This window comes from Loxodonta africana, chromosome 24, assembly GCF_030014295.1.
Source record: "Loxodonta africana isolate mLoxAfr1 chromosome 24, mLoxAfr1.hap2, whole genome shotgun sequence".
NCBI lineage: Eukaryota > Metazoa > Chordata > Mammalia > Proboscidea > Elephantidae > Loxodonta > Loxodonta africana.
This window is the reverse complement of record NC_087365.1, coordinates 31,909,831-31,970,778: the sequence shown is the minus strand read 5'-3', so window position 1 is coordinate 31,970,778 and position 60,948 is coordinate 31,909,831. Positions and strand designations below refer to the sequence as shown.

The 60,948-nt window shown below is 45.0% G+C and overlaps 1 protein-coding gene across 7 annotated transcripts; it reads left to right on the top strand.

Annotated features, from left to right (window-relative positions):
- The first annotated feature begins 4,236 nt into the window (after positions 1-4,236).
- Positions 4,237-36,693, top strand: COMMD7 (COMM domain containing 7). Of its 7 annotated transcripts, none has more exons than XM_023550145.2 (10): positions 4,238-4,372; positions 9,687-9,797; positions 10,733-10,786; positions 10,888-10,990; positions 24,913-24,969; positions 25,053-25,090; positions 25,702-25,792; positions 26,099-26,148; positions 26,524-26,572; positions 36,292-36,693. In XM_023550145.2, exons 1-10 carry the CDS (start codon positions 4,289-4,291, stop codon positions 36,315-36,317), a joined length of 663 nt encoding a protein of 220 aa, XP_023405913.1. In that variant the 5' UTR covers positions 4,238-4,288; the 3' UTR covers positions 36,318-36,693. The 7 variants fall into 7 exon arrangements, with proteins under 7 accessions (XP_064132034.1, XP_023405913.1, XP_023405912.1 ...); XM_023550144.2 differs by lacking the exon at positions 36,292-36,693 and adding an exon at positions 27,105-27,828 and having other exon boundaries at positions 4,240-4,372; XM_064275964.1 differs by lacking the exon at positions 36,292-36,693 and having other exon boundaries at positions 4,237-4,372; positions 26,524-27,828.
- Positions 36,694-60,948: the final 24,255 nt, after the last annotated feature.

Sequence of the window (60,948 nt, the reverse complement as noted above, 5' to 3'; positions counted from 1 at the left end):
TCCCCTTAAATACTCCAAAGCATATTTCTTAAGAACAGAGACATTCTCTTATATAACCACAGTAGGATTATCAAACTCAGGAAATTGAACAATTGATATTATTATCTAATTTCCAGTCCATGTTCAAGTTCATCAAGCATTCCAATAATATCTTTTATAGCAATTCAGGATCACAGATTGCATTTAGCTGTCTTGTCTTTTTTAGTCTCTTTTAACCTGGAACAATTCCTCAGCCTTCCTTCATCTTTGTCTTAACTGATGTAGGTATTTTTGAAAACTCTAGGTTAAATACATCTTTGCATTTTTGTTAATCTGATTTTATAATAAAGGGGCTAATATTGAAGATTATTATAATGATGACGGTAACAGTAAACGGAAACATAAAAATGTCCATAGTAGCATTTTTTTTTCTAGTTTTTCATATGAAGAGGACCTGGCATTTGTCTCCTCTGTTACAATGCCCTTGAGCAACGTGAGGAATCCTTGTGGGGATGGAAATGTTCTGTATCTTGACTGTATCAATGTCAATTTCCTGATTGTGTTATTTGTACTCAGGTTTTGTAGGATGTTACCATCGAGGGAAACTGGGTAAAGGATACGAGGGCTTTCTCTGTATTATTTCCTACAACCGCATGTGAATCTACAGTTATCACAAAATAAAACATTTAATTTTTTTTTTTTTATTAAAAATTTTTTCTAGCACGAAGGGTTAGACTTTCCTCATTGCGGGAACCTGACCTCTCAGTGAAATTCCCAGCAGGAATCCTCTGTGTCAGAAACTACTTCTTAACGAGCTCCTTTCACTTGCATGGGGAGCTCCATTGCCCTCCAGAGGGACATTTTAAAGTGAATGAAGGGAGCAGGGTCCCTTGTTAAGGTTAAAATGGGAGCTGCTGGGGGCCTGGTTGTCTCTAGAAGGAGAGGCCTGATCCAGGACTGCATTTCCGGCTACAAAGTTAGGGCATTAACAGTCATCATGACGCCTGTTTTTCATTCAATAGTGGCTTGTGAAGGAGAACATTGGAAAGGTGTTTTTTACCTATTGTCTTTGTTAGCTGCAAAATTCTTAATCAAATTGAAGAAAGTGAATATAAAGACCGAAACAGGCAACCCCGGAGACTGATAATGGACATTATCATACTCTTGCTCAGTAGAGTATTACGCAACTTTTTATGATAATGTTTATGTAGCACTTACAATTGGAGCCAAGAATGGGGTTGTTTAGGATTTTGAGGATTTAGATTTCTTCTCCTTGGGGTGGAGGAAATGTGGGTTGGAAGGGGAGCCTTACCGGGGAGAATTTATCATAAAGTTCACCCACCACCAGGTCTCCGTTCAGGTTGAAATGATAATTTCTGTGTGTTCTCAGAGAGATCGTCACGGTGTCTTTCCCCAACACGAAATTTTGTCCATCGTAGTGCTCTTAGTCTAGTGCTGTTTGGGAACCCTGGTGGCTCAGTGGTTAAAGAGCTGACTGCTGACAGAAAAGTCAGTGGTTCAAACCAAACAGGGGCTGGGCAGGAGAAAGATGTGGCAGTCTGCCTCCTTAAGATTTACTGCCTTGGAAACCCTATGGGGCAGTTCTACTCCGTCCTATAGGGTCACCATGAGTCGGAATCAACTGAACGACAGTGGGTTAGAGCTGTTTCACCATAGGGACCAGGCAATGTTTTGTTCCCTTGCGCATGGGATCGCCATGAGCCGTGGGTCGCCATTTTTTTTTTCTTTTTTTAATTATCATGATTTGCACCTCAAACTTTAAAGTGCCTGAATCACCTGGAGATCTCGTTAAAATGCATCTCCTAAACCAGGATTAGGGCAGGCCTGAGACGGTGCATTTCTAACTAGTTCCCTGGCGATGCCCTTGCGGCTGGTCCAGGGACTACACTGAATGTTGGTACTAGTTGCCTTCGAGTCAAATCCCAGTCACACCGAGCAGAACTCGGGGTTTCCATCCGGGAAAAAGTAGTAGGGACTAAATAGTTCCTCAAAAAGGGGGAGCCCTGAATATGTAAAAACAAAACACAGAAATCCTAGTGGCCTGTTATATGGAAAAAGACTGGAAGACAAGACGGTCTTTGTGTTACTGCAGCGTTGGGCAGCAGTTTCCAGTGAATTTCCTCCCTTTTTTCTGTTTTCTGTCACATGGGCTAATTCAGCTCCACAAATATTTATTGAGTGCACAGCCCCAGTCACTGTGGGAGCAGAAATGAAGGAAACCCAGTGGTTTCCTCAAGGATGTTAAAGGGGAAAAAAAAAGTTAAAAATAATTTTTTAAAATACACTTGAATTGGATGCGTTTTATGGTGTGTAAGTTATATCTCAACACGTTGGTTTAAAATTTAAAGATAAATAAATATAACACCCTATCAGGGATCTTTCTTAAAAGATTTTAAAATATTTTTAAATAAAAATTCCTGGATGGTGAGTCAGGTGGTCTGAGTTGAGTCCCCACATGTTAGAAACCGAAGGTTTCCTCTCTTCCAGGCACCCTAGCCTGGGACAGGCGCCTGTAGACACTCAGAGTGCCTTGTACCTCTCAGTATCAGTTCATAATTTCACGTACACGTAAATTTCACGTGTATGTGTCTGCCGCCCTGACCATAACTCTGAGTTCTTTGAGGCCAGGGGCTGCATTTGGCTTTGTCACCGCACTGTCCCCAGCACCCATCATGGTGTGTGGTCCACAGTAGACACTCAATATTATCTGTTGGATGAATCATGAAAGACATAATGACTAACAGGTGTGGGCTTGGCCTGTGGGTAGAAAACATTTTGTTCATACCTTTCTGGAAGGGATTTTTGGGGAAAGGGTAGAGAAGAAAGCCTGTGGGGAAAGCCAACCAATCCTGCCACATCCCTCCGTCCAAGATTTCTAAGCTCCCCCTGCACTCAAGGCGCTCCCCCTGCACCCTTAAGGTGGGATTCAGAGCTCTTAGGTTTGGGGGTTAGTAGTCCTAGGTTCCAGGGAGCATGCCTCAGTTTCTTCACCTGTCCAGTAGGGATCAAGGTGATCCTCACCTGGGGACTGTGAGGGGTCCCTGAGAAGAGAGATTGTGGGGGTCAAAGTGTCTCAGGGGCTGCGGTGATTGCCACTGTCCCAATAATTCCGCTCACTGACCTGCCCACTGCCTTCCCGGATGCTGTTGCAGTCCTTCCATTTTTTCTGATTAACCTTTGGTGAATCAGTTTCCTCCACTCCAGTGATTCTCGAAGTGTGGTCCTTGGGAGCTTGTGGGAAATGCAAATTCTCAGGCTCCATCCCAGGCCCATTTAATCGGATACTCTAGGAGTGGGACCCAGCAACCTGTGTTCAGGGAGCCCTCCAGGCGATGTTGATGTACACCCAAGCTTGAGACCAACTGCTTTACTCTGTTGTAAGCTCTCGGAGGGGCACTCTGGCCTGTTTTGTTCACTCCTCTATCCCCAGTGTCTGACATCTAATTTAGTAGGCATGCAGTATTTGCTGAACGCATAATAATAATGATGACAATGAATAATAATGATGACAGTGACAGCAGCTAGCCATTTATTGAGGGTCTCCTGTGTGCCAGGCTCTGTTGTAAGCATTTTAGGAAGATTAACTCATTTAAGCAGCCACCCCAAGAATCATTTTACAGACAGTGAAACTGAGGCTCAGAGAAGCCAAGCGCCATGTCTAGGGATCACTCAGCGGGAGACCACACAGGGAATCCGCGTTTCTGTGCTCTGCTTCTCAAGGCACTCCACTGGGGGCAGAGGCGGCGGGCCCTCCCGCACCCAGGGCTCCGCGCGCGTCCGCGGCTCGGCGAGGGCCTTCCCGCACCCAGGGGTCCGCGCGCGTCCAGGGCTCCGCGGGGCCTTCCGGCACCCAGGGGTCCGCGCGCGTCCGCGGCTCCGCGGGGCCTTCCCGCACCCAGGGGTCCGCGCGCGTCCAGGGCTCCGCGGGGCCTTCCCACACCCAGGGGTCCGCGCGCGTCCGCGGCTCGGCGAGGGCCTTCCCGCACCCAGGGGTCCGCGCGCGTCCAGGGCTCCGCGGGGCCTTCCGGCACCCAGGGCTCCGCGCGCGTCCGCGGCTCGGCGAGGGCCTTCCCGCACCCAGGGCTCCGCGCGCGTCCGCGGCTCGGCGAGGGCGCGTCCCCGCCAGCACCAGGCACAGCCAGGGGAGGAGCGGGGCCCGTGGCGAAAGTGCGGCTGCGGAAGCGCGGCGAGGCGGCCCGCGGCGGCGGCGGCGAAGGCGAAGGAGGAAGCCCAGGAAGGCGGCAGGGGCTGCGGGGCCTGGGGGGCCTGCGACGCTGGGGCGGACGCCATGGGCCGCCTGCACTGCACTCAAGACCCTGTGCCCGAGGCTGTGGGCGGCGACATGCAGCAGCTGAACCAGCTCGGCGCGCAGGTGGGTCGCCAGCCAGGCCGCGAGGGCCGCGGGGCCCGAGAGGGGAGGCCGCGAGGGCGGCCGAGGGCTCCTGGGGTCGAAGGGAGTTTGGGAGGACTTGGCCGAGGGGTGCTGTGTGCGTTTGCTGAGGTGGGTGTCAGGGAGGAGCTAAGGGAAATAGGGGTCTGAGGAGAGTTTGGGGGAGCAAGGGAACTCGAGAGGCCTAAGGGCAAGCCGAGGGGTTCGACGGGGTATGTGGGGATCCAGCGGTGGGACTGGGGGACTTCTGAGGAGAATGAGGGGGTCCTGGGCCGAAGAGAGCTTGTGGGGTTCTGGAAGAGGGGCTGAAGGGAGTTTAAGGAGGCCGAAGAGACTTTGGAGAACTGAAGGAATAGTCTAAGGGAGTGGGGAGGCCGAGGGCATTTGGGGGAGTGGGGGAATTTAGTGGGCTAAAGAGGGGACTGACAGATTGGTAAGGAGGCCGAGGGGTTTGGGTGGATTAAGGAGGGCCTGAGCTTCCCAAGGGGAGCCTGGTGGGGGGCAGGTAATATGGGGGTTGAATGAGGATGTCAGTAAGGGCCAAGCCAGGATGGGGCTCTGTGGGCCCTGAGATGGGCCTGACCTGGCAGGGTTGAAGGCAAAGCTAGTTACGACCTCTGAGTTAAGGGGGTTCCATGGTTGTCCCCAAGAAAATAATCTATATACAGTGGAGGACCTTATCCTTGATGGAGGTGAAGCAGGCAACGCCTTTCTCCTTGTTGAAGCCACAGGTGCCTGCAAAGTCAGCCTTACAGACTTTTTACTATGACGGTGCTGGCTTTGGGTACCCCTTTGGAACCACAAAGACAGCCTAAATGAATAAGTTAAAATGACACTTCTCACCATCTCTCTAGAGGTATATTTATTTTCCCCACTGGATGTAACTTCCCAGGAGGTGGGGCCCCTCTTTTTTTCCTCAGCATCCCCCACAGCTTCTCATACATGTGGAATAAAAAACAAAAAAATTCCAAAAACGATTGTTTTTTCAAAAAGTAGTAGGGATGATTATAATGGCAGGCGTGTTCTAAGCCTACAGATGTCCAATACAAATAAATTGTGAGCCACCACGTTTTCAATTTTAAGAGTTAAAAAGAAACAGGAAGTTAATTTTAATACACTTTCTTTAATGTACCCAAGTGTTATCATTTCAACATGTAGTTAATATAAAATATATCAATGAGATATTTTACCTTTTTTGGGTACTAAATCTGGTGTGTATTTTACACTTAAACAGCATATTTCAATTTATAAACGCTCAGTAATTACATGTGATAGTGGCCACTGTACTGTACAACACAATTTTAAGTGCTTTTATGTATATTAACTCATTAAATCCATACAAGGAGGTGTTGTTGTTATTATTAGGCACTATTATTATTAACATTTTACAGATAAGGAAATCCAAACAGAGCAGCTAAATCAAAGTAGCTGTCACTTATCGAGCATGCACTGTGTGCCAGGCACTGTTTTAAGTGCTTTATGTTTAACAACCCTAAAAGGTGGGTACTGTTGTTATTCCCATTTTACAAATAAGAAAAATAAAAATAAATAGGGAAATAATTGACCTGTTCAAGGTCCAGCAGCCAGGAAGTGGTGGAGCTAGGAATTAAAGTCCCAGGTTTTGACTTCAGAGCCTGGAGAATTAAGCACACTAGAACAGAGCTTTGTAGATGATCTCCCCAACCGAGTAGATTAGTTTTTACGTGTTTATGCATTGGAGTTTTCTGGAAGACTTCCATTTGGAGAATAAAGAAGATTCCGCTGCTAAAAACCAAGACTTTTTAAATCACTAGATTGTAGGATCCCCAAGGTATTCCAAATTTGTATTCATGGAAAAGACAAACCACTTCGTTTAAAATCAGATCTTCACTAACTTTTTAATTTTGAGACACGCTGTAAACCTTTGGCTATGTTTTTAATACAGAAAGCTTTCTCTTGATAAACTGCTTACTGAAGTTGTTTCGGTCATATTTTTCCCCTTTTGTCAGATGATCCCACTGTATTAAAAAAAAAAAAAGTTGCTATCAGGTCAATTGCAACCCTATAGGACAGGGTAGAACTGCCCTGTAGAGTTTCCAAAGCAACCTTTCAGTTAGCAGCCAAGCACTTAACCACTGTGCCACCAGGGCTCCTCACCCACTGTATTAGCGGAATTTATTTTGATGTGTGAGGCCTAGGCCTTAGGAGCAAAAGAATTCTATTAATGTTGGCACCACCAAAAAGTGTTTTACCCGAATGCTTACTACATACCACATAGCCACTAAACTCTTTAAACAAAGGTTTAATGAACACAGTCTCTAGTCCTGGGAAAGTTGCAGTCTGCTAAGGCAGGCCAGGAAGTGGAGAAGCAACACAGTACTTGTGTAGGTGAGCGTTCTGAGGCCTGCGATCAGTCCTAAGTAATGCGGAGCCTTCGTTATAAAAGGTAGGACTAAAATATAACCATTTTTAGAATGGTTGTGAGAGTAAACTGAGAGAAGTATAAAGAAGAAGACAAATCCCTACAGTCCTCTTGCCCAGCTAGAAATGAAAGCGGCCCACTCTGTTAGAAAATTCAAATGGTATACCCATTCCCGTTGCTGTCCAGTCGATTCTGACTCCTAGCAACCCTAGAGGACAGAATAGAACTGCCCTGTAGGGTTTCCAAGGCTGTAATCTTTATGGAAAGGAGCCCTGACGGTGCAGTGGTTTAGTGCTCAGCTTCTAACCAAAGGTTGCTGGTTCTAAGCCACCAGCCACTCCATGGGAGAAAGATGTGGTGGTCTGCTTCATAAAGCTTACCTGTTTCCGTGTAGTCAATGCCAACTCATAGTGACGCTACAGGAGTTTCCCAGGCGGTAATCTTTACAGAAGCAGACTGCCACCTCTTTCTCCTGTGGAGCAGCTGGTGGGTTTGAACAGCTGACCTTTTGGTTATCAGTCGAGCACTTAACCACTGTGCCGCCAGGGCTCCTTAAATGGTATAAATAAAAAAATTTTTTTTTTTTTACACAGGTGTAAAATTAAAATTAAGTGTGTATTTCTCTTATCCCCAGAAATAACCGTTTTAATAATTTCTCGTGTATCTTTACAGATAAAATGTGTGCATCTGCCAGCATATGTGTGTATTTTAAAATTATTTACACTAAAGGGGTCATTCTGTACATACTTTTTCTCCATCTTGCCATTTTTTTTTTAACTTGATATATCATGGATATTTTCCGTATTTAGCACAAATAGATCTACTTCATTCTTTTTGACAGCTGTATAATATTCCTTGAAATAGATCTACCATATTTTATCTAACCAGTCCCCTAATGATAGGCATTTAAATTGCTTTCTTTTTTGGTTTTTATGAAAATGCTTCAGTAAACAGCTTTGTGTAAGTGTATATTGGTTTGCTTTTTCAAGTATATCTGAAGCGCGTGCATCTTGCGACGGAATTACTAAGTCAGGGTATGAGCATTTAAAAATTAGATATGTATTACCAAATGACCTTCCAGAAAGGGTACCCCAGTTTATCCTCTCATCATCAGGGTGTAAGCATGTCTGTTTTCTAATATTCTCACCAGCACACGTGTATTTTTGCAGATCTGAAAGGTGATAGTGTTTTAAAGACTTGCATTTCTTTAGTTTAGAGGATCTTGAGCATCTTTTCATATGTTTACTGGTGAGATTTTGATATACCTGGATAGTCATGGAGTGAGGCAACTTTGCAGGTACAAAGGCACAGAATGGGGAAAGTGCTGTTTCTGTTTAGAGAAGATTTATTCAACAAATATTTATTATGCGCTTACTATATTTAAGATGCTGTAAGGAAACTCTATCGGGCAGTTCTACTCTGTCCTATAGGGTCGCTATGAGTCGGAATCGACTCCACAGCAGTGGGTTTGGTTTTTTTTTTTGTGTGTGTGTGTGAGGATACAAAGCCATACAGGACCCTCCTCTGCTAAGACACAATTGTGTTCCTTATCAAGGTTGAAAATTATTAGTGCCCCCAGGCCAGGCACTGAGAGGGCCTCCAGAAGTCAAGAATCTGGGTAGAATCCCATCTCTCTGGGAGTGTCATGGAGTTTCGAGGGAAAGTGATATATCTGGGCAGGGTTCTGAAGGATAAGGAGGGTTTGGAGAAGTGGAGATAGGGATGAGTGTCAGTAACAGCTTGAGGCCCCTCTTGAAAAGAGAGATGAGGAATGAGACTAGTCAAGGAGGTAGAGCTGAGGCTGAATGCTAGGCTGAGGCCTGGAAATGGAAAGCTGTTGGGGAACTTCTTAGCCACTGCCTTTATTAAAAGGCCCTGAGCAGCATAGGAAATAAAGTGGGCCAAAGACCTGACAGTTCCACAGATTTGTAGCAAAAAACTTAAAGGAAAACTCAAAAACAATTTGGGACATATTCTTAAACCAGTCTGGGCTATTCTTGTTTTTACTGTATAGAACCAGCAGTTTATGAGGTTGTATACCCAAGATCATAAATACCATAGAAAGATAACCCTTGGGTCAGGATTGATTTAATTGCTCCCAAGGAATGTTGATAAAGTTTTATAAAAGCAGACACCTGTATGCCAGTGGCTGGTGGAAGTATATCAGTGTAACCTTCTTGCAAGGCAATTTGGCAACATTGTCTCAGAATTTAAAATGCATGTATCCTTTGACCCAGGATACATTTTAGAAATTTATCCTTAGGGATGTGTACTTGTAAATGTGCTTAAAGTATGTGGGAGGATGTTCATTAGGCATTGTTTGTAATACCAACAGACACTGACTCACCTCTAGGGAGCTAGTTAAATTTTGCTACATCTATATAGTGGAACGGAGTTCCTGTGTGGCACACATGGTTAAGTACTCAGCTACTAACTGAAAAGTTGACGGAATCCCCCCGGAGACACCTCAGAAGAACAGCCTGGCGAACTACAACCATTGAAAACCTTACGGAACATAGTTCTGTTCTGACACGCATGGGGTCTCTGTGAGTCAGAATCAACTCAATGACAACTGGTTTACTGGTCATAGTTGGATACCATGCAGTTGTTAAAAGAACCAGGTAGATTTAGATCTGCTGACATGGATTGCTCTCTAAGATATGATTAAGTGGAAAAAAGGCAAGATGCAGGGGAATGATTCAGAATGATCCCATTTGTATTGAAAAAAAAAAAACAAGAAAGACCACCACAGAAGGTGTTAGCAGTAATTTCCTGTGGGGGGTAGGACTAGAGATGGGGAGAAATGAGAAATGTTTTTTGAAAACCATGCATATGTATTATTTTAGCTTAATTTCTGAAAACTAGTTTTCTATTTTAAAATGAAATACATTTTAGAATGAAATAACAGAGCCTTGCTGGGAGTATGCGTGGAGTTCAGTGTGGCAGAGCAGAGAAGCAGATGCATTTGACCGTCACACTACACATTACAACTTTAGGGCCTATAAGGGAAGTATTCTGTGCAGTTTTTTTTTTGTGTGCGTGTGTCATTAAATGTTAAGTATGATAAAGGTCCGAAAATATATGAGATAGTACAAATGTTGTTTTGTCTTCATGATTTAATTATGTTGTTCCTAAACTTATGCTTCGTGTTCTGACACGTAACTATTTTCTCTTTGAATATTCTGCTCGGGGTTAGTGCTTTCCTTCTCTGTATTATGACCTCCCTTTGCTATGGAGGAGGGCTATTTCTGCTTAATACAACATTTCGGATACAGGCTCCATGTCCCTTAAAACCTTTATGTCCTCCCTCCATTGTCAGGCATTGCTTGGTATGTCTACCCAATGACAAAAAAAAAAAGGTAACCATAATCCCTGTCTCCTTAGCATTTTCTTGTTCATCCTAACTTGCCCAGAGACACAGCTAGTTATGGGCAGTGGAAATGATTCAAACTAGATCTAACTCATAAACCCACACTCATAACATATATGCTACCTGGGCATCAAACCTGTGCCAGGACGATGAAGGAGAGGTAGAAATGGAAATGTAAGACTAGTCTTTGTCATCAGTAAGCTTGTGGCCTGGGCCTGCACTAAGTCTAGATCCTGATTCTGTGATCACTCAAGAGCATAACAATTTTGGGCAGTAGTATTGTTTCTGAAGACTTTCTGGCTAATTCTTAGAGCAATAGTAAAACATTTTCTTAAAATGAACTTGATAGAGTTAATTTATGGCTTTTGAGAAGTTACAGAACTTTTGAAGCCACCATTGTGAAAGAGGAGAAAAAGAAAAAAGCTGTCAATGTTAATAAATGTGAACCTTGCAAGGGGTTGATACGTGTTCTGTTTCTTCTTTGCTCCCAAGGGCGTATAGTTGGATGGAATGTGGAACACTGATGCAGTGGTAGGAATTTTACTGACGCTCTGTGTTATTCTCTTCACAGCAGTTCTCAGCCCTTACAGAAGTGATTTTCCACTTCCTAGCTGAGCCAAAAGAGGTAAAGTATTTTGTGATAAGGAGAGTTCCTGAGTGGGGGGGTCTATGGTTCTGGGATGCTTAGAAAGTAAAGGCCTGGTTTGTACTCCTCCCTCTCTGCAGGTGGAAAGGTTTCTGGCTCAGCTCTCTGAATTTGCCACCACCAATCAGATCAGTCTCGGTCCCCTCAGAAGCACTGTGAAAAGCCTCTTGCTGGTCCCAAATGGTAAGTAGCCTCTCTTAGCAGCTGCGACTAGAGATGTGACCTGAACACTCCCCACTCCACAGAGTCCACAAGCATGCTCTAGAGGCTAAGTCAGAGCACTCAGTAATGAAGCAGACATGGGCCGAGCTCACAGTCCAGGGAGAGAAACCGAGTGGACAGGTAACAGTAGTGCAGTGTGACAGAGGTGCTGCGTAGAGCAGCACAACTCAGATGCGGCCCACATTCCGGGCTTAATCCCCACATTATAGTCTTGCCCTCTACATAATAAGTATAGAAATTGACTATAAACATTTTGAAACTTTTGTAATAATTTGATAATGTCTCTTATATCTCATAATTTTTTTAAATGGGGCTTTTATTTTGTGTTTCTAAGAATTCATTTTCATCGTATTTTACAAAACTATCAGTCCATGATGAATTGAAAATAAAAAGGATGGTTCTTCATCACAGATGGTTTCAGAAGCAGAATTTGTCTAGAGCAGTCATGAAAAGTTTCCATCAGGGAGGTGGTTACAAAGCTTGAGCTGTAGGGATGTTCATTGTAGCACTGTTTTATGACAGAAAAAATTTAGAAGCTATCAAATTGTCCCCCATGCATCTTGTCAGTTTTTCGTACTATGGAGGCTCGCATGTGATGCTGCCGGAAGCTGTGCCACGAGTATTCAAATACCAGCAGGTAGTCAAATACCACTGGAATCAAATCGACTACATCTGTGGAAAGAAACAATGGAAAAGCTCAATATAGTCAGAACAAGGTCAGGGGCCGGCTATGGAACACACCATCAACTGCTCATACGCGAGTTCAGGCTGAAGTTGAAGAAAATTAGAACAAGTCACAAGAACCAAAGTACGACCTTGAGTATATCTCACCTGAATTTAGAGACCATCTCAAGAATAGATTTGATGCATTGAACACTAATGACCGAAGACCAGATGAATTGTAGAATGATATCAAGGACATCTTTTGTGAAGAAGGCAAGAGGTCATTAAAAAGACAGGAAAGAAAGAAAAGACAAAAATGGATGTCAGAAGGAACTCTGAAACTTGCTCTTAAATGTAGAGTAGCTAAAGTGAAAAGAAGAAATGATGAAGTAAAAGAGCTAAACAGAAGATTTCAAAGGGTGGCTCGAGAAGACAAAACAAAGTATTATAATGCCATGTGCAAAGACCTGGAGATAGAAAACCCAAAGGGAAGAACACGCTCAGCATTTCTCAAGCTGAAAGAACTGAAGAAAAAATTCAAGCCTTGAGTTGCAGTATTGAAGGATTCTATGGGGGTCATACTAAACGATGTAGGAAGCATCAGAAGATGGAAGGAATAGTCACTGTACCAAAAAGAACTTGTTGACATTCAGCCATTTCAGGAGGTTGCACATGATCAAAAATCGATGGTACTGCAGGAAGAGGTCCAAGCTGCACTAAAGCCACTGGCGAGAAACCAGGCTCCAGGAATCGGCGGAACGCCGATTGACATGTTTTGGCAAACGGCTGCAGCGCTGAAAGTGCTCACTTGTCTGTCCTAGTCATCTGGTGCAACTGAAACAGAAATAACACAGGTGGATGACTTCAGCAACGAGAAATTTATTCTCTCACAGCCTAGCAGGTTATAAGTCCAAATTCAGGGTGCCAGCTCCAGGGGACAGGTTCCTCTCTCTGTAGGCTCTGGAGGGAGATTCCTCATCATCAATCTTCCCCTGGTCGAGGAGCTTCTCAGGCTCAGGGACCCCAGGTCCAAGAGATGTGCTGTGCCCCTGGTGCTGCTTTCTTGGTGGTGTGAGGTCCCCCTGTCTCTCTGCTTGCTTCTTTTATATCTCAGGAGATTGCCTCAAGATACAATCCAATCTTGTAGATCAAATCCTGCCTCACTAACGCAACTGCCACCCATCCTCCCTCATTAAATCGTAGAGGCAGGATTTACAACATATAGGAAGATCACACAATACTGGGAATCACGGCCCAGCCAAACTGATATGCACATTTTTGGGGGGACATAATTCAATCCATGGCATTAATCTATGACAAGAAATTTGGAAGACAGCTACCTGGCCAACCGACTAGAAGAGATCCATATATGTACCCATTCCAAAGAAAGATGATCCAACAGAATGCAGAAATTATTGAACAATATCATTAATATCCCACACAAGTAAAATTTTTCTGAAGATCATTCAAAAGTAGCTGCAGCAGTGCATCAACAGTGAACTGCCAGGAATTCAAGCTGAATTCAGAAGAGAACAAGGAATATCATTGCTGATGTCAGATGGATCATGGCTGAAAGCACATAAAACATAAAAATACGTTTACCTGTGATTTACTGACTATGCAAAGGCGTTCAGCTATGTGGATCATAACAAATTATGGATAGCATTGCAAAGAATGGGAATTCCAGAACACTTAATTGTGTTCATGTGGAGCCTGTACATAGACCAAGAAGCAGTCATTCGAACAGAACAAGGGCATATTGCATGGTTTAAAGTCAGGAAAAGTGTCAGTCAGGGTTGTATCCTTTCACCATACTTCTTCAGCCTGTATGCTGAGCAAATAATCCAAGAAGCTGAACTATACGAAGAAGAACGGGGCATCAGGATTGGAGGACGACTCATTAACAACCTGTGATATGCAGATGACACAACCTTGCTTGCTGAAAGTGAAGAGGACTTGAAGCACTTACTAGTGAAGATCAACGACTACAGCCTTCGCTATGGATTATACCTCAACATAAAGGAACCAAAAATCCTCACAATTGGACCAATAAACAACATCATCATAAATGGAGAAAAGATTGAAGTTGTTAAGAATTTCATTTTACTTGGATCCGCAGTCAACATCCGCGGAAGCAGCAGTCAAGAAATCAAAAGACGCGTTGCATTGAGCAAATCTGCTGCAAAAGATCTCTTTAAAGTCTTAAAAAGCAAAGATGTCACTTTAAGGACGAAGGTGCACCTGACCCAAGCTATGCTGTTTTCAGTCACCTCATATGCATATGAAAGTTGGACAATGAATAAGGAAGGCCAAAAAAAGAACTGGTGCCTTTGAATTACAGTGTTGGTGAAGAATATTGAATAAATCATGGACTGCCAGAAGAAGGAACAAATCGATCTTGGAAGAAGTACACCCAGAATGCTCATTAGAAGCAAGGATGGCAAGACTTCGTGTCACGTACTTTATCAGGAGGGACCAGTCCCTGGAGGAGGACACTATACTTGGTAAAGTAGAGGATCAGAGAAAAAGAGGAAGACCCTCGATGAGATGGATTGACAGTGGCTGCAACAGTGGGCTCGAGCATAACAAACAATTGTGAGAATGACCCGAGACAGTGTTTCGTTCTGTCGTATATGGGGTCACTATGAGTCAGAACCAACTCGACTGCACCTAACGACAACAGCGTCAAAGCATCCAGCCACAGGAGATTGGTTAAACAAGCTATACAGGGGGGCATCCTGGTGGCCAAAAGCTCACGCTTGCAAGTTAGGTGGACCTGGGTTCGATTCACAGTCTGTTACTCGCTAACTAGCATGCGATTCACCAGGTCCCTGATCCCTCCTAATCCTTATCAACAACCCTTCTCTGGCATCGTCCCCATCATCCGTTCCCCCAACCCCATCTAGAATACCCCTGCCCTCCAGGAACCCTGGTGGTGAAGTGGCTAAGAGCTCGCTGCTAACCCAAAGGTCAGCAGTTCAAATCCACCAGCTGTTCCTTGGAAACCCTATGAGGCAGTTCTACTCTGTCCTATAGGGTCACTATGAGTCAGAATTGATTCAAAGGCAATGGGCTTGGTTTTGGTTTAGACCGCCCCCCGCCAGGGAGAGGCTTATTTTGAAGGTTAATTGAGATAATGTGAATAAAACTCTTAGCACAGTGCCCCAATAAAAAGTTGCACTTATTTTTCCTATTATGAAGTAACTGAAAAAGATGCTGTTCAATAAAATATAATTATGGAAAGTCTTTTGCAATATACTATTTAATAAATATATAAAACTGTATATCATAGTCACATTTTTATAGGAAAAAAGTTCACTGTCATTATATCTGGGTAATAAGACTACAGGTTACTTTCCTTATTTATTTTGGCTACTCACTGTCTAAAAAGTTGCTAGTATTAATTTGGCAGTTTAATTAAAAGTTAATTTTACTTAAAGAGAGAGGTGACGTTTGAGCCAGGTCTTAAAAATGGGTGAATTTTGACCAGGCCGAGAAGAGGTAAAACAGCATCCCAAGTGGGAGATTTGTACTTGTCTGCACATTTTAAAGATAAGTAATAAGCTGAACTTCCCAAGATCTCAGGCCAAGGGAGTATTAAAAGTTGGGGGCTTAATTTGTTTGTTCCTGTCAGGCGCTGTGTCATATCTTGGTGGAGATTCTCTCCTTTGCCCTATTCTGTGTTCATGACATGCATTCTCGGGGATTGAACCAGAACATCCCTGAGGTTTCTTCCAAGCCTGTGACATTTTCTGATCCTATCTTTTTGTGATTCTTGCATTTTTTGCCCTGTCAGGTTAAAGGTACGCAAACCACACAGCTGAATAGGAACTTAAAGTCCCTTTTAATACAGGACTGAATTTTCATTGTAAACGTTTAAAACAGTGTGGAGCTATGGAGAGTCAAAAGTAAAAATCCCCTTTTAGTCTCCTTCCCCAAGCTCATCCTACTTTTGTCCCTAGAGATAATCACAATAAAATTTTGGAGTATATCTTTAGCAGACATACACATTCATTTAGTTTTTCATAAATGGTAGTAGCACATCACAAAATTGCTCTGCAACTTGCATTTTTTCATACTTCATATGTCACGGAGATCTTTCCCCATCAGTATATATTGCTCAGCTTCATTCGTTTAATGGCGGTAGTATAGAATGAATGTATCTTTTTTAGTTCCTCCATTTCCTATTGCTGGAGATCGTAGTTGTTCTAATTTTTCACTTTTTAAACAATGCAGTGGTGAACGTTCTTACAACATCCTTATACTCAGGTATGTATTTCTGTTGGATAGATGCCCAAAGTGGGGAACCAGAAGTCTTTATTCTCATTCCTCGCCTACAACTTTGGTAATGGGTTTGTTTCAGAGTAGAGACCGGTCTACCCAACAAAAAAAAAAAAAACAGGCATTGTGGATATTAACTTTCAGGAGACCACTGTCTAGTGTCCCTGCCTCCATTCTTTTCTTGTCTTTCTCATCCCTACCCACCACCCTACTCCATCCTGGCAGACTGCCTTCAGTCATTCCCACCTCTTGAGCTCCATCCCCTGTGCTGCCCCTTTCAGAGAGCCTTCCTAAACCACTTCTACACACTGACCTCCCCTTCCTCTCAACTCCCCAGATTTGTTGTTTGTCTGCAGCTGTTATTTTGGGCCATAATTATTTACAGTTTTCAGATAGTTAAACACAAAAACCTAACCCGTTGCCATTCTTGTCAATTCTGACTCATAGTGACCCTGTCGGACAGAGTAAAACTGCCCCATAGGGTTTCCAAGGCTGAAGTCTTTATGAAAGCAGACTGTCACATCTTTCTCCAGCAGAATAGCTGGTAGCTTTGAACTGCTGACCTTTCAGTTAGCAGCTGAGAACTTAACCACTGTACCACGAGGGCTCCTTACAAATAGTGCCCCCTAATCAGGAGGATCTTATACTTCTTTCCTAAGCCAAGGTTACAAGCAAAGTGATGACATAAAGAAAGCGCTGAGAACATGCTGGGTGGTGTTGTTATTAGTTGCCATCGAGTCAGTTCTGACTCATGGCAACAACCTCATGTGTGCAGACTACAACAACTAGAACTGCTCGGTCGGCTTTCCAAGGCTGTGACCTTTTGGAAGCAGATTGCCAGGCCTGTCTTCCCAGGCATTTCTGGGCAGTTTCAAACCGCCAACCTTTTGGTTAGCAGTCAAGTGCTTAACTATTTGCGCCACCCAAGGACTCCTCATGCTGGGTGAACTGAACTGAATATAGGAGATGCTCTGGCCCTCTCGGGATATTGGGTTTATATTTTTAAGCAGGATTGATTATCAGTGTTTATAGCAGATAATTTCTTTTTTAAGTCAACACTTTATTATCGTTCATGTATTTCATAGAAAAAAGGAGGTCAGTAGCAAATGGGTCAGGGTTATATGGGGAGAAAATCCAGTTTTGTACAATTTGCTCTGTTTACCTCTGGGTGCAGGACTGTCCCATGTCGGACACAGCAGCTCCACTTGTCCAATGCCCCTTTGCAGATGGAGCCCTGGGTGCACTTGGCACGGCCCATGGGGCAGCAGGAGCTGCAGCTCTCCTTATAGAAGGTATATCTGTAGAAGCTGGTGCAGGCACGGGAGCCACCAGTGGGGCAGCAGCAGTTGGGGTCCATCGCAAGCTAGTGCTCCATCCTCGTTCAGGACCAAAGGTGGGTGGGCAAAGGGGCCACTAGGCTCGCGGAAGGCTCGCTCACGGATCATTTCTATAGCTGCAGACAACACGGAGGAACTCATAGCGTCCAATCCAGAGATGGCTTCGCAGTTTTACTTGGATTTGAATTTTGATCACATGAACTAATGTAGATATTTGACCCTGGACAAGTCAGCCTCTTGGAACTTGAGTTTCTTTTCTGAAAAACAGAGTAATAAGAGCAGCTCATGATGTTGTTGTTAGGGATAAGTGAGTTAATACTAGGTAAAGGACCTAATGGGTGCTTGCTGAACTGTAACCTTTATTTATTGATCATTTAGCTAGTTTTCAGCCCTATGTCTCAATTATCAAATTAAGAGGTAAAACTTCCTGTCACCTAGTGAAGAGGACCTGATTTCATCTCTTGGCCATTGAAAACCCCAAAGTTTTTTTTAGAAGTTTTAGAATTGAGGTCTCTGCTTTGCTTAATTTCTTGGTTATCTCTCAACAATTTTGTATTTATTTGTTTTACTTAATTTTTTTCAAATATTTCCCTCATGGCAGTCTGGTTTTTCTTTTCCTGCAGAACTTTTCTGCTTGAAGTCCCCATTTCTCCCAGGGTGCCTCCTAAGCATATGAGGTAGCTTGGAAGTCTCTTGGCCTCTTCCTCGTCCCTTGACCTCACCCTGTGTCCATTTGTTTCCAACCCTAACAGCTGCCATTTCAGAACGAGTTCCTGCCCTTCATGCCTGGCTATGACAGGAATGTCTGACCAGATCTCCACCTCTGCTCTCCCATCCCAGACTCCATTTTGCTCTGCAGCACTCCTTCTGCAGCACAGCTTGGATCTTGCTGCTCCTCTCAATTTTTACTAAGCATAATAAAGTCTGCATTCCTGGGTTTGTCATTTAAGACCTTTCCCAATCTAATCAGAAATGTAAGGGCCCCTAGGCCCTTACATCCATCCTTTCATCTTGGTCCCGCCCTCACAGTCAGACCTCATTGTAGAACAGATTGTTACAGCTGAAGGAGCCTCAAGAATCCTCCAGATCAGTCTTCCTTGAGTTGGTGTTTCCATCCATAAAAGTCTTCAGTGGCCAGACCTGCCCCCCAGCCTTGGAGCCTTGAAGATTCACATCCATATTAACATGTTACAGGCTCTGAAATGTCCTACAGTAAAGAAACCTGCTTAACCAGTATCTGTGAGACATACTTAACCACAGAATTTTTTTTTTGGCGGGGGGGTCGGGGAGCGTGGGGGTGGTCAAGTAAAAGCTTTGTAAACTGCTGATCTAGTCTAATCTCTGTTTTGGAGATAAACTGCGGGTTAGAGAAGGGGGTAAGTGATATGCTTGGTATCTTACAGAGGAAGAGCTGGTGCTAGAGCCTTGTTCAGTTGGCTCAAAGCCTAGTAGGTTTTTGTTGTTGTCATTCTTTTACTATTTAGCGTGTAATTCTTAACACCTGGCATCAACAGGTATCAGCCCATGGGCAAATGATTTCATCTCTTCCCCACCTACATCTCCCCCCTGCTTTCCAAACTGGGCTACTTATTTTAAAGCAAGTCCCAGATATCATTTCATTCTAAAATACCTTGTTACATATCTCTAAAAGGATTTTTTTCCCTTATCAAATCACATACCATTATCACATCTAAGAAATGTGCAGTGTTCAAATCTCCCCATTGTTTCATGCATTTAGTTTATTGTTGGTTGTTCCTATCTAGAAAGGGCCCCCACATTGAATTTGGTTGCTAGATGGCCCTTGTATTCTCAGTTGTCACGGAATCTACTTAACAACGGTGAGACTTTGAGCAAATTACTTAACCCGAGAGTCCATTGCTTCAGCTGCAAAAGAGAGGTAATAATAATACTTCATATATTGTTGTATACAGATTGAGAGAGATAAATATAAAGTGCTCACTTCAGTGAATGGTAGCTGCATTGCTGTAACTTAGTGGCAGGGCCATTACCTAAGCCTGTTTTTATTTTATGCTTAGCCCTTGTGGGTGCTCAGTACCTGATTGTTTTCATGACAAGGTGATGACTCCTCCACTCCCCAAGGAATTCTTTCTGGTTGGGCAAAAAAGAATAGTCATCATCAAATGGTAGTTATAAGTGGCATTTAATCAGATGTTGAACTAAGCCCCCCAGGACCCCTAGCTTCACCGTGCTCTATTACTCTTCTCTATGGTACTTTTCACTTTTAAAAGTCTATAAGGCTTACGTATTTGTTACATTACTGTTATAGTCTTTCTCCTCCCAGTAGAAAGTAATCCTAATGAGGGCAGAGATTGTTGTCTCTGCTTGATGTCTCCCAGTGTCTAGCATAGTGCTGGCACATGGCAGGTGCCCAGGAAGTAATGTGTACAGTGACTGTGACTGATGTTTCCCCACAAACCTCCCAGGATGGAATCAGCCTGCCAACCTTCAGGGTCAGTAATTCCTGAATGAATGCAGCTTGCCACGCTCTACTCCCTGCTTCCCCCTCCAGGAGTTTTCACCAATGCTTTGTTCTATTCCTTGGCTTTCCTTATTATGCTGAATAAGCTTACGTAGATTTTTGGCTAGAAGAACAATGTTTGCTGATTTTCCAACTGTTTCTAGGCAAAACTCAAATTTCAGCCTCACATATGCCTCTGTCTTATCCTCCAGACTCTTTCACAAAAAAGAAGGCTTGACTAAGACAACTGTTCTAATGAAATTGGTGCTCAAGGACTTTATAAACCATTTCAGATGGGTATCTGTGTTTAGAGAAGGACATTCTCAAATTTCCCCAAGTGACATGTTCCGGTGACTGGAGCCCTGGAATTCACAATTTTCCTTCTGTCTGACTTAGGGTCAAGGCCACAGACCTGTCATGTGTCTGGCATTGGCTTAGGACACAGGAATCACCGAAGGAAAAGGCTGAAAAACGAGTTTAGAGTATGATGCCTGGCATGATGTGAATATGTTTTTCAAGTATGGCTTTTGCCCACCCAAGGTGACTCCAGGATGTAGAGCTTGCCCTTTAGCCATTGGAGCTCAGTAGCTGTCCTTGTTGGTCATTTTTGTGGCACTGCCTTATACTGCTTCACTGGGACAGCATCTCAGAACAATCTGGAGTAGAAAGAGCTTGGGTTTGGGCACCTCCAGTCATAAGCTACTTGGCTGTGCCATTTGCTGGCTATTGTGGCCCCAGGGAATTCATTTAACTTTTTTTTTTTTTTAAGTAATAAATTTATTATTTAATTATAGGAATGTATCAGAAAATAAACAAAAATGCCCCACGGTTCTGCCACCTTCACATAAAGATAAAATACTACACGCATGTGGTTAGAAAATTTTAAAATGACATAAAGGAAGGAAATAAAAAGGAAAGAAACCCCACCCAGTCCCTTTCCCCAAAGAGATCCACTGTTCAGTACTTTGTGTATCTGCTCAGAAAAAATGTGTTTTGCCAACTTAGCTCTTGGGTAAGGATATAGTTAAAGACACTAATAAAAAGCATATATATCCTTTTTTATTTATGTAAGAGGGGTCATATTTTACAGACTATACCTTTTTCTTTCAATTATATTTTTCAAATGGACACATCAAGTTCTACCTCATTCTTTTGAAGGATTGCATAGTATTCCATTGTATAGATTCTTTCATTCAGCATCTGTTTATTGAGTGCCAGCCAATAAACAGTGCCAGGCACTGTTCTAGAAGCTTGGGACTCAGCAGGGAACAAAATGAGCCAAGTCCTTGTTCTCACTGAGCTGACGTTTCTAGTGGGAAATTGACAATTGCAGTTCAGTGAAGTACTATAGTCTTTCTAGTCATAGTCTTTATAACTCCCACCAAATGACTGGATGAGGGTATGCAAATGGGGTGACTGTGGCACACCAAGGGGATTGGATAACTTGCTAATAATGTAAATAAGGTGCGTGGCACCCTTGTGGGTGGGGGGGACCATGCAAATAAGGTGTATGGAGCCCTAACAAGAATATTGGTCAGTTCTGCCATCCCACCATTTCCAGGAACTCCGGGTTCTGCTCACTGTAACTCCATCGAGGCCAAAAAGACAGAGACTAAGTTGGGGAGGACGAAAGGCAACTTTATTGGTTGACCAAGCAAGGAGACAGAGGGGGCTGCATGCCATCCAAGCCTGCTTAGCAGGCAGCTTGTTCAGGCTGGCTTATATAGGCAGGTTCAGTTTCAGAATACAAAATGGCACAGATGCAAGCACAGAGTGTTTTAGAATGAGTAAGCATTTTCTAAGGCCTGGGTTCGATTCCAGGAGGAACTGAGTCATTTTGTTCTTTAGCACGTCAGTTCTCCACCCAGGAGCAGAGGATTTACCAAGCATGAAGCAGTTAATGAGCTAAAGGTCATCTGGAATGTCAGGATGGAGGGCAGGACCTGTTTCAGCCGATTCTGGCTAGCCAGTGGCTGTTTCTCTTTAAGGAGGTTCTGAGGGGGAAAAGAAAGAGCTCCAGAAAATGAGCTGGGCGATGGGCTGTCTTGAGGCTAAGAAAAATGGCTGTATGGTTCTAGGCCTGTCTTACCATTATGCTTAAAATGAGCTATCTGAGAGGTAGGAAAGGAGGATCTCACCACCACCAAGGTAAAAAGAGCCAGGAGTGGTACATGTCCTTTGCACCCAAGACCCCTACACTGAGAACCTCCTAGATCCAGGAGACACAGCTGTAACACTGTAGACAGCGAGAAGCAATAGCAGAGAAATAGAGACAGTAGAACCAAGAGATCAGCAGGAGACAATGCACTGGGCTCCCTGGCCCATGGATCAAGAAAGCTGAGTGCCATTGGATTCGGATGCGTCCAGGCACTTGGTGACGGAGCTAGGCTTACCAACCCGGGGAGCAAGAGAGCTGAGCAATTTTGGGCCAAGGCTTGCTGGCAGAATGGGGTGCTGCCGAGCACTTAGAGCTAAAAGAACTTTGTAACACTTGCCCCAGCAGGGCAAAGGCCAAGGGACCTGAGAGAGGCATGTCTGCAGGCAAGGCTCAGAAGAGGCTATACTGACCAAAGAACTGTATCCTGAGCATTCCTGAACCTGAATTGTAACCTGTTACTTCCCTAATAAACCCCATAATCGTGAGTAATCTGTGAGTTCAGTGTGGCCATTGCAACAGATTATGGAACCCAGCAGAGAAGTAGGGACTGCCATGGGAGGAAACAGTTGGCGTCAGAATTGGTAAAAAGGTTGGAGGGTGGAGGTAAGGAATCAGCCTTGGGCTGTTAACTGTGATTCTCCTTCCCCTTTGTGAAGTTAGAGGTGGCCAGACACCCCTGCTGTGCCATTTTTACACAATAAATATATAACTTAAAGTTGGATGGTTGTATATGCAGTGCAGGAAAATACAGCAAGTGTAGTAAGGGCATGAGTGAGGGGCAGCGCAAATTCTGAGTAGAGTGGTCAGGGATCCTTTCAGAGGAGGGGCCTCAATGAAGTGAGGGAACCAGCCATGTGAGGATTCAAGGAAGGGTGTTCCCGCAGAGGGAACAGCAAGGGCAAATGCCCGCAGGTAGGAGCCTGTCTGGCATGCTACAGGAAAATAAGCAAGGGAGAGAGCACAGGGGTACTAGAGGAGGCCAGATAGATCATGCAGTGAATCGTAAAGGCGTTGGATTTTACTGCGAGTGAAACTGGAGCTGTTAGAGGGTTTCGAGCAGAGGAGAGATGCGGTCTGACTTAAGTTTGAACAAAGTCACCTTGAAACTCAGGCTACTGTGTAAATGCACCAGAACTGTCACTGTTCGTGATTTTTTTTTAAATCCCTACTACCAACATTGTTAAAGGACTTCCCATGTATATCTCAGTCAGTATACTTTTTGGGCATATCTGTTGGGTGACTATGTTCATTTGCCAAATTTTCTCCCAAAAAAGCTTAATCTTTCTGATTTTCAGTTTCCTTGTAAATTACGATAGTAACTCCCACTTTGCAGTATTTTGGGATCATAAAAAAAATGGCAGTTTTGAACTGAATATAAATTCAGGGGCTTTACACAGGGTAGTTATGATTTAATTGAATTGGCTACAAAGTGGCCCTCTCCTTGGAGGGCCTTTATGGCCAAAGTGTCCTGGGGTCTCTCCTTTTTTATTTCCCTGTGGCTTCCTTGCTCAGTCTGATTTTAGAGATAAAAGATTTCCTCTCTTTGTTTACATGGCTTATTTTACCGGGGACAACAGGCTTTGGGATTGTTTTTCTGGAGTGTGGTAGGGGTGGGGATGGGTCCTTGGGTTTAGGATATAGGTTCAGGGCCCTCCTTCAATGTGGTAGATGTCTTTCTATCCTTTAATTAGTCATCTTCTGGAGGACTAAAAATAAGAAGTGGAAAATTTTAAACTGGCTGCCAAATTGTGATTCTAGGCTGTAACCTTGCGGGTTAAAAATTGAGAAGCCAGATTTCTGGCAACACTTTGTTTTCAGGAATTGGAGCCTGCAAGCAGAACAAAGCAGCCCCCACAGGGGTGTGTTCTCAGAGCTTCTGAGGGGAAGGCTTGATGGCCTCTCAGGAAGTGAGTTGTGAATTGTAGAGGCCAAGCTGTTTAGTCCTTCTTGGTGTACGTGTGAAAGCAGATTTTCTAGGACAGCGATGTCCAGTAGAACTTGCTGTGCAGTGGAAATAGCCTATAATCTGCACTGTCTAATACAGTGGCCACTGACCCCCTGGGGCTATCGAGCACTTGAAATGTAGCTAGTGCCACTGAGGAATAACATTTTTAAGTTTATTTAATTTTTTTATCAGAAAATATCTATTTTTTTATTTGAGTCAATCTAAGACTTTATTATCTTCCCCTTTTTTTCTTTTTCTTTTTAGTTTTATTTATTTTGTTTTTGTTGTTGAGAATATACATAGTAAAGCATACACCAATTCAGCAGTTTCTACAGGTACCATCTAGTGACATTGATTACATTCTTATTTAATTTTCATTAAAATTTAAATAGACACAAGGGGAGATAGGAGGGTAGAGAGGGTTGGAAACTGGCAAAATCGTCATGAAAGGAGAGACTGGAAGGAGGGAGCGGGCTGACTCAGACTCATAAGGGGGAGAGTAAGTGGGAGTATGGAGTAAGGTGTATATAAGCTTATATGTGACAGACTGACTTGATTTGTAAACTTTTACTTAAAGGACAATAAAAATTGTTTAAACAAAAATTTTAAATAGCCACATATGTTAGTGGCTCCATGTTATACAGTACCATTCAAGGCTATTGCCCCTATGTCCAGTCTGACATCGAGCTCCCCACCCCCGTTTGCTCCTGTGTACCCTTACTGAGTCCTCAGATCAGCTACCCCCGTCTGCAGTTCCATGAAGTTTTTCTCTTGTCTCCAACTTCTTCCACACTTTCTAGAGGGTAAATCATTGTATTGTCAAAAACAAAATATGCTGTCTTCTTCTCCAGTTGTTTCAGATGTGCCTTTTCTTCCCAGCTGGATTGAGAGCTTCATGGAGCTAGCTGGGTCTTTGGTATTTCTTGTCGTCTATGTTATATAGCTTGTACCCATTAAATACTTACTGAAGACTGATTAATTGATTTGCCCTTTTTAACCGATTTCTCTCCAACTTCCCAGGTGCCTTAAAGAAGAGTCTTACAGCTGAGCAGGTCCGGGCTGATTTCATAACTCTGGGTAGGTCATCTCCCAAGGCTGCTTTGGGCATTGGGCCTCTGAGGCTCTTTATTATGTTAATGTCACATTCTGTTCTCTTACAGGTCTTAGTGAGGACAAAGCCACTTACTTTTCTGAGAAGGTATCATAATTCCATTTAATCAAGGTTAATCAATAGGAAACCCTGGTGACATAGTAGTTAAGAGCTACAGCTGCTAACCAAAAGGTCAGCAGTTCGAATCTACCAGGCGCTCCTTGGAAACTCTGTGGGGCAATTCTATAGGGGTCACTGTGAGTTGTAATCAACTCAACAGCAACGGGTTTGGGTTTTTTGCTTTTATTTAATGAAAACAAAATAGAGACTGAGAAAGAAACCATCAAGTATGCATCATTTCCCCAGCTTAATGTATTTCATTTGGTTCCACACAAATGACATCTGTACATGACACACAGAACGGTTTTCACCCAGCACTATTTAGTACATCTCTGACTTTGCCCTGATTCTACTGGATATAAATGTTATACAGTTTTTGTTCCAATCTGGATTAAATCTTGGAATAAAAGGAAATACTTACATTGTCTTCTGTCTCTCTAGACTACCCCATCCCCTAAAACTGTCATAGAGGCTGAGCCCTTGGTTCTGCATGCTTCCCACTTTCTATACAAATACTAAACATTGCTGTGTTTGGGGCAGGGTGGGGAAGGGAGGCATGTTTTCATTGTTATGACTTTGGCTTTTTGCTTTTGTTCCAGTGGAAACAGAAATCCCCCACCCTTGCTCGATGGGCCATAGGTCAGACTCTGATGGTTAACCAGCTTATAGATATGGAGTGGAAATTTGGAGGTAACTATCTGGAACCAGTCCTGGGTCAATTGGGTGATGCAGGGTTGGGTTGCAGAGCCTTTAGGGAACCTCAGTGGGGAAAACAGGTGCTTAGCCCTCCAAGACTGTTGCAGTCAGCAGCTGTTTCTCTGTGACGATGCCCACATTCGGCAGCTGTCTCCATCGCAGCTCTCCATAGGGTGACTCCCTGCGGAGCACATCTTGCTGGCTTCATGCTCACCCCCACAGGGCTTCCCCTGGACAGCAAGATTGAGGTCTACAGAGCAAATCCTCAGTCACTTGTTATTTTTCTCTTTTGTGTCACAGTGACATCTGGGAGCAGTGAACTGGAGAAAGTGGGAAGTATTTTTTTACAAGTAAGTCTTTCTCCTCCTAGTCTTTGAAAATGGATAGAGTTTTGACTTGGTTAAAAATTATTAAATCTCCATTGGGTTCCTTTAAATATCCATTTAATTAGATGTTCCACACAAGTGTCATGTATATCTTGTGGAAATGTGGTACATGCCCACTTCCAGGTTAATGGGCACCTGATACTATTAATGAAAATTGTGATTGCTCCTCTAATTACTGGAATTGTTAGAATTTTTGGTGGTGGGTGATCCAGTTAGCTCTTGTTTAACTCTCATGTTAGAAGTTCGATGCCTTGATGTTGAATTAGGTAAAAGGGTTTCAGGAACTTTGCCTATTTGTCGTCATTTTAATTTATATAATTTCTTTTTTTTTTTAATCAGTTAAAATTGGTGGTTAAAAAAGGAAACCAAACTGAAAATTTGTATATAGGTGAGTCCAAATTCCCATACAAGCCCTTTTACATTTTCCATGTTCTCTTTAATTGGTGGACTCATGAAGTACATCACAAATCATCTCTACCAGAAAAAAAAAAGTCATAACTGAGCCATGGAATAGCTTTTTCCACTGCCTTTCCTCTCATAAAAGATAATATGAGGATCATTAATAAGCCATGAGGAGGTTGGAGACACCACAGTTGAAGAACCTTTTTGAAAAAGGGAAAAGCGGGGAAGGAATGGCTGAGATTGAAGGTTTCAGAAGCTCTTGCTGTAGAAGTCACATTGAACATCCTGAGTAATACCCTTTCATCTCTTTGTGCTGTAGAGTTATGCCGTTTAAACCCTTTTTTGAAGGAGCTGGGAGCCTTCTGTGTTCAAGGCTCTCAGTTCTTTATCATGATCGATTACCCTCCAAGAGCTGCTCAACTGTACTAAGCCAAAAAAAAAAAAGGGAGTGAAAATTAATTCTGGATGATTCTGTGGAGCTGGGAACATTTACCTGAAGCTGAATTTTCTCTCCCCAGAATTAACCTTGCCCCAGTTCTACAGCTTCCTGCATGAGATGGAGCGTGTCAGAGCCAGCATGGAGTGTTTCAGCTGATTTCTGCCCCCTACATCTCCACTCTGCTCCCCTCCCCTCCCTGGGTGACTGCCCTGGGAGGCGTCTCATTCACAGGCCTATTGGGTGCTTATTTTGCCTTGCTTCCTTCTTGGGAGCCCAGGTGTAAAGGTTTCTGAAAAACAACAGGATTAAGTACTTAAAGAGCCCTGCACAATCACCCTATAAACTCTTTGTTAAGGAACCACCATCTATCTCCAGGGATGCTTTTTAGATATACAAACAGATTCTGGGAAGAAAATGAGTCATCTCCCCGTCAAAGCTCTAGAGTAAACAGATGGTGCCCTCACTCAAGGTACACGCAGACCACCCTGCCCCCGAAAGAACAAGAACTCATTTATGGCTGAACAAGAGGCAGATTATAGGAATGACACACGTGGAGAGCCCCAAGGATTTCTGCACACTCTACTTGTGGTTGTAGTGCAGTGCTAATCAGGTTTTAATCTGAGCATTGTGTATAAATATGTGATTGGTCATCTCTGAAAAGAGCTGAGGCTAAACTCTGCCCCCAGTTCTGGTTTTGCCCTGTTGTGTTATAAGTTGGGCCTTTGAGATTCTTATAGCTTATTTTGGTTGAAGCTGACCTCTTGTGTTGGTTAGGTGCTGAATAAAAAAGGTTCTGAAGAAAAGCTCTGAATCCAGTTGCCTTTATGCGTAAATTAAAGATTCATCTGCCTTGCAGAGAGCTAGTGTTCTCTTCACAATGACCTTCCTGAGAAGACCTTGCTCCGAGTTCTTCAGTGAAATTAGCTGTGGTCCAGAGTTGGAATTTGTAAGAGCAGATCGGAGAAAACTCAGATTAAAAAACATGAAAAATCATAGCATATGAATGCTTTGTGCTTGAGATGACTTTAGTGCCCGTCCTAGCACATGACTTTTCCTCCTTCTGCTTGCTCCTCACTCTCCACGACCTCCTCAGAAATATGTGAAAGATAGAGTGTAAAATAATTCTTTTTCCCACCCCGACTCTCCAGGTACCTAGTTCTCCTCCCTAGGGGCAACCACTATTACTAGTTTATTCTGTATTCTTCTGGAGAGATTTCACACATTTGCTAATATATATGCATAGAGTTTGCCTCTTCTTCCCATACGAGTGGAAGCATACTGTACACACACTCTGCCCCTTGCTTTTTGCCACTTAAGTTGGAAATTGTTCCATATCAGAGCATATAAAACATTCTTTGCAACAAGTGCACTGTACTTCTTCAAATGGATAATTTATTTAACCAGCTTTCTGCTAATAGATATTTAAGTTGTTTCCATTCTTTTTATTTTATAAATAATGCAGAAAAAAAACGCACCCAACAAAAAAACAAGTTGCCTCGTCAGCTCTGACTTACGGCAACCCCGTGTGTGTCAGAATAGAACTGAGCTCCATAGGGTTTTCAATGGCTGATTTTTTGGAAGTTGATCGCCAGGCCTTTCTTTCGAGGCATCTCTGGGTGGACTTGAACTTACAACCTTGTGGTTAGGAGCTACGTGCATTAACTGTTTGCACCACTCAGTGACTTCCATAAACAATGCAACAACTGAATATTCTTGTATATATGTCATTTTGCACATGTGGAAATAAGCTAAATATATAGAAATGGAATTGTTAGGTCAAAGAGTATGTGCATTTATCAAAAACTGTTGTCATTAGGTGCCGGGGAGTCAATTTTTGATTCATAGCAATCGCATGTGACAGAGGAACTGTCCTGTAGTGTTTTCCAGGCTGTAATCTTTACGGGAGCAGATTGCCAGGTCTTTCTCATGGAGTCGCTGGGTGGCTTTGAACCACCAACCTTTCAATTAGTAGCGAAGCGTTTAACCATTGCACTACCAGGGCTACTATTTTCAAAGACTATAAAAATTAATAAAGCAAAGCTAAAAAGTCACTTTCACCCATCCACGTTTTACTCAGTTTCCCTAGTGTTCCCTTCCAACAAGTAACACCTGCCTGTTGTTAGTTTCTTCAGTGTCCTTTCAGAGGTGGGTTTTTTTTTTTTTCTCCCCACATACAAACAATAGGAATATATGTATATATATTTTTTTTACCTCCCACCTTTTAACAAGAAGCCCGGGGATGCAATGGTTAAGTGCTCAGCTGCAAACCAAAAGGTTGGTAGTTTGAATTCACCAGCAGATCCATGGGAGAAAAGACCTGGTGATCTTTTCCCGTAGAATACAGCCTAGGAGACCCTATGGGGAAGTTCCACTCTGTCCTATAGGGTCATATGAGTTGGAATCAACTCAACAGCACACAACAACCTTTTTAACATAAACGATTGCACAGTGTGCATGCTGTTCTTAATGTATCTTTCTGTATCAGTATGTAAAGAGTCCATATTCCTGCAGAGCGTTCTGATACGTGGATGGACTACAGTCCAGCCTGTTCCCATGTCAGCTGACAGATCCAAACACTCAGGGCTTTGCATGGTGTCCAGGGTAAAGTCCAAACTCACCCCACCAAGCCCTCAAAGGTGGCCCTGCCTATCTCTTCCACCACTTCATCTCAACCGTCTCCTAGCAGGCAGCCGGTACTGGAGTGTCAAGTCTACTGCTTACAGCCGCCAAGCCAAGAGTCCACCTGCCTCTTCTCCCCTTGGGCCTACAGTGCTTCCCCACACCTCAGGATGTAGCATCTAGGGTACAGCTCTGGGCCGCATTGAACACCGGCTGGGCCCATGTAGTCTCCTTCATACTTTTACTACTAGACAGGGATGCAGTCTGACTGCTTCGAATCCTAGCCCCTCTGCTTACCAGCTGTGTGATCTCAGGTAAGGTCCTTAACCTCCCAGAACCTTAGTTTGTAAAACAAGTGTAGTTCTCACCACATAGGGTTATTGTGAGAATCACTTAGCACAATGCTTGCTCAACTACTGTGAGCTATTTATTTGTTTCCAGGATTCTCTACTAGCCTGTGAACTTCTTGATAACAGAGACTTTTTTTTCAGCTCAGTAACCCTAACATTTCACATCAGCAGCCCTACTCCTTCCCCGACCCACCCCACCTTGTAAGACCTCTTTGTTGAAATGAAATGAGGCCTGGTATAGAGGCTCCATGCAAAACTATTAGGAAACATGCCTGGGTCTGGAATAATAGACCCTGCAAGGAAACCCTGGTGTTTTATGGTTAACCAAAAGTGCTAACCAAAAGGCCGGCAGTTCGAATCCACCGGGTGCTCCTTGGAAACTCTATGGGACAGTTCTACTCTGTCCTTTAGGATTGCTATGAGTCAGAAGCAACTCAACGGCAATAGGTCTGGTCTGGTCTAGACCCTACAAAGTTGTTTTGATTGTTGGTCAGTTTTAAATAGATCATGTTCAAATCCAATAGGTCTTTAGTGTAAGCTGGTCAGACTGGGCACCCATCTTCCAAGAGTAGTTGAACTCCTTGCTCCCTGATTCCACAAATATTCTTGAAGTGCCTCGTATGGGCAAGGACTGTATACAAGCAACTGACAATTTGTCTTTTCAATGACCCTATTTCTGTGCATCGAGCTCTGGTGGTGCAGTAGTTAAGAGCTATGGCTGCTAACTGAAATGTCGGCAGTTCAAATTCACCAGCTGCTCCTTTGAAATCCTATGGAGCAGTTCTATTCTGTCCTATAGGGTCGCCATGTGTCAGAATCAACTCGATAGTAACGAGTTTTTTTTTTTTTTAGAGTTTTTATTTCTGTGCCTAGGAACCCTGGTTAAACACTCAGCTGCTAACTGAAAGGTCTACAGTTCAAACCTGCAGGAAAAAGTTGTGGCAGTCTGCTTCCGTAAAGATTACAGCCTTGGAAATCCTATAAGGCAGTTCTACTCTGTACTATAGGGTCACTATGAGTCAGAATCGACTTCAAGGCAATGGGCTTGGTTTGGGTTTATTTCCATGCAAGAGTAGATTACGCTGTCACTCCTGTTTACTATAGTGCAGATCCCATTATGAACTCTAGGAACTACTCCAGCCCCTTTGTTATATTGGAATTTTGTCACAAATATTGAATAAGGGGCATCGATCAGGGCCTATAGATTGTTAGGATTTTGCTGCAGTGCTGGGGGATTTGAGCAGGATCTTTCTTACTGCTAGCACATCATCTTTGCAGTGGTTTCACTCTTGTTCTTCTGTTTAGAAATCCTCTATTAACCTAGTCTTTGGCTGCAGGTTATTTTTATTTAGATTTGGGGTAAAATGTTCATTAAGATGGTAATGGCCAGGCCAAGAGTGGATTAACCAGAAATACCCATATTCTTTCCCCATAGAAAAAAGGACTCTGTCTTGGTTGGGGTGGGGTGGAGGAGTGGGGCATGCTGGGTGCTGTTACCACCAGTAACAAGGAAAAGGACACACCAAGGATTACACTTGTGTGAGGTCACATGGCCATAATTGGAATCTTGGTCTTCTATGGGCAGCTAGAAAGAGTTTTTGTTTGTTTTTTTGAGAGAGAGTTCACTTATCTTAAAATTCTAACTAGAAAGTTTTTAACAGTTTGCATAGATCAGGAGGTATTACAAAATCAAACCCCCATTAAAACATTTCTATGAATATTTTTTTCTTGCTCTGCATTGAAGCAGGAAGAATCTTAAAACATCATCTTTTTTGAACCGTGGATGACACGTATGGTGACTAAAATATAATAGCTCAAAACTAAAGTTTATAATAGCAAATAAATGAAAACAATCTAATGTCAAGCAATAGGGGATTTATTATATACAAATGGTATATGTATGGCATATGTACATATACACAATAAAAACAATAGCATGCAGCTATTGAAACTGGTACTGAAGAAGACAGTATTATGACAATGATTGTGGTCATAATATTTACAGAAAAAATTAGGTTACAGGTGAACCTACTCTTGCAAAAATAATGTTTACATAGAAACAGACTAAGTGACTATAAAGGAAAATGTTCATAGTTACCTCTGGGCAGTGGAATTTCAAGCTGTAAATTTTTTCTTTAGCTTATCTGTAGTTTCTAAATTTTTCAGTATCTGCATATGTTAGTATGCTCTGTTTATAGAGAGGTGTGCGCTATTTATAGAGAGAATACATGAAAAGTGCACAATAACAATTTCAAACAGTGCAGAACTGAACAAGGTAAAAACGACCTCCTTCCTTACTCCTCAGGAGCAGCCACTGTCCATAGTTTCCATTTTAGATTCTTACCTTTATATGAGCTGATTATACATTTTATTTTTTGGCATATGAGCTGTAGCCCTCTACCTCCTGATGTTATTAGTTATATTGTTAACAGCATTTGTTATTTTCACTGAAAAAAAAAAAGTTTTTTTAAGTCGAACAACTGAACTTCTTCCCCATCAACTTCCTGAATCATTTCCAGTGATGCCTGTCCCTGCTGAAGCCGTGCTAATTGCCAAGGCTGATCTGGACCCATTCCTGGGGAGTTGCCTTTGACCACTAGCAAGTGGTTCCATTTCTCTCTCATGGACTCTCTCCAACCAGCTCCTTACCATTTGTCTTCATTGCTCCTCCTTTGTTCAGACCCTATCTTGACAAGCAGTACATTAGATTCAGAAAAGCTTTAGTCCTTTCCCTCCCAGAGCTTACATGGCTTCATTTCATGCTTCCTGCTAATGTGGTAGAGCAAGTTTGGGCTTCGGAGTCAGGTTTAAATTGCTTCTTACCATCTGTATTCAGGAATGCATTAGTTCAGGGAGAGTGTGTTGGCCACCTGCTATGCACCAGGACCTGTGCTAAGCAGTCTGTGACCTTGAGGAGGTTTGTTTCACCTCTCCCCACCTTTGAGGTTTATCTGTAAAATGGGGATAGTGTCAACCTCACAGTGTGAGGATTGAATGAGGTGGTTTCAGTATGGCAGCAAGCCCAGTGCCTGCTCCAGAGTGGTGCGGTGCATTGCCACCACCATCACTCATCTTTGGATTGTTAGTACTAAGCCACAGTATCCAGAGAAAAAGGGAAATGAGACAGATTCATTGGTGGTAGCGAGCCACTCTGTCCCTGAAATTTTCACTCCAGGACTGAATGATTGGCTAGGCTAGACCAGTGGTTTTCAAAATTTCCCTAGACCAGAAGCATCACCTGGGAACTTGCTAGAAATCCAAGTTCTTGGGCCCAACTCTAGACCTATCAGGTCAGGAACTCTGAAGTGGGACCCAATGATCTGTGTTTTAACCAGCCTTTGGAAGATGATTCTGACACACCCTGCCTGTGAGGGACCCCAAATACATCTTCAATAAGCACAGAATCCGACCAGCCCAGTGGGGACCCTGCCAAGATTCTACCTCTAACAGATGCCTTGGGGAGGGTCGTGAGGCATTGAAATCAACCTGAAGCGAGGGATATTCCCTAAAACACCCTGGCTTCTTTCAGGAGCACCTTATGACTCAGTCACCCGTGAATTTAGTGAAGGGCTTTTTCTATTCTCTCGGACTAGGGAGTTCTTAAGTATTTTCATCCTACTGTATGAAACAGGGCACGTTTGACACATAATGGAGTGCATTGGGCTGGGTGTCAGAGGGAAGGGGAGACAGATCCGTGCCTTCATGCCCTGGTCCATTCAGTTCAATCAGCAGTTCTTTGAGCTGCTCATTATGTAACAGCAGCCATATATCTTTGAATGGGCAGCCCCAATTTCAAATATTCTGCCCCTTTGTCCTTTGAGAACTCTTTTGCTTGTCAGATGTTTTCTATAGGTTTTTGGTTTGGAAGTAATGGTCCCTGTAATTGCGTACAAGGAGTGGTGCCAGGAGTGGTGGGGATGCAGTGAGTTACGAGACCTGGCTTCTCATCCTCCAGGAGCTTCAAACCAAGTTGAAGAAACTCGAGCAACACACAGGAAATCCTAAATTTATCTAGACAGGCTGCGAGTGATGTGGGAGGAGGACACCGAGGGTTAGGTGCACAGGGAGGAGAGGTGGGAGTCGTCAAGAAGGCATGGCTGTGTAGTCCAGCCCTGCATGTTGGAGTGAGGGAGAGGTCTGCTTTGCCCCGATAGGCCCAAAGGGGGAATTTCAGGGCCACAGGATAGGCCTTTTGGGCCACACTTTCCCTTCACCGGTCTGTGTGTAGAGGGAGACCTGGAGGCTGCCTTTGGCCTCTTTGCAGAGACCGTTTACCTACTGTTGACTAAATAAAGGCTTAGAGAGGCTTATAGAATAAGGCCATTTTCACATCAAAGGGCTCTTACAAAACGGCTTGGTGATGAGTTAAGTACAAGTGAATCAGAAACAGATGGACTCAATTTCCTAGAAAATACCCTTGGGCTTCAACAAGAAGAGGGAAAGTGCTCAGCCAAAGGCATTGTGGGTTTTTGCTGATCCTAAAATATGCTCAATGATTTGTCTGAAACAGAGCAAAATGTGGGGAATATGTCAGGCTCCAAGTCATTATAAACTGCAGGCTGGAATTCGGCCAGCACATCGGCTGATTCCAGCGGTGCTCGCACGCTGTCCTCAGTGGCCCCCAAGAAGAGCCAGTTCCCTTGGTCCTGCTCTGGATTTGCAAGAGCTGAACAGAAGGTGCCTGGGAGACCTTCCTCTTCCTGCATCAGCTCCCTAACTAAAATGCAAAAGCGGGTTTAGATGGCTTTCAAGGCCTTTTCAGCACTGGTGTTCCCTGAGTGAGAATACCTGCCAACATCTACTGAGTGATTCCTTATGTTAGGCACTGCGTTAAGTGCTTTACATACATTAGCTTATTTTACTGCTTTTAGCAACCCTGAATTAGAACTATGATTATCCCCATTGTACAGATGAGGAAAGGGAGGCTCAGAGAGGTGAAATAGCTTGCCCAAAGGCCCAAAGCTGCTGCCCCCATTGTACACATGAGGAAAGGGAGGCTCAGAGAGGTGAGATAGCTTGCCCAAAGGCCCGCAGCTGCTGTGTGGTACAGTCCAGATTTTCACCAGATGGTAAAGCCTCTCTTCATAACTTCTGGCCTGTCAATTTTTAGATTCCCACTCCTGTGGCAATTTTTTAGTCCTCAAGTTAGTGCTGACTAATCTCCTTCCTGACTGCCCTGTCTGAGGCCTTATATCCTCTGAGAGGTCTTTTGAACCTGGCCAAAGTAACCTTCAGAAAATACAACTTGACCTTGCTTACCTTCTACTCCTCAGAACCCCTATGCCCCAGGCTCTGCACAATGCTGGGAACACAGAGCCTTGCTCTCAGGGTGACAGCTACGCCAATGCAGTGTGATAGATGCGTACTGGAGGAAGTGTGTGGAGCAGCCCACTGGCCTGGGTAGAGGTGCCTCCAACTCAGACCAGGGTGGGGTGCAAGCTGATGACCAGGCACCAGCAGGAGTGAGGCAGGCAGGCAAGGTCAGGTGATGTCATTTGTGGGGGGAAACACCTTTTGCAGACAAAAAGGTAGGAAGGAACATGGCGCTTGTGGGAGAACTAGTGGTAGTTAAAGATGACTGAGGCCCGAGGTGAGTGTTGGAGAATAGCAGGAAAAGAGGCTGGAAAGATAGTCAGGGGCCAGATCCTATCAGGCCAAGGAGTTTGGACTTGATCCTAAAGTGAGTCATGGACAGATGTTAAGTAGAAGAGTGACGGGAGCATCTGTGTCCTGCCTTCTGGAGCAGCCCACAGTGAGTGCTCAGTGTTCACCCATGGTTCTGATGACCACAGTTGGGTGGCCTTGACCCTAAACAGCCACCTGCCACAGATGACCCAGGTCCTATGACTTGGATCAGCTAGAAAATTCTAGAAAGCAAGCATCTGGGTCAACGGTTCTTATCCCTGGCTGCACAATAGAATCACTTGGGGGGAATGTCTGAAAAACACTGATGTCCGGTGCCTGGCCCAGGTCCTTTATATGAGGATGTCTGGTAGCAGTGGGCCCTGGCATCAGTCACCCATCAGCTCCCCAAGTCACTCCAGTGCACAGCCAGGGTGTGGAATCACCAACCCAGGTCAGTAGTTCTCAGCAGCTTTCAAACTCCAGCGTGCACCATCATCTCCCTGGGAGCTTGCCTTGCCCAGGCCAGATCTTTGAAATCAGAGTCAGGTGGCGTGGGAAGTGGTCAGGCATCTGAGTTTTTAACAGGCTTTCTGGGTGATTCTAATGTACATGTAAATGTTGAGAACCCCTGAGCCTATAATTTAAATATATTTGCCTCGGCTTCTATCATAGGTCTGAGTCCTGGTGGCGTTTGGTAACTGCTGATTCAAGATTGATCATAAGGGTGGCCCAGAAGCAGCTTGAAACCCTTCATGAAGCAGCAAGTGTTTGATGACTTTCCGCCACTTCGGAAGCATGGGAGAGTAGATCTGCCCATGGTTCAAGGAGTATTGTACAGAATGTTTTCATAAAACATGAACAAGCCCTTGCTGTCGGGGAGCTCCCTGGGTGGGTGGGGTAGAGTAGCCCTGTACCTGAGTTCCAGAAGCCTAACTCCACTCTCACCCTCCAGGTTCTTTTTTTGTTTTTCTTTTTTTTGCAATGTGTTTAGTGAGATATAAATCACATACCATACAATTCACCTCTTTGAAGTGTACAGTTCAATGGTCTTAAGTATATTCACAGAGTTGTGCAATCATCACCACAGTCAACCTTAGAATATTTTCATTGCGCAAACCCAGTACCCTTGAGCAGTCACTCCCCCATGCCCACCCCTACACCCCCTCCAGCCCCTGCAGACTCTTCTGGGCCTCCCTCTCATGAACATCGAATGAGAACAAAGGATGAAGATGACACGTGCAGATCATTTCACTGGTTGGCTCGGTGGTATGGGTCAGAGGACAGAGGGGCTGAAGTGCTAGCCTGAGGGGTGCTGATTTTATACAATGGGAAGTCATTCAATTATTCATTTAACAAATATTTACCACATGTCTCCTTTGTGCCAGGCATTGTGCTAGGCCTTGGGGACCCCATGGTGAGCAAAACTAACCTCATGGGCTTACTCTACCTGAGGAGACAGATAGTAGATGGATAAAGAAATGGATAATTAACTTGTAATACGGAGTTAGGATGGGAACTGTCTTCATGCAGGGATAGGGAATAATGAATGGAGCAGTATTCTGTGGTGGTCAGGGAAGGTCTCTCTGATAGGGTGACAGGGTGCTGAGGATAAGGAACATGGCATGCAACCATCAGGAGACAGAAGGGGTAGCATGTGCAAAGGCCCTGTGGCGAGAGCATGCTTGGTATGTTTGAGAAGCAAGGAGGCCAGAGTGCCTGGAGAAGAAGAAGGGGAAGGGAAACCTGAAAATAGGGCAGAGGTTAGTAGAGACCAGACACAAAGGAATTAATTCTCCAGCAGGACAGCAACCTATGTTTTATCTCCCAGGTAGGAGATATGGCAGGGTTCAAGGGATGGGAGGTGAGAAGAACATGGAAAATCATCCACATTTTGGGAACACGGACATGAAGTGTGAACTCATGTGTGGCCTGGGGCAAATCACATCCCCTCTGTGGACCTTGGTTTTCCTTTGAGGGTAGACTGTCCCAATGATCTGTGTCTTGCTGGGTGAGGTGTCCTGGGAACCTCTAGCTGTCCAGATACAAACTGAAGATAAAGGCAGTGCCACCACTCACATGGCCATGAGGGTGAAAACCTTTTGGAAGCCGAGTTGCTGACATTTGTTTATCATTGAGTGAAGTCTCAGCCCTTCTTGACTCTGCTGTTGTCCCCGGGGCAGGCGACCAGTAAATACTGATTTACTGCGACTGAGCTGGCCTTATTTCACTTTGGTCCCATTCATCTTCATCCCCAGGGAAAGAGAAAAAAGGTCTGCTCTGAAGTAGCTGGGGGAGAGGATGGAGGAAGGGGGCTGGGGACTGCCTGCTCGTGTGGCTCAGGGACAGCAGTGGGGCTGAGGCTGGGAGCTGGGCGCTGGGAAGGTGTCATTTTTTATGAATGATTTCCTGACAGGTAGAGAAGCTGACTCAGCCGGCAGCCTCCCGTGGGCTGGTGTGCGGGGCCTGGTTTTCCGGAGCTGAATACTAATCTGCCCGGGGCAGCTGGCTCCAGGGAAGGAAGGGCCTCCAGCTCAGTGGGGAGGGCAACCATGCTGCTTTGGCGGTTTTTCTCCCCCAGAGCTTTTCTTAGCTTGTCGGGGTAGGCTGTGGGGGAAGGAGCAGGACCCGCCCAGCCTCTCCTTCTCCCTCCCCTTCTTTTCTTTCTCTCGCCTCCTCCTCCCCACCCTCCTCTTGTCAGAGGCCTGCTGTCAGCAGCTTTCAGCTCCACTGCCCGCCTCAAGCCTGCGCTGCTTTCAGCAGACATGTGTCCCAGGAGGGGGTAAAGGCGGCTCCCTAAATACCCCTCCACCCAGCAGCCCCTGCGGCCAGGCCAGGAACCCAGTAGGCTTCTGCGGGGAGAGAGGGTGTTGCTGAGCTCTCAGGAAACCAGAGGCAGAGGCAGGGAAGAATTCTGCCCTCTGCATCCACACCCCACCCCTTGGGCTCTCTCACCAGAGAAGGCCAGCTCCAGGCCTGTCATCTCTGCAGGGTCAGAGACATCATTCCAAGAGAAGCCCTGTGCTTGTGGCTAGTTGGGGAGGGATTTCCGGCCTGTTTCAAAGCCTAGACAGAAAACATGCACAGTGAGCTCGGGTGTATTCACAGCGAGGGTTAGAGGAAAAGGAAGCATCGGGAATGCCCATGATCAACCCCTGCCTGCCAGAGGCCCATGTGGAGCGCTCAGTCCTATGGACATCTGTGTCACTGAGTTCTCACTACATTAAGAAACTGTTTCTTAATGTAGTGAGAACTCAGTGACATAGTTGAGGAAACAGACTCAGAGGGGGGAATTCATTTACCCAAGGTCACACAGCAACTAAGTGGGGGAGCATGGCTTCAAACCAAGTCTACCCAGCCCCAAAGCCACTCCTTACACTTCACTCCCTGCCTTTTAGAGGTAAAGCCTGTGAAGAAGGTGAATTTAGAGGAAGCCCCCTCCCTCTTATTTGGCTCCAGAAGAGAAGCCTGGCATGGGGGAGCCGGGGACTTGGGTCTAACCTGCTATGTCATCTCTGAGACTCACTTGCTTGAGGTGGTGGAGTAGCTCCTCCAGGATCCACAGTCTCATTCCTCTCAGGCGTTTAAGATTAGATTCAACACTTAGAAGCAATTTGCAGGCGGCAGGGGCGGTGGGAGCCAATGGGAGGAGGCAGCCCCTGGAGGGCCTGGAAAATCCAGTTGTCGAGGTGGATCTGGGTCAAGGTCTTCTGCCAGTCTTGTCAGCAGGCCAAGTTGAGCCTGGCCCCTATGTCCTGATCTTTGTGCAAAGACTCTGGAAAGGGGCCCCTCTACAGCTGAGAGGAGGAAGAAATAGCAATGGTGGCTGTGATACTGAAGGCAAGAGTGAAGGTCTTTATTTGACAGCAGTTTGAACAAGTTGGTAAATTTAAACACACTGGGTTCCTAGAAGCCCCTGTCGGTGTTACCTAGGTTAACACATTGAACCAGTGTGCCAGCTTTTTCTCTCCAGCCCTACACCTTCCTGCCCAGAGGGCCTTGGGCAAGCTACTCACCTGTCTGCCTTGGTTTCCCCGTCTCTGAAATGGGAACCATAGCCGCGCTGGGCTGCTGGAGGACTACTTGAAGCAAGATGTATGTGCTTGGCACTCACAGTGAGCCACAGTCAGTGATAGCCATGGCTGCTGGGGCAGCTGTTGCTATTGTCGCTGGCATTATGCCTCATCCAGCCTACCTCTTCCATCATGCCAGACATGGTCCCCCATGGAGGTGGCCATCTCCTTTGTCCCCCTACAGTGCTCTGGTGGGACTCCATTTAAAAAAAAAAAAAATTTTTTTTTTTTTGTTTACCCTGCACTGCACTTTACGAGTCTATCTCCCCAACTGGACGGGGAACTTGCATTTCTAGGGCTGGTGCAGATGCCAGTTCTTGTTTGGATGGATGTTTTCCCTCTTAGAAGCAGGAGGTGGGAGTCAGCGCTCTTCCCCTGCATCTAAACCCCGTGCACTGCTCTGTGCTTCCCTGTCTAACTCAGGATCCTCATCTGGCAAGTGGGGGTGAGGTGATCATTTCAGAAACGCTTTAACACCAGGAGAAGTGGAATGTTCCCAGACTGCATTGGGAAACAACTAGGCTGAAGATCTCCTGCTTCCTCTTCCATTCACACCTGCCACATCCTGACCCCCATGGTTCCTGCTCCTCCTGTAAGAGCTGATAAACGGCCCCATGGGGAGCCCCAGACCACTCTCCTTGCACCTCCCCCAGCTTAGCTTTCTAGCAAAAAAAAAAAAAGAAAGAAACCAAATCAAACCCATTGCCATTTGAGTCGATTCCGACTCATAGTGACCCTATAGGACAGAGTAGAACTGCCCCATGTGGTTTCCAAGGCTGTAAATCTTTACGGAAGCAGACTGCCACATCTTCCTCCAGTGGAGCAAAGTGCCGACGTTTCGTTTCTTAACCACTGTGCCACTAGGGCTCCTCAGCTCTCTAGCAAGCCCACCCTCCAACTTGGGAGGTGCTTGATATGTAGCGGATGGATAAATGCTTGGGGAGGGGGGCGTTTCTTCCCCCAGGCACTAGCAAGGTAGATAGTAATGTTGTCTCAATTGCCAAAGACATCTTGAAATACAGCTCTGGAAGCTTCTACCATTGAGATTTGTGCTAGTACTGGAGTTCCAAAAAAAAAACACCAAACCCATTGCCGTCAAGTCAATTCCAACTCATAGCAACCCTGTAGGGCAGAGAACTGCCCCGTAAGTTTCCAAGGAGCTGCTGGTGGGTTCAAACTGCTGACCTTTTGGTAAGCAGCAGTACCACTTAACCACTATGCCACCAGGGTTTGTACTGGAGTTAAAATTGGAGGTGAAACCAAGGTGAGAACTGGGGTCAGAACTCTTTGGGGGCACATGATGCCCTCAGCACTGCCAGGACCCCTAATCTGTGATGGCTTTTTCAGCAGGTAGCCATGGGGCCAGAAAACACAGTGCTGCAAGACCCAATCAGCCCATTTATTTAGCACTCAGGAGCTATATGGGTGACAGCAGGGTCTGAATACAGCAGTCACTGGGCTTGGCTGACATGCTGTCGGAGCCTCCACCATTTTCCTGACTCCGGGCATCCTGGAGATGGTTGTTATTTGCTGTCTGGTCGGTGCCAACTCTTGGTGACTCCACATATTAGCTGTAGAGTGCAAACTGGAGATCTTAAGATCCAATTCAACAAATGTTTATTAAGCACCTACTACGGCCCAGGCAAGGAGCCCTGTTGGTATAATGGTATAATGGTTAAGCACTCAGCTGCTAACTGAAAGGCTGGCGATTTGAACCCACCCTGCAGCTCTTTGGAAGAAAGACCTGGCAATCTGCTCTCGTAAAGATTATAGCCAAGAAAATCCTATGGGGCAGTTCTATTCTGTCACATGGGGTTACAACAATGACCCAGGCACTGGGCCTCCTGAGGTGAGTACGATGCAGCCCCTGCCCTCAGGAGCCCCAGGGTGGACCTATGAGCCACATCAGGTGACTAAGAACCATTTAAACAAAGGTCTGGGTGCCCTGCATGAGGGGTCACTTAGGAAGAGGACATTGAACTACCGGCAGGGTCATATGTGAGCCCCCTGGTTCTGTGCCTTGGTTTCCCCATCTGTCAGGCAGCATGGCCCAACCCCTGCTTTTCCTCCTGCCTCATGTCTTGCCAGCCTCCCTGTCACTCTGCTGCTCTGGCCTCCTGTGGCTAACTCTTTATTAGTCAAGTCTTCACCAAGACCACCCATCTGGGCGTCCTCACACCCCATTATTTTTTATGACACTTAACATCATTGGATTTATTTGTTGTCTTTTTTTTACTGTCTTTTCTCTCCCTAGCACAGAGCTTGGCTCTGAATGAATATTTGTTGAATGAATGAACAGGTGTGCTGTGGGGCTCAAATGAAACCACAGCTGTAACTCAGTGCCCTGGGGTGGAGGCAAGTCACTCCTAAGCCAAGGGGCCAGAGGCAGTGAATCCACACACTTGGGCAGGGGGTTGGGGCATGGCAGGGGATAACCCTTGGGCCTCTTACTCAAAACAAGAATGGGCCTTTCTGGAACCAGAGCTGGTCACAAGCATCCTTGCTGCCTTTGCGGCCCTCCCTCTCTGAGCTCCTGGGCAGGTAGGTATGTGTGGTTATGGGAGGGGGGAAGGTGACGGGTAGCTTGGAGCCCTGACCCTGAAGCCGCTGCCTAGGTTTGGGCAGGAGGCTTCTCAGAAGAGCCCCTGTGCTGGATCTTGCAAGGTGGAGGATAGGTGAGGCTGGTGGGGAAGGCAGGAGTTGGCCTGGAAAACAGGAAGGCTGTGAGCAGCCCGGTGGATCAAGGTGGGGGCGACTGAAGCTGGAGAAGCTATATATCCCCTGTGACTTGGTCACAATGCCAAGTACTGCTCCTAGGGGGTAGGGAGGGCCGGAAGGATTTTAAATTATATTTTCTATAATTTTTTTTTTTTTTTTTTTTTATAATGAAAGCATCTAGGGCAGGATGAAGTAAAAGACTGGAATGTTCTTTGAAAGAGGCTGGGTATTGTCATTTATTTTTGTCATTTAAATCCAGGCGTTCTGGGCTAACCTGACTGAGCCCCTGACCAAAAGGCGCCCCCTGGTGGCTTTCCCCTCTTGTTAAGGCAATGTATGTATCTTTTTTTCCTGATCACCAATGAACAAATCTAAATACCACATGTTTTCTGTAGGGCAAATTCCTAGAAACAGGACAGGAGCATTTTACATTTAGGCAGATTATATCCAAGTCTCTTTCTAAAAATGTTGGCACTCAATTGCACTCCCTTTTTGGTTCATTTAAACATTAAATCATAAAGGGTCGCTATGAGGCGGAATAGAATCGACAGCACTGGGTTTCTGGGTTAAACATTAAACATCAAGATGAGACCGGGTAGATCACTTTCCAGCAATGTCCTGTCCATGAAATGAAAGAGTTGGGTTAAAAAACAAAACAAAACTAAACTAAACTTAAGCCTTCCCTGAACAGCAGCTCTCCTGCTGAGTGTTTTCACTCCTAGCCCTTGGAGGCGGACAGGTGACCATTTACAGCTGAGATGGCAGGGGCTGGAAGGGTGACAGCTGCTGAGGAAGATTTGCAAGACAGAGTGGTTTGCTGGAGCTCACAGAGCCCGTGGGTCTTTTCTTCCCCAACCCTGTGTGATCTACAGACACTTTCCTGCCCTGGCCCCAGCTCTCCTCTCCAGTGCTTTCCAGCTCCAGCTCTTATTCTCCACACACCCGCACCTACACACAGTGGCTCCCATGCCAGGCTCTCTGCTGTGTCCAGTGCCACAGTGAGCAAAAGATGTGCCCCTGTGCACTTGAAGAATCTCACAAATACGTGTCTAATTAAAAACGGAGTCTGATGGTCTGGAGCACAAAGGCAGGGGTGAGGTGACCCTGCAGGGTTAGGGGGGCTCAGGTCATCAGGGCCTCCTGGGCCTTTATCCTTGAGGGCATGGGGGTACTGTGGAGGGGTTTTAAGCAGGGGGTGGTGACTGAGTGAATAAAAAAAAAAAAGACAAAAACAAGCAGAGAGTTCAGTGTGTGCTTTTGAAACCACTGAGTCCCCCTGTCCCTCACATGTCCTTTGGGGCCCCACCTGGACCTCCGTACCCATAGGGCCTGTGGTGGCTGGGGTTCCCCCACTGTGGGGAGCATGTGACCGTTGAGCCCCTTCCAGCAGCTAGATCTGGAGCACTGACCACTTCCTCCCTTTGCTCTGCCTGTGGTCTGCTGATGGGGCTGAGACATCTCGGGTCAGTCTTGAGGGGAGCAGGAGGGGGCAGCTGACTGTCCCAGGTCAGGCTGCAGGGCTTCTTAACCCCCAGCTTATCTGTGCTTTTCTTCCTGCCATTTGTCCCAGCCCTGGGTCTTATCAGGAGGGAACCCTTCCTGGACTTCTCCATACCCCTCTATCCCCTTGCCCTTCCCATCCTCCCCTCAGGCTGTGAGGTGCGACAGGGAGAGGGGCCCAGCCCTTACTATCAAGGAGTCTGTACTATTTCACCACGAAACTTATTTAATTTGAAGGACTGGTCTTTATTCTGAGATGATGCTTTCCTGGTTTTTTGGCATTATAATATCCTTTCCAGAAGGTACTTTGTTGTTTGTTTTTAAGGGTTTTCTTTGGCAGAATAACAATTTCTTAGTCCTTTGCAGGTTCCCCAGAGTTTCTTTGGAAATGTTACTACTGGTCTGTGAAATCATGTGAGCCAGACTCTCATAACTTTATTATAGAGACAGATTATGTTTTAAAAGCTATGATATGTGGTCCAATATATACATGGCTCTTATGAGGGGGGTGGCTCAACCAGGAATGTTCCAGAAAATGTGGGTCATGAGGCCCATGTCCTTGGAGCCACATCACAGCCTGACTGGCAGTTAGTTCTCGTTGACGTTTCCTTTTCGCCAGACTTGGAGTCAGGGGTAGGGCAAAGAGTAGGTGCTCACTTAACATCTGTTGATGCCAATACAGCCATGGATGCTGGGGGCAAGGGAGGGGAAGCCTTTGCACTTAATCACAGAGCAGGTCAGGCAGCGGCTGGCACCCCCTCCCGAGGGTGGGGGGGTCCAGTGGCAGGGTCTCTGGTCAGCACTGTTTTTTTGTACACTGTTAAGTGCAACTGTGCAGATCTCTTCCTTGAAGGAGGACAGCTGTAGGGACAGGGTGACTTGAGTAGAATTTTGGTGCTTTAGGTGAAAGTTTACAGAGCAAGTTAGGTTTTCATTCAGGAATTTATACACAAATTGTTTCATGACATTGGTTGCAATCCCCACAATATGTCAGCACTCTCTCCCTTTCCATAGCGGGTTCCCTGTTTCCTTTCTTCCAGCTTTCCTATCCCTTCCTGCCTTCTCGTCTTTGCTTTTAGGCAGGTGTTGCTCATTTGGTCTCATCTTCTTGATTGAATTAAGAAACATGTTCCTCATATGTGTTCTTGTTTGTTTTATAGGCCTAAGTTTTGGCTGAAAGGTAAACTTCTGGAGTGGCTTCAGTTCTGAGTTAGAAGGGTGTCCAGGGGCCATAGTCTCGGGGGTTCCTCCAGTCTCTATGAGACCAGTAAGTCTTTTTTGTGAATTTGAATTTTGTTCTCCATTTTTCTCCTGCTTTGCCCTGGAACCTCTATTGTGATCCCTGTCAGAGCGGTCAGTGGTGGTAGCCAGGCAGGATCTGATCTAGTTCTTCTGGGCTCAGGCTGGTGGAGGCTGTGGTTAATGTGGTCCATTAGTCCTTTGGACTAATATTTTCCTTGTGTCTTTGGTCTTCTTTATTCTCCTTTGCTCTGAACGTGCTGGGGCCAGTAGGTGTATCTTAGATGGCTGCTTGCAAGCTTTTAAGACCCCAGATGCTACTCACCAAAGTAGGATGTAGAACATTTTCTTTATGAGCTATGTTATGCCAGCTGACCTAGATGTGCCCTGAGACCATGGGCCCCAGCCCTCAGCCCAGTAATTCGGACCCTTAAGGTGTTCAGATGTGCCTGGGAATCTTCTCTGACTGTGCCCCTTTTGTGCTCTATTACATATATGAATATATATGCCGTACATACAAATATGTATGTAAAAATATCCACAGCCTAACCTACATACGTACATGGGTCTACTCCTATAAGCCCTCCTTCCCCATTCAGCATACGTATCTGCTTGTAAGTAATTATTTGTTTTTACTGTTGTTGTAGAGTTGTCTATGCTGTAGTATTTACCGTGGTTGCCTTTTTTTTTTTTTTCCTGTGTTCCTCTCAGCGTCTTCGTTTGTGTTGGTCAGGTTGTGCTGACTTTCCCCATTTGGCCAGCACCATTTAGATTGCGCTGCTATCAGCCTGTGCTGTCTGCCTGTGCCAAGCCTTCCTCACCCTGCGGACCCCAGCAGAGAAAGAGCTTCTTCCTTCCAAGCTGTAAAGCCTCAAAGTTGTAGGGATAGGGCTGGTACCACCTTAGTGTCTCCTCCAAGCTGCTGGCACGACACCTGGCACCTGCAGAGAACATTGTCAAAGTCTGAACCAGGGAACGACCAGTGAATCCAAGTGCAAGGGAGCTCCGTGTAAGAGCCAGAAGTTAGAAAATTTGAATCTGGCTTCCTGCTCTTCCTCAGATTTGCTCTGTGACCTTGGACAGATCCCTTCCTGTCCTTGGCCTCAGTTGTTCCAACTGTTAACAACAGCAACAACAATAATAGAGAATATGTAATGAGGGGCCCTGGTGGCGCAGTGGTTAAGAGCTGGGCTGCTAACCAGGAGGTTGGCAGTTCGAGTCCACCAGCTGCTCCTTGGAAACGCTAATGGACAGTTCTACTCTGTCGCATAGGGCCCCTATGAGTTGGAATCGATTCAGTGGCAATGAGTAACATGTAATGAGTGCCTCCTATGTGTCTGGCATTGCTCTGAGCATTTTTTTTTTCTCACATTGGCTGATTTTCAGGATTAGATTGCCAGGCCTTTCTTCCTAGCCCATCTTAGTTTGGAAGCTCTGGTGAAACCTGCTTAACATTGTAGCAATGTACAAACCTCCACTGACAGACAGGTGTGGCTACACAGGAGGTGCATTGGCTGGGAATCAAATCTGGGTCTCTCGTATGGAAGACAAGAATTCTACCACTGAACCACACTATCTCCTTGCTCTAAGCATTTTTATCGTTATAATCCCATTTATTCATGCCAATCACCTCAAGAGACAGATATTAATACCTCCAATGTATATTACAGATAAAGAACTAGAATCCCAGAGAGGTTCAGTGTCTTGCCCAAGGGCACACAGCTAGTAAGGGGGGCAGCAGGGATTCAGACCTAGACAGGCTGGCCCCAGAGACTGCCTAATCACTATATGATACTGAGTGTCTAGAAGATTAATCTTTTCTTGCAGTGATTCTTTGAGCTGCAGAAAGTAGCAGACGTTTCCATTCTGGGCCCTTGGCAAACTTGTCTGTTTGGGTTCCTTTAGGCATTGTTAAGTGCAACTGTGCAGATCTCTTCCTTGAAGGAGGACAGCTGTAGGGACAGGGTGACTCAAGTAGAATTTTGGTCAAAGGAAGAAAGAAAGCAGTTGGTGTCTTAGTCATCTAGTGCTCCCATAACAGAAATACCACAAGTGGATGGCTTTAACAAAGAGAAATTTATTTTCTCGTAGTCTAGTAGGTTACAAGGGGGAAGGCTTTCTCTCTCTTTCGGCCCTGGAGGAAGGTCCTTGTCTTCGATCTTCCCCTGGTGGAGGAGCTTCTCGGGCGCAGAGACCCCAGGCCCAAAGGATACGCTCCTTTCCTGGTGATGCTTTCTTGGTGGTATGAGGTCCCCACCTCTCTGCTTGCTTCCATTTCCTTTTATCTCTTGAGAGATAAAAGGTTATGCAGGCCGCACCCCAGGGAAACTCCCTTTACCTTGGATCAGGGAGGTGACCTGAGTAAGGGTGGTGTTACAATGCTATCTTAATCCTCTCAACATAAAATTACAATCACAAAATGAAGGACAACTACACAATACTGGGAATCATGGCCTAAACAAGTTGACACATATATCTGGGGGACACAATTCAATCCATGACAGTTGGCAAGGCCTGTCTACCTGGCTCGCTTGCTGCCTTTTCGTGGCCTCATCAGTATTCCCTGTAACTCCACCACAGCTGCCGGTCAACAAGGCCCAGGCCTCTGGCCCTCGCCTGGGCGTCTCTCCTGCAGCCAGCCTTACCTCCCCCCGAAAGCACTACAGGCAGCAGCCAGAGTTGGCCTCTAAGGACAGAAATCGGATCATGTCATGTCTCTGCTGAAGAACTTTCATGATTTTTGCTGCTTTTAGAATAAAATCCAAGGTGACCTCTGGCCATCTCCCTCATCACCTACCCCTCCCATTAGCTCACCATGATCCCGAACAGTAGCCAGTAGCTGAGCACTTGAGAGGTGACCGGTTGGAAATGAGCCATATCATCCATGTAAAATACGCACTGGGGCTCAGAGGCTTAGCACAGAGAAAACAAAAAACCCCCGTTGTCATCGCGTCGATTTCGACTCACAGTGACCCTGTAGGACCGAGTAGAACTGCCCCGTAGGGTTTCCAAGGAGCAGCTGGTGGATTCGAACTGCCAACCATTTAGTTAGCAGCTGAGCTCTTAACCGCTGTGCACCAGGGCTCCTTAGCGCAGAGAAGAGAACGTAAAAACACAGAGAAAAGAATGTAAAATGTCTAATTAATAATTTTTCTATTGATTACATGTTGAAATACTATTTTAGATATTTGCTCAATAAATATATTAAAACTAATTTTGCCTGTTTCTTTTGTACTTCTTTTAAAATTTCTCATACAAAAATTTATACACGTAATTTTTTTCGGACATTAATTGCAACCCCCACAATGTGACAGCACATTTCCCCTTTCCACCCTGGGTTCCCCGTGTCCATTCCAACCAGGTCTTGTCCCTTCCTGCCTTCTCATTCAGTCTTCAGACAGGAGTTGCGCATTTGGTCTCATGTATCTGATAGAGCTGTCTAATCTTTGTCTGAAAAGTGGGCCTTGGGAATGGTTTCAGTTCTAGGTTAACAGAGTTTTCAGGAGCCATAGTTTTGGGGGTTCCTCCAGTCCTTGTTAGACCATTGAGTCTGGTCTTTTTATGTGAATTTGAGTTCTGCTCCCCACTTTTCTCCTGCTCCATCGGGGACTCTTTGTTGTGTTCCCTGTCAGGGTGGTCATTGGTGGTAGCCAGGCACCATCTAGTTCTTCTGGTCTCAGGCTGATAGAGTTTCTGGTTTATGTCATTCTTTAGTATCTTAGACTAATATTTTCCTTGTATCTTTGGTTTTCTTCATTCTCCTTTGCTCCAAGTGGGATGGGACCAATTTATGAATCTTAGATGGCTGCTCACAAGCTTTTAAAACCGCAGACGCCACTAACCAAATTGGGATGCAGAACACTTAATAAACTTCTTAGGCCAATTGACCTAGATGTCCCCCAAAACTATGATCCCCAGGCCCCAGCCCCAGCTACTCTGTCCCTCATAGTGTTTGGATGTGTCCAGGAAACTTCTTCGTTTTTGCTTTGGTCTAGTTGTGCTGTATTGTGTGTCGTCCTTCTCTTCACTGAAGTTGATTCTTGTCTACTATCTTGTTAGTGAATTCCCCTCTCCCCTCCCCCACTTGTAACCATCAAAGAATGCTTTTTTTCTGTGTTTAAACCTTTTCTTGATTTCTTATAATGGTGATTTCATAAAATTTTTGTCCTTTTATGACTGACTGATTTCACTTGGAAACCCTGGTGGTGTAGTGGTTAAGGTACTACAGCTGCTAACCAAAAGGTCGGCAGTTCAAATCCACCAGGCACTTCTTGGAAGCTTATGGGGCAGTTCTACTCTGTCCTATAGGGTCGCTATGAGTCAGAATCGACTAGATGACAATGGTTTTTTTTTTTTTTTTTTAATGCCTTCCAGATTCATCCATGTTGTGAGGTGTTTCATAGATTCATCATTGTTCTTTATCACTACATAGTATTCCATTGTGTATATGCACCATAATTGGTTTATCCGTTCATCTGTTGATGGACACCTAGGTCGTTTTCATCTTTTTGCTACTGCGAACAATGCTGCAATGAACATGGGTGTGCATATGTCTATTTGTGTGATAGGAATGGGATTGCTGGATCCTATGGTATTTCTATTTCTAGCTTTTTAAGGAAGCACCAAATAGCTTTCCAAAGTAGTTGTACCATTTTATATTCCCACCAGTAGTGTATAAGTGTTCCGATCTCTCCACAACCTCTCCAACATTTATTATTTTGTGTTTTTTGGATTAATGCCTGCCTTGTTGGAGTGAGATGGATTATAGTTTTGATTTGTATTTCTCTAATTGCTCATGATCATGAGCATTTCCTCATGTGTCTGTTAGCCACCTGAACGTCTTCTTTGGTGAAGTGTCTGTTCATATCTTGCCCATTCTTTAACTGGATTATTTGTCTTTTTGTTGTTGAGATGTTGCAGTGTCTTGTAGATTTTAGAAATTAGATCTTTATAGGATATGTCATAGCCAAAATTTTTTTCCCGGTTTGTAGGTTCTCTTTTTACTCTTTTGGTGAGCATAAGTATTTGATTTTTAGGAGCTTCCTGTTATCTAGTTTCTCTTCTGGTTCTTGTACATTGTTAGTTATGGTTTGTATACTATTAGGGCTTCTAGCATTGTCCCTATTTTTTTTTCCAAGATCTTTATCTTTTTAAATTTTATATTTAGGTCTTTGATCCGTTTTGAGCTAGTTTTTTGGCATATGGTGTGAGGTGTGGGTCCTGTTTCATTTTTTTTGCAGTTGGATATCCAGTTATGCCAGCACCATTTGTTAAAGAGGCTGTCTTTCCTCATTTAACAGACTTTGGGCCTTTGTCAAACATCAGCGGCTTATAGGTGGATGGACTTATATCTGGGTTCTCAACTCTGTTCCATTGGTCTATGTATCTGTTGTTGTACCAGTACCAGACTGTTTTGACTACCATGGTGGCATAATAGGTTCTAAAATCAGGTAGGGTGAGGCCTCTCACTTCATTCTTCTTCTTCAGTAATGCTTTACTTATCCAGGGCCTCTTCCCTTTCCAAATGAAGTTGGTGACTTTTTTGTCCATCTCATTAAAAAACGCTATTGGAATTTGGATGGGGATTGCATTGTATCTGTAGATCGCTTTGGGTAGAATTGACATTTACACAATGTTGAGTCTTCTATCCATGAGCATGGTAAGTTTTTCCATTTATGTAGGTCTCTTTTGGTTTATTGCAGTAGTGTTTTGTAGTTTTCTTTGTGTAGGTCTTTTATGTCTCTGGTTAGATTTATTCCTAAGTACTTCATCTTCTTGGGGGCTATTATAAATGGTATTGATTTGGTGATTTCCTTTTCAAAGTTCTTTTTGTTGGTGTAGAGAAATCCAACTGATTTTTGTATGTTTATCTTGTATCCTGATACTTTGCTAAAATCTTCTATTAGTTCCAGTAGTTTTCTTGTGGATTCTTTGGGGTTTTCTGTATATAAGATTGTATCATCTGCAAATAGGATACTTTTACTTCTTCCTTACCAATTTGGATGCTCTTTATTTCTTTTTCTTGCCTTATTGCTCTGGCTAGGACCTCCAGCACAATGTTGAATAAGAGTGGTGATAAAGGGTATTCTTGTCTGTTTCCTGTTCTCAAGGAGAATGCTATCAGCCTCTCTCCATTTAGAATGATGTTGGCTGTTGGCTTTGTATAAATGCCCATTATTATGTTGAAGAATTTCTCTTCTATTCCTATTTTGCTGAGAGTTTTTATCAGGAATGGGTGTTGGATTTTTTTCTGCATCAGTTGATAAGATCATGTGGTTCTTATCTTTTGTTTTATTTATGTGATGGATTACATTGATTGATTTTCTAATGTTGAACCTTCCCTGCATACCTGGTATGAATCCCACTTGGTCATGATGAATTATTTTTTTGATATGCTATTGTGTTCTATTGGCTAGAATTTTGTTGAGAATTTTTGGGTCTAAGTTCATGAGGGATATTGGTCTGTAATTTTCTTTCTTTTTTTTTTTGGTGGTGTCTTTACCTGGCTTTGGTATCAGGGTTATGCTGGCTTCATAGAATGAGTTCAGGAGTATCCCTTCCTTTTCTATGCTCTGAAGTACTTTTAGTAGTACTGGTGTTAACTCTGCTCTGTAGGGTTGGTAGAATTCTCCAGTGAAGTCATCCAGGCAAGGGTTTTGTTGTTGTTGTTGGGAGTTTTTTTTTAATTACCTCCTCAATCTCTTCTTTTGTTATGGATTTATTTAATTTTTCTACCTCAGTTTGTGTTAGTTTAGGTAGGTAGTGTGTTTCTAGAAATCTGTCCATTTCCTCTAGGTTTTCAAATTTGTAGGAATACAATTTTTCATAGTATTCTGTTATAATCCTTTTTATTTCAGTTGGGTCTGTTGTGATATCTCCCATCTCATTTCTTATTCAGGTTATTTGCTTCCTGTCCTGTTTTTCTTTTGTCATTTTGGCTAGTTGTTTGTTGATTTTGCTGATCTTTTCAAAGCACCAACTTTTAGTCTTGTTGACTCTTTTGTTTTTCTATTTTCTATTTCATTTATTTCTGCTCTAATCTTTATTATTTCCTTTCCTCTGTTGTCTGAGGGCTTCTTTTGCTGCTCTCTGTTTGTTCGAGTTGTAGGGTTAACATTTTGATTTTAGCCCTTTCTTCTTTTTGGATGTGTGCATTTATTTCTATAAATTGGCCCGTAAGTGCTGCTTTTGCTGTGTCCCAAAGGTCCTGGTAAGATGTGTTTTCATTCTCATTTGGGTCTATGAATTTCTTTATTCCGTCCTTGATTTCTTCTATAACCCAATAGTTTTTCAGCAAGGTGTTGTTCAGTTTCCATGTATTTGATTTTTTTCCCTTGGTGTTTCTGTTATTGACTACTACTTTTATGGCATTATGGTCAGAAAAGATACTCTGTAATATTTCAATGTTTTGGATTCTGTTAAGGGCTGCTTTATGGCCTAAAATGTGGTCTATTCTGTGGAATGTTCCATGTGTGTTGGAAAGGAATATATACTTGGCTGCTGTTGGGTAGAGTGTCCTGTATATGTCTGTGAGGCCAAGTTGGTTGATTATGGCATTTAGATCTTCTGTATCTTTATGGAATTTCTTTCTAGGTGTTCTGTCCTTCACCAAAAGTGGTGTGTCAAAGTCTCCTACTATTATTGTGGAGCTGTCTATTTCTCTGTTTATTCTCTTTTGAATGCTGTTAGAGTTTGTTTTATGTATTTTGGAGCCTTGTCATATTTATTATGGTTATGTCCTCCTGGTGTATTGACCCTTTAATCATTATATAGTGTCCTTCCTTATCCTTTGTGGTGGATTTTGCTTTAAAGTCTCTTTTGTCAGAGATTAATGTTGCCACTTCTGCTCTTTTTTGGTTCTTCTTTGCTTTATATATATATTTTTCCTTTCTTTGAGTTCTAGTTCATTTCTGTCTTTGAGTCTAAGGTGTGTCTCTTGTAGGCAGCATACAGTTGGATTGTGTTTCTTTTTAATCCATTCTGTCACTCTCTGTCTCTTTATTGGTGCATTTAGTCTATTTACATTCAGTGTAATTATTGATAAGTATGAGTTTACCGCTGTCATTCTGATGTATTTTGTGTGTGTGTGTGGAGTTGACAGTTTCTTTGTTCCAATTAATGTTCCGTGCTGCGTTGTTTTTCTTTATGTGTTGCCTTTTCCTCTTTTTCATTACTGTTGATTTTGTGTTTTCTGAGACTTTATGCTTTTCTTCTTTTTTTGTTTTGATGGGTAGGTTAGCTTCCTTTGTGGTTGCCATAAAATTTACATTTATTTTTCTAAGTTTAAACTGATCTTTTACTTCTTGATGTTGCCTTAACTTCCTCTCCATATGGAAGTTCTGTGACTACAGTGTTTATTCCCTCTTTTTTGTTTTGACATTGACATCATTTACACATTGATGTCTCTCATTCTCTATTTTCAGTCTTTTAGCTTTGACTTGTTTTTGCGACTTCCTCATCTGGGTTAATAACTTGTTGTCTGTCCTATGTTCTGGTTTTGGGTCGTTGTCTGATATTGTTGGTTCTCTAACCAGAGGACTCCTTTTAATATTTCTTGTAATTTTGGTTTGGCTTTTACAAATTCCCTTAGCTTCTGTTTATCTGAAATGACCTAATTTCACCTAATTTCCTTCCTGATCTCTTGGATAGCTCTGTATATTAGTCTTTTGAATTCTATCTCAGATAATTCTATGACCTTATCTTCCTCCGCAAGGTTTTGTGAGTCTTTATTCTGGTCTCTTGCTGGAGCCATCTTGACCTGCTTCTTTATGTGATTTGATATTGATTGTTGTCTCCGAGCCATCAAAAAGTTTTTATATTTATTTAGTGTATGTTTGTTTACTGTGTCCTAGCTCTTTGTTTTGTTTTTGATATGCCCAAGTAGGCTGGGCATTTGAACTACTTTGGTTATTGGTGTCTTTGAAGCTCTCATATCCTGTCTCCAGGTAGTTAGAAGAGGTACTAAGTGTGTGAGCCCAGGAGTCTGTTCACTTTTCTTGTGCAGGTGCGGCACACATGTCCAGGTCATTGGTCACTGAGTGTGTGGTGCAGACTCTCACCTTCAGTCCTAGATGGGCAGAGCTGCATAGGGGTGTTTGGTGTAGGCACAGGTAGCTGGCTGCGGGAGGGGGCTATGTACAGAGCAAAGCAGGGGGCTGACGGCTTCCCCTGGGTACCTAGGTGGAGGGCATGTCCCTGCCTCTACAGCAGTAGTGTAGAGGGTATTGCAGCCAGTCTCTGAGTACCCAGTGCTGTTGGGTGGAGAGACTGGAAGGCACCACTTATTCTCAGACCCCTGTTGTGGGTGGCTAGATGGGGTGGGTGGTACTGCCAGCCCTCAGGCCCCTGATGTGGGTGGGTGAGGTCTCTGATTAATGGGCAGGGTGGTGTGACATGTCACGAATCTGCAGCTCCCCCTTGGCTGCTGCAGTTGAAAATGGGCTTCAGGAGTATGCCGTGTTGTTTTATGTAATGAGGGCATGTGGTGTTAAATCAGCCCACACAGGTCTAGGTCTAGGCAAGAGTAAAGGGCACTGCAAGTCTGTGGACCCCTTAAGCCAGTGGCTGAACAAAAGGGCAGGGTCTCCCTACCCACCCTGAATTCCTGGCTTAGGGTACATGGCATTTTTTAACAGCCCTGAGACTGGTGTGGGTGTGAATAACCCTGAGTTCCAGCTTAGGGGGCATGGTAGTTGTTGAATACTGTCTGACTGGTGTTGGAGTGAAGTGGGGTGAGGGGTGGGTGAGGGGAAGGAAGCACTTCTTCACTGTGAAACTCTTACAGAGGGAGGGGTTATTTTGTAGGTCAGACGCTGCACTTAACCTTTGCGGGTTCAGTGCTGTTTCCACCCAGCTCCAGAGGCTTGTGCAGACTCGCGGCTGCCTGGCTTCACCTAACATGGTGAGACATGTTACCTCAGCCCGCATGCTCTGCCAACCCAGCCAGCAGGGTGCTGGCAACCTCACGATGGGCACTTCTTTTGAATTGTCTCTCCTCCCTGCTGCCGCTCAGTCCGATTCTTCAGCTTTGTCTTTGATGATCAGGGCTCCTAGATTGTCATATATAATGGATTCACTTGTTTTTTCAGGTCTTTGTTATAAGAGGGATGACAGGAAGTGTCAGACTATTCTGCCATCTTGGCCGTGCCCCTTTGTACTTTTTTTTATTGTGGCTACTAGAAAATTTAAAATTTGTGGCCCCCATTCTGTTTTTATGGGACAGCACTACTCTGGCCACACTGGCCCTGTTCAGCTCCCGGATAGCACCCAGCTCTCTGATCCCCAGCAGGGCTTGTGTCCTCCCTCTTACCACAGCTCTTCTCACTCCCATTTTGGTCTCCCCCCTCTAACTGTGCCTCCACAAAGCTATCACCAGCATCCTTTCATTTTGTGTTTATTGTCTCTCGTCCCTGGGTAGAGTGGGAGCTCCCAAATTTGGGGTCCCTGCTCTTGGCCCAGCACCTGCTCTAGGTTGGCTGGGAAGGGTCCTGGGTCAGTGAGGCCTTGGTGGAGGTGGCATAGCCGGGAACTGCTCAGCCTGGAGGTGCAGGGTGGAGCTTCCACCAGAGGGCTCCACGTGCTGCTGAAGGGTGTAGCTGAAGCAGAAGTGGGTGAACAGCGTCCTCAGGTGGCTCTGAACAGAACCTGTGGGCTTTTAGGAAGAGACTTTGGGCTTTGCATAGGGTCCTGGGAACCTGTGGTGCCTGTAGAACCAAGGGTGCAAGCCCCCCAAGGGTGCTTTGTCAAGAGAACTTACTTGGCAGCCTAGGCCAGCTAACAGGCCCCAAATTTATAATCATCAGTGTGGTCGCAGTGGGCTTGGGCTTTGCTGGGCAGCCCCAGGGCCCTCCTCAGCTCAGCTGCCCACCAGTTTGGGGACCTAGGCAGGCCCCTTAGCCTCAAATCCACACAAGAATCAACTCCTGCCTCAGGCCAGGTGAGGACCAGAAGCAAGGGCTGTGTCCACCACTGACCAAGCACTGTCCTGGACATGGCAGGTGCTCAGGCCATCCTAACAGTCCTGTGACCACCCCTGGCCTGCTGTCAGCTCGTCTGCAGGTGGGGATGGGAGACAAGTGCAGGTCAGGAAAAAGACTGCACGGCCTTGTCTCCTGTGTGAGGGGCCCCGGCTGTGGGAGGCCAGCGAGTCACCTCCTTATTCTGTTTTCACTCTGATGACCCCAGCTTTGGCAAGATACGGAGGAAGGAGAGATACCACCAGTTCTGTGGAAAAGGCCTGTGGGTTTTAATCAAGCACAAGCTCAGAGTGAGCCTGTGGGTGAGCCCATTGCTAAAATAGCCTAGGAGGAGGGCAGAAGCTTCCATGGCCTGGAGGGGGTGGCTGGAGTGGGGGCTGGAAGGAAGTGAGGGCACAGTACTTGGCACCAGCCCAGCTCCACAGCCACCTCAGAGAGCAGGGGGTGCCTCTCCTGGGAACCTCTGCCCCACTCCAGCCTTGAGACCTATGCCGGCCTCTCACCCTGTGGGTGAGAACAAGGTAGGCCACAGGAGGCAGGGCTGGCTCTCCCTGGGAGCAAAGTACCAAGAAGGGAGAATGGGCCCATGCTCTCGGTTCTTTTTCAAACATTTTCTAAACAAAAGGCCAGTGCCCCTTGGGCCTTCACCTGCCCAGTTAGGAGACACCCAGATCATCAGGGTCAGAAGGGCCCCAGGAGGCCTTGTGGGGAAGCAGAGAGCCTTTCGGGGCCATGGTGAGAAGTGACAAAGCCCCCCTTCCCCTCAGCCCTTCAGTGGCACCCAGCAGCCCTGAAAGAACAGGAAGAAAAAAGAAGATGGCTTCTCTCATACAGTGGATGATGAGTGTTCCGATTCACAGCTTTTGAGGGAATCATCTCTCAGTGTCCCCGCCAGGGAATTTATGGCCTGCAAGTGACATTTCCAGAGGGCCTGGGTGGGGGGCAGAGGGGTGCTGGGCTTCTCGGGGGCAATGTCTCTGATGGCTGTCTCCTCCATGGGGCAGAGGAAAGATGGCTGGTGAATCCCAGGACTGACCTCCGGAGGCCTAGCGGGCCTGGGCCTGGGCCTGGGCCTGTGCAGGTGAGGACTGGCCAGGTGAGGGCAGCCCCCTGTTCTGCCCATCCAGCCCCTGTTCTAACTTTCGCTTTTTGTTTTTGTTTGATGCCTAATTATAAAAGCCATTCACACTTGTAAAGTTTGGAAGCTACAGAAAGGTAGAAAGGGGGAAATGAAAACCATCTGTCACCCCGCCACCCAGAGCTGCTGCGGTGTTGTTTCTCTCCAAGCCTATTTTTTTATTCAAGTCACACATGCGCATATACGTGTGCAGTTGAATTGAGAGCGTGCACTATAGCTGACTTCTCCCCCATATTACATTAGATTGTGAACATTTTCTCAGGGCGCTAAAATTTTCTTGAAAATTCTTCAATGACTATATAATATTCCCTCAATAATTTATCTAGCCATTCTCCTTTTTTTTTTTTTTTTTCTTCATTCTCCTATTTTGACTCTTTTTGAACCAAAGGAATTTAGCCGTTTTTAAAATTCCACCTAACAATACAAATCAGGCCGTTCCTTTACGGCTGCCAAGATGGAGTAGTTCTAGGTTGTCCTGTCTGTCATTCGTGCTGAAAGGGGCCCTTCCATTAAGCATCTTGGGGTGACTGCAAAAGTTTAGCATTAAAAAAAAAACTCAAAGCCACTACCACAGGGGAAGTTTAGAGAAAGGGCTTCCTTGCCTGCCCACAGCTCACGCTGAAGAATCTCAAAGCCAAGAGGGGCTCTAGGGGCCCTCAGCCCTCTGCTTAGAGGGCCTGTCCTCCATCATCCCAGGGATCTGGACCTGCCCATCCTCCGGGAGGGGGAAAGTTGCACAGCCTCTGGTTCAAATTTGCCTGTGCCATGAGGAGACAGTGTGACCTTGGGCAAGTCCCTTCACCGTTCTGAGACTCCATTTTTCTGTTCCTTCAGCTGTAAAGTGAATCTTGTGCTAACATTTACCTCCTAAGGTGATATTGTTAGTTGCTCTGTCCAGTTGATTCCAACTCGTGGCAATCCTAGGTGCAGAGCAGAACTGCTCCATGGTATTGTTGTTTTTTGTTGTTGTTGTTGTTGTTAATATACACAGCAAAACACACACCAATCCAGCAGTTTCTACAGGTACAATGCAGTGACTTTCATTGCATCTTTGGTTCCTAAGGTTCCTATCTAATCTTCCATTCTCTGTTGTCAATTTGATCCCATATAGATAGTTCTTAAAACAGCATAATGCTTGAGGCAGACCTTTTTTACCAGTTAAGCTAAACTATTATTTGGTTTTAAGAAGACTTCAGGGGATATTTGTGGTTTAAAGTTTAAATCTTATCTCAGGGAAATAGTTTCAAGGGTTCACCCACCCTCCATGGCTCCAGAAAGTCTGGAGTCCATGAAATTTGAAATTCTGTTCTGCATTTCCTCCCTTTTGATCAGGATTCTTCTATGGAATCTTTGATCAAAATGGTCAGTAATGGAAGCCAGGCACCATCAGTTCTTCTGGTCTCATGGCAGAGAGGCAGTTGTTCATGGAGGCAATCAGCCACATGTTCCATTTCCTCCTGCTATTCCTGACTCTCCTTCTTTTTCTGTTTCTCCAGGTGAGTAGAGACCAATTGTGTGCCTTGGAAGCCTGCTTGCGAGATTTTAAGACCCCAGGCACTATGCAGCGAACTAGGAGGTAGAACAGAAGTTCTAAACACATTATTAGGCCAATTATCTTGAGATGCCCCATGAAACCGTTACCTTAAGCCTCCCGACTGAAGAATCAAATCCCATGAGGTGTTTCATTGTACATAAGCAGCCTCAGCAGCTACTTTTTTTTTGGTTGTTGTTGTAAATATGTCTTTCAAAGTCTTTCACACAACTTTTGCCAATTCAACTTTTTACAGGTGTACAACTTATTGATAGCAATCAGAATAATCAGCTGTGCAACCCGACCCTTAATCAATGCAATTTTTCTATCACCGTTAACCCACCTTTTCCCCTTCCCTCCTGCCCCTGGTAACCAACCACTAACAAACTTTGGTCTGTATACATTTGTCTTGACTTTTTATATAAGTGAGGTCATACAATATTTATCCTTTTGAGATTGGCTTATTTCGCTCGGCATGATGGCTTCAAGCTCCATCCATACTGAAGCATGTATCAGGAGTTCCTTTCCCCCCCTGGCTGAGTAGTAGTACTCCATTGTATGCGTGTACCACATTTTGTTTATCCATTCAGCTGTTGGTGGGCACTTAGGTTGTTTCTACCTCTTGGCTATTGTGAATCCATAGGGTTTTCAAGGCTGTGGCCTTTCGGAAGCAGACTGCCAGGCCTGTCTTCTGCGACACCTTTGGGTGTGTTCAAACCACCAACATTTTTGCTAGTAATCAAGAGCTTAACTGGTTATGCTACCTAGGGACTCCTTTCCCAAGATGCAAGGCCAGAGTGAGATCATGCCCGTGAGGGCCCAGGAGTGTCCTGTTCTTAGCGGAGGGCAAAGGAACATAGGCGTGATAGGGCCTGGGTGCCTTGGGCAAGTTCCCTCCCTTGTTTAAGAGGACAGGGGTAAACTCCAGAGTCTCTGATGTCAGGATATGGGTGTCCCAAGCCCAGGAGTCTGTCTGAGCTTTGAATGGCTACCTTCTTTCTGGCTTCCTAGTAGCCCAGACAACCCCTTTAACACCTCTGGTCTCCACAGGGCCCGGATTTCGTCCCAAGGGAAGGCACTAATCAGGTTTCTCTACCTTCCCGGTCCCGGCTCAGCAATCCAGAACCAGGACTGAGGCTGACTCATGGAGAGCCCCTAGGCTTGCTGCATCTCCCAACCTTTCCAGAGAAACTCCCCATGGTGTTTTGGCCTCAGGGGCTGTGCCAGCAGGGTTTCCGGCGGTTCAGGGCTGGACATCACTGGAATATAAGCTTCAGGAGGGCAGGGCCTGTGTTCTCATTCACTTGGTGCCTTCAGTCCCCAGCACTGAGCTGGCCTACAGTCTCACTCAATAAATGCTAGCCCACCAAGGCAAGTAGTGGCCTCTACCTGTCTCTGTTTCCCTTTCCCTCTGCTCTGCTGTGCCATGAGCTATGTCAGAGCAGAGAAGTGCCTGCTCACCCCTGAGTCCTCAATGCCCAGAGGCTGGCCTGTGGAGAAGGCCAAAGTGTGCACACAAATGAGAGCATATGGTTTGATGACCAAGTCATGTCCCGAGAGCCTCAGAGGGGAGGATGCAGGCTCTCCCTGCACTCTCTCCCACAGTGGTTCCCTCCCTTCCCTCTGAAGGGACCTGCATGGTCCATTCCTCCTTCTCTCCTTCTAGCCTAAAACTGGCCACCAAGAACCTCTGAGGCTTCCTAGGTGGGTGACTTTGGACAAGTCACTTGACCTCTCTAAGCCTCCATTGCCTCTCCTGTAAATTGGGGCTGACGTATTGGAGGGGTTTGTGAGGCTTAGTGCCAGGATTGCCTAGCTCAGTCGGTGACAGGCAGCTGGTAGCTGCTCAGAAGCAGCAGCTGTCTTGTAGACAGTGGCCTGGCCCTCTGTCCATGGTGGGAGCTTCCGGCATGAGCCTGCTGACGATTGACTGCTGGAGGGTCATGAGAGGGCCCTGGGCTGGGGTAGCTGAGGAGGCAGCAGAGGGTTATGGGTTCCCTGAGACCCTGACTGCCATCCCTGGCACCTAGCCCTTGGCTCTGTCACTGGTGTCCTTTCTCCTGTCTGAGAAGGGCACACAGGGAGTTAGGGACTCCAGCTGGGAGATGAGTCAGCCCCTCCTGAGAGCAGCTTCCTGTCTGCCTTTCGTGGCTTGGG

What these genes read in the sequence shown, in the direction of transcription:
- COMMD7 (XM_064275964.1), top strand. Translation starts at nt 4,289, where the DNA reads ATGGGCCGCCTGCACTGCACTCAAGACCCTGTGCCCGAGGCTGTGGGC. An exon ending in TGAACCAGCTCGGCGCGCAG is followed by an intron (nt 4,373 to 9,686) that starts GTGGGTCGCCAG and finishes AATACATTTTAG; the next exon opens with AATGAAATAACAGAGCCTTG. An exon ending in ACAACTTTAGGGCCTATAAG is followed by an intron (nt 9,798 to 10,732) that starts GGAAGTATTCTG and finishes TTCTCTTCACAG; the next exon opens with CAGTTCTCAGCCCTTACAGA.